This window comes from Musa acuminata, chromosome BXJ2-11 (assembly GCF_036884655.1).
Source record: "Musa acuminata AAA Group cultivar baxijiao chromosome BXJ2-11, Cavendish_Baxijiao_AAA, whole genome shotgun sequence".
NCBI lineage: Eukaryota > Viridiplantae > Streptophyta > Magnoliopsida > Zingiberales > Musaceae > Musa > Musa acuminata.
The window spans coordinates 10,554,863-10,626,951 of NC_088348.1; the positions used below are offsets into that span (position 1 = coordinate 10,554,863).

Sequence of the window (72,089 nt, forward strand, 5' to 3'; positions counted from 1 at the left end):
ATTGGTATTAAATGGGTCTTTAGAAACAAGCAAGATGAATCTGGTATCGTGGTTAGAAATAAGACTAGATTAGTGGCCAAAGGTTTCAACCAAGAAGAAGGTATCAATTACGAAGAAACCTTCGCTCCTGTGGCTCGATTAGAAGCCATAAGGATGCTCCTTGCCTATGCTAGTAGTAATAATTTTAAGTTATTTCAAATGGATGTTAAAAATACTTTTCTAAATGACTTTATTTCCGAAGAAGTTTATGTTGAATAATCTCTCGGATTTGAGAATAATAGTCTCTCTAATCATGTGTTTAGATTAACTAAAGCTCTCTATGATTTAAAACAAGCCCCAAGGGCTTGGTATGAGAGACTTAGTTCATTTCTTATTGGAAATAATTTCTCTAAAGGCAAGGTCGATACTATATTGTTTATCAAAAATTTTGAAAATAATTTTTTCATTGTTCAAATTTATGTTGATGATATTATCTTCGGTTCTACGAATGAATCTCTTTGTGAATCTTTTGCTAAAACTATGAGCCTTGAGTTTGAAATGAGTTTGATGGGAGAATTAACCTTCTTTTTAGGCTTACAAATTAAACAACTAAGCAATAACATCTTTATTATTCAAATTAAATACGCTTTATATTTGCTAAAAAGATTTAATATGGATAGCTCAAAAACTATCAACACTCCTATGAGCACCTCCACTAAGTTAGAAATTGATGAAAGTAGAAAAAGTTTTGATCAAAAAACTTATAGGGGTATGATAGGAAGTTTACTTTACCTCACTACAACTAGACTAGATATCATGTTCAGTGTAGGACTTTGTGCTAGGTTTCAATCGAATCCTAAGATATCTCATCTCAAAGCAGTTAAAATAATACTTAGATATCTTAAAGGTACTACAAATCTAGGATTATGGTATCCAAAATATGAGAATTTTGAGCTAATTGCTTATGCTGATGCGGATTTTGCTGGGTGTAGACTAGATAAAAAAAACACATCAAGAACATATCAATTTTTAGGATATGCCCTTGTTTCCTAATCATCTAAGAAACAAAACTCGGTTACACTATCAACAACCGAAGCTAAATATATTGCAGCTAGTGCATGCTGTGTATAAGTTGTGTGGATGAAAAACACCTTAGAAAATTATAAAGTTCATCTTAAAATTATTCCCATTAAATGTGATAACACAAGTGCAATATCCTTAACAAAGAATCCCAATTCAACACTGAAGAACAAAGCATATTGATATTAGATATCACTTTATATGAGATCATGTCACTAATCATGATGTAATTATAGAGTTCATTGATATTAAACATCAACTAGCTAATATTTTTACAAGACCTTTAAGTGAAGAACAATTTGATTTCATTATAAGAGAATTAGGAATGTTGATTTATTCGAATGTGTGAACTTATTAAATTGGTTTTTTGGACTTTCTTGATTATACGATCAATCACTTAATGCTGAAAATCTTATGATATGAATTTTACATGACTATATGCTTCAATAACATATTGGAAATTGTGTGTCTTTATTTCCATGATGATAAGCATGTTTTACCTTCATAATTGTGTTTGAAAAGCTGTGGTAAAACTTTGTCCGAATGCATGAATTTATTAAACTTTATTTTTGGACTTTCTTGATCCTAATAATGCATGATTTTGTATTTCTCTTCCAGATTAAATGTATTTCTTGAATGGAGCTTTCATGAGCCTATGTCATATCAAGTTTATTTCATATCAATGCTCCATGATTTTTGACATATGGAATTGATTAACAAATGCATCTCTCATGGATTTACCTTGTGAAAAATAATTTTTAATCGAGAAATGGATTTGATGAAATGAATTCCTTCTTGATGAAGGAAGACTTTTTTTTAATGAACACTTGCAAGAATTTAATTTCACATGTATATCTTAATTCTTGTAAAAATGAAGCATGATTTAATCTCTGTCATTTTTAACTTCATTCAAAGTTAGTTCACAATGGCTTTTCTCCTTCATGTAAAAAAATTAATGACAAATAAGGAAGAAGTAATGAAAGCTATCTCCTTAATGGACTTTTGAATGATACCATGTCATGATTGCTTGAAAAATAATTTATATGAATGGTATCTTATGGTTGAAAAATAACATGAATCTTTACCACACTTATTACTATGCTTGAAATATGCTTGAATCGTTCTCCTTTTTGTTGATGACAAAGGGGGAGAAAAATATGGTAAATTGATGATAGAATGAATTGCTATGATTGTCATATTTGTATTAATGATAAGATATCTAGAGCTTACATTATAATTTTACAATATTGATATCTTACCATATGATGAATTACTATGATTGCCATATTTGCATCATGTTAAGATATCTAGAGCTTACATCGCAATCTTACAAATTGATATCTTGCTATGTGATAAATTGCTACGATTGTTATCTTTCACATATGAAATATAAGACTTGAAAATGGATGTCAAGCCTTTGACATCATTTCCACAAAGATAAGAGGAATCATGATGGGGGTATTGATATATTTAAATGAACTTAACTTATCAATATGTCTCTTGAATTCAAAGGCTTTGAATTCAAGAATGACTTATCTCAAGTATGGCATATAGAGAGGGGGGGTTAAGGTTAACTCTGTCATCAATTGATTGTCATCATCAAAAAGGAGGAGATTGTTGAATCTCGGATTTTGATGATGAAGTCAATTGTCATTTGGTTATCTAATCCGTATGTTGAGATAAGTGTGCAGGATTAATTACGATGGTAGTAAGACATGCAGCAAGTGTTAAGCCGGAGTCAAGACCAAGATCACGTTGAGGGTTCGAGAGTTCGTCAAAAGTCCGAACGATCATCGGAGGTTTTGAGGGAACAATCCAAGAAGTCCAGGAGCTTGCCAAAAAGCTCGTCGGAATTCGCTAAGAGGATCGTCGCAAGTCCAGGAGTTTGCTGGGAGTCCGCCAGATAATCGTCAAGGGTTCGTCGGATGTTCGCCGAAAGAAGCGATTGATGCACCGGAACATGATATGCAGTATTGATGTTTTAATTGTCGTAGTTAATATGTAGATTAAGTTAGGATTGTGAGGTGATATCATTAACTTAATCTGGGGCCAATTGTGCCCTTGGTAGACCCAAATTGGGCCGAATGGATCAGCCCATTCGGACCTAGAATTCCTGGCCGGCGGTGGCACTACCTAGGAGACTCGGTCTCCCAAGAGTTCTGAGCGATAGTACCGCCCCTGTCAGACGGTGGCACTGCCGGCAGTTATTACTGCCAGCGATGGTACCGCCCTTGTCAGGCGGTGGTACTGCCTAAGCTCGGTCTCCGAGCAATGTCAGGCGGTAGTACCGCCCAGACTGAGCGGTAGTATCGCTTAGTGATAGATGACAGGCGGTATACCACCCAATTATGGCGGTGGTACCGCCAAGACTCTGGAAATCCGAGAATGAACACTTTTGAGCTCCAATTTCAAACTAATTGGGACCTATATAAACCCCACCCTTTCCTACATGAAAGGGCACTGAAAACTTGCTTTTATTCTGAGTATTTGAGAGCTTAAAAGTATTGTAAAAGGCTAGAGTTCCTCTCCCTCTTTTCTTTCTAAGTCTTCATTCAAGAGATGAATGAAAACTTATAAGGGTTGTCTCCTAAGCCCATCAAAAGGAGGAAAACTGTAAAAGAGTGGTTGGCCTTCGCCTATTGAATGAAGGCCTCTAGTGGACGTCGACGACCTCGTCGGAGGAGGAAGCCAAAAGTGGATGTAGGTCAAGATTGATCGAACCACTCTAAATCTCGGTTTGTATTTACATTTTGCTCTTTATCTTAACTACAAATTGCCTCCGTTGCTTTACATCAACTATACTTCCGTTTGCTCTCAAGTTAAAGATTTTTCCAAAATGGTTTTCGTACGAAGTCTTTTTGAACCGACGAAAATTTTTCGCTGCACTAATTAACCCCCCCCCCCCTCCTCTTAGTGCTCTTGATCCTAACAATGTCAAGCAAGTTAGTGATCAAATTAAGTTTTATAATAATGATACTAATGACATACTTTAGTGATAGAGTGTCGAACTAGTTTTTCTTTATTTAGTGATAGAGTATCCAACTAGTTTTTCTTTATTAGAGTTCCAATTAACATAGAGAAGATGAGAAAATGATGATTATTTTTGAATGAGAAGATCATGATTAAGTATCCTTTAAAGTGTTATATGATATTTTACTGCAGATCAATTAGTACAAGACCAATATATGAATTATAATATTTTGTTAGCTATAAATGAAATATCTAGATGAGCAAGAGATAAATAAGTTAGAGAACCAAGTATTTATCGATATTATGTGAAGTCTATAGTAAATTTATCATCATATAATTTGAGTGACTCATTTAAGTAAAGTTAATTAGATGACATCCTCTTTAGTGAACTATATATTTATCTTTATATTTGATAAAGAGTAATGTACTTCTTTTAAAAAAGAAAAAGATTAATAGATGTAAATAGATTTTATAGTGACTATAGATCTTTAATGTACAACTGATCCATCAATTGCTTACCAAATTATTATTTTTTTAGTTCGATTCGATTAAAGTAAGGTACTCCAAATATAAATTAATTGAAAGCTACCTAATCAAATCGATTTGAAACCAACTAATCCGGTTTAGTTAATCAATTTATAATTTAAGTAATTTAAAAATATATATATTTAATGAATCTATTTAATTCAATTGAATGGAATCAGATTCTTGATTCAACCGGGTAATATGATAAAATTTACAAAATTAAGTCCATATCATTAATAATTTGATTAATCTGAATCAGTTAAAGATTTAGAATAGTAAACTCAATCGAATTGATATCTCTTAAATTAAAATTGATTTGGTTAGGTTCAAAACGAATAATCAAACTAAATAAAAGTACCCTTGAATTAAAACTGTGTAAGACATTTGTCGAAGTCCCTCGTAAAAATATTGTTAATATTTTATTGTTGTTTGTGTTAATTTGAGTAGTAATCAAACCTAAGATAAATTAAATTATCATATATTTGACGATAGGACTGATGGTTTTTTTTTTGGTGTAAAATTCATGTTCAGTCTTTGGTGTAAAGTTAAAATAAATTTCTGTAAAGTCAGGTACAAAAAAGGTGTCATTAGAGTAGATAGGCAGGCTACAGTGAAGGACCAAAGTTGGTATGTGACGGTGTAAGGGCAGGAGCGGAGGAGGACAACCTGTCCTGTGTGGAAGACGCGGCTTCCAACGAGGATAAACGCGAGTTGGGCTGTGAGTCAGATAAGAAGAGTGGCTGTCTGCGGTGGGAGAAGAGGCAATCGGGAGGCCGCCTGCAGTGGAAGGAGAAGTGGCCGCCTACGTGGTCTGCGGTGGCCTGTGGTGGGAGAAGGAGGAGGCGTTGGTGTTGGAGAGAATAGTTTATACTTGCTTAAGCAAGAAGGCTATGATATTGTGAGTAGGATGTGTAATATTCTTTGATGAATGATACTAAAAATTTATACAGATTGAGAAGAATTTGATTGTCATCCAATCATACTCATAAATTAGGATGATTAATGTAATAAAGATACAATAGATAAGTACAATCTGTCTGTCAATCATTTGATTTATGATCGATTATCTAACGATATATATATATATATATATATATATATATATATATATATATATATATATATATTCCTAAGAATAAAACTCTTCTCCGGCATGGATAGGATGCAATTGGCACAGGAAACCTTTGTGTAGAGAACCATTCATGGATGGGTACAACCTGCATAGAAGGAAAGAAAGGGAGACATCATGCAAGTGATACATACACAACAAGCAAAAGAAGTGAACATTCAAAGAGAAAAGAGGAAGAAGAGGACAAAAGAGAGAGACCAGTTAGCTACAGTTTGAAATGAAAGAATCTGGTGTGGTCAATTCTTCTTTAGGTGAAAATGACAGAGCAAGTGGACAAAATGATCTGTTCACTTCCAACTTGCAAACCATGTTTTCAGGTCATCACCCATCTTTGGAAGCATCATCCAAATAGTTACATATCTTATTCTTCAACCATTTCCAACACCAGCAATGAGTCTTTTAGGTATTGAAAGCATCAACAGTGTCTCTTTCCCTAGCAGTAGTAAGTAAGAAAGAGTCATTCAAAGCTCAATCCAGATTGATGCTCTGCAAGAGGCCGACTTGAAAAGATGCCTATGCTTCCGATGTTGTGATGGCTGTTCTAATTTTATTTTATTTTACTTTATTCCCTAAAATACATTCTAATTTAAATTTCTAATACATTCAAGGTTATGCTCACTAGAGCATAAAATAGATTATATATCCGGTTAAATCTCCCGATCGGATTAGATTTATAATTCTTTGCACGAGAAGCTAAACAATAAGCATTCAGATTCTAAAATATATGAGATATTCTACACAAGTGGAACTTTTTTACGTGACAAACAAAAATATAAGTGATTGAGGATGAGATTTGATTCTTAAATCTGGCTATCAAACAGTAAGCTGGATGGAATTAATTTCATTTCATTCTTGTTTTTGTTGCCCTCGTTTCCTTTTGTTTTCTTTAAAATGACATCAAAGACCAAACTCAGATAAAATGGAATGGGGTGAATAATGGTCTCTCAGTTCTTAAATGTTCCCTTCCTATTAAAACATTTGTTCCACGGATACCCAAACCACAGATAATATAATTAGTAGATTCAAAGTAGGCAAAGCTTCACATGCTTTAGCTGTGAAAAGCATGACATCAATGCCTGCTTTAAAGTAAGTGGACTTGGATTAGGAAGGCATAGGATGAAAGAAAGTGAAGATAAATAATCCTCCCTTCCTGAGAGGCTAAGAAAGAGACAAATATGGAAATAGAGCATCCAAGAATGCTGCATCAGCAGTAGGATAGAGATGAATAAAAAAATATTCTAAATCTAAGTTTTTGATCCACATCTTTATAGATCAATTATTTTATCAACAAAGCTGATTACAGACCACGCAAGACTCAAGACACATAAAACACCAGTGGTTCAAGTCATCAGGAACTTTGGATGATGATGCTGATGCACAAAGAACAATTTAATTCTTTGGAACATTACCTTTGCAGAAATCATGATCGGAACGTAGACATCAATTCGGTAGTTCCATTACCTGCACCTACTACCTCTAGTCCTACAACTTGCTTAAAGCCTATCCAAATGGACAAGTTCATCTAACACACTGCATCTCCTCCATTTATTATTATGCACAGGCACATATGATGATATTCTTGTTAAGTATGGTGTTTTCTTTTCTCACATACAAAAAACGGGATCATCATAAAGATGATGCAACCTTTGACATGATTAAGATTTCTGTGGCAATTCAACCAACCAGAGTGATGGTGTGCTGTGGAAAGCAAGACTTTGTTGTTTGAATCTTAATTTAAATTCTTCATTAATATTTGAGTATTTCTAAAAATTTCATGTATATATATATATATAAACACACACACATGAAATATAGCATTGCTTCTAAAACTTGTGCTATAAATTGGAAGACATAAGGTAAGGCTTTCTATATTATTACTAAAGGAGGTGACTGATATATCTATTTATGTGAAGCTTTAATGTCATTGTTTATCCTTGCAGGATATGAAATGTCATCTATATCTGACAAAAAAGATAGATGTACAATTAGGATACATGAACTATCATGAATTTATATGTTGATCATCTGATACTCTTTTCATATCATTAGATAGCTGTCACAAGACACAGATGGAAGATGTCCCACCTTCCACTTGAAGTAATTTATTATACCCTAAGAGAACAAGTTAGCTTGTGTTCCATGCAAGAATAGCTTCTTTTAGGCCCCTTTCAATTGTTTTTATTGTATGTTGAATCTGGTGAAAGTGTAGCTTGTGTTGCATGCATGAACACCTTTTAAGTCCCTTTCAATGGTTATCATATGTTGCATCAGTTGAAAGTTAATTAATCTTTTCCACATTTACATGTTTTTGTGCAATCTTTCCAAAGTCAAGTCAAATATTTAATTGGGTGACTTAGCAAGATATATGCTGTTCTATCTGAAATCTAAAGGAATAGATGGTTTTGCTATACACGAAGACAGTAGTTGCAATTTGGGTACTTTTGTGTTGGGTGAATTTTAGAAAGAGTGAGAATCGATCTAATCAAAACCAAATGAATGGCTATAGTTTGTGTAAAATAAGCTCAATGTTATATATGAATTTAATTTGAAAATGAAGAAATTTGTAGGTTCTTTACATAAGATACATAATATCATATATTGAAACTAATGAAAATATCTTAAATTTTAGGGATCCCTATTAAGTGTGGTTGACAAATGATCTTATGACATGAAACTGAATGAGAAAGGGCAATCAGATTGGTTAGAGATTCCTAACATTAGATCTTTGAATTTACCTCATTTTGCTTGATATTTATTTGAGAATTCACTTATTTATGGGTTATGAAAAATGTATCAATCTTTGTAATCAGACTCAAGTCTAACTTCATTAGTTTTTCTTAGAAAGGAAATTCAAACCCCATAATATTATTTTGGTTGTGTGAACTCATTAGGATATATAACCCATTCTAGATCGTTTAAGTCCAAACATTATCCAAAATCCATTCGTCGTATCTCTATGAGAAAATGTTAAAAGACAATATATTTATATACAACTATTAAATATATAGGTCTTTTGCACCCAAATAAGTACTTCGTTTGTCACATTGTTATCAACGAAGTTTCCTCCCTCTCTATCTAATAATTATTGTTGTTGTGATTATGAGTTGGTTCTTGGTAGAATGGAAGGGTCAGCATGTCACATTTAGAGATGAAGAGCTATCCTTATTAATTAATCCAGATAGGTCACATGTAGATTCGTCCTCTTATTTTTCTTATATGGTGAAAATTTAAATTATTCTTTCCATATGAAAATTTTTATTTATTTATTTTGTGGCAAAGTCAAGAACATAGTCCATCTTGCATGACAGTGACGCTTCTCTCTTAACAAGCTATGGAATATACACTTTTGCTTCCCACCAAAAAAAGAAAAAAAAAAAAGAAACTTCAAAATTTGCAAATGTTTTCAATAACATGTTGTTTCAATTAGTTTTATGGTTTATATAATTTTTATTAAAATAACTTATTTTATAATTTCATGATTAAATAAATACTTTTTTTTATATCAAACTATCAATGTGTTATTGTCACAAATGGTAGACCTGTCCCACTTATTAATCCAATACTATGAAGTTGAATTGACTTGTCCCACTTATTAAAAGCTATCATGAATATTTAGAAATTAGATGTCTCTTGATAATGTATAAACTAGTTGTTTCTTCTCTTCTCATCTATTTGAGTACATATTTCTTCCAAGTTAAAAAGGATACATTGAGAAAAACAAGATCCTACAAAAAAAAAAAATGTTAAGATACTCGACGAGTTTTTTTGGATGATTATCGAGGTAGCAAGGAGCTCAGAGAGTTTAGTTTGGTATGAGTTCCAAAGGTGAGATCATATACCTCGAGATATCTTCCTTTTATAAGCCTCAAACTGGTGAGAAATAATTCTTTTCAGATAGTATATTGATTATTATGGATACTTAGGTGATGCCAAATTATTATCCTACTCATTAGACTAAATTTTATAGGCCCCAAACATTATTGTAATGAACTCTTATGACTCCAATTAGTCATTGGATTTCATATATCGAATCCCAATTTATCATTAAATTTGTTTATACCGCAAGGACCAATTTGATACCACCTACATAAAGCAAAATTATATAGGATCTTAATTTTAAAAAATAATAAATAAATATTTAGCATGGAATCTTGTTGTACATCACACTGCTCCCCCTTTACTTGTCTCTGCAATGAGATGATCACAAATAACTGTGGGATAAATTTTGATAAATAGAATAAATTTTATTTTGTCTGAAAATATTTCATGATGTTGAGGACATAAATGCTTCGTTGCATTGGCGTATGAAGCAACTACTACCCAAGTTGGTCAACCGGATCGGTCCTCACCTCTCTTATAAACGCTCACTCAAGGGTATTTTCGTCAAAGTGGATAAGAGAATCTGAGCCTGTAGCCCCGCAAATGGGTCGATCCTTATCTCCCGCTGTAATCTTTTGTTCCCAGATTACCCCTCAGTGGATTGGTATGTGGCCGCCATATCCAATGGTAGTTTCGTCAACTAAAGGATCCAAGAATCCGAGCCGCAGTCCTCGGATCGACTTAACCTCGCTCCGAACACTCAATTCCCAATTACCCCTTGTCAGATTACAATGAGATACTCCTCGATCCAACGGTCGATATCTCCTTCCGGAAGATGTCGGCAACCCTCGGAACAGATCCGACCGTGATTCCCCTTCATCGTGCGGCTTCGATTCGACGACTCGTCGACCGTGTCCCCATTGGCACTACTCTTAAAGCACTCACGTGCGCAATGTAAGGGCGTTTCAGTCATTTTAAGTAGATGCGGGCGTCCGGTGAAACTACGGCCACGTTTTCGCACGCGCGCCACACGCTCGCGTGCGGGCGACGGAGCTGGCGACCCACACGTGCCCGTGGCGGCTCCCGCCCAACCGGGTGCCGCCGGTGTCCCCTCGACTTCTCCTATTAATACTGCTTCGGAGCGAGGCTTCGCTCTTAGTTTTGCCCAGAGAAATTCCTGAAGCCACACCAAAAGTTCAATCTTGAGAGAGAGAGAGAGAGAGAGAGAGAGAGAGAGAGGGGAAAGCCTTGGCAAATCCCTAAATTGTTGCGCTGTTCTTGGGATCCCTGTAATTTCTTGCGTGATTTGTAGGATTAAGTATGTTCCTTTACTTTCTTGCGCGATTTTTTTCCCTTTGTTTTGTTACTGAGTTAGATCCCTTCAATTTCTTGCGTGATTTACGAATCAGTCGTGTTCTTTCAGTTTCTTGTGTGATTTGGATTCCCTTTTATAATTGACAGAGAAGCAATAATTGGGCCTTTGTTGTTTCTTTTGGCTCAAGATGAATTAGATATTATGGCTATCATGGCCATTTCTTGGAAATTATGCAGGTTCTTGTAGGATGCAGTTCTTGGTGATTTAAGAGGTTGATTGGTTGATTTTGGGCTGAAAATTCACCGTTTTGAACAATTGACGATGATGGTTGTATCATGGAAGTATATGTGGTTTTCCCTTTCTCAAGTTCTGCCATGAACTATTATTCATTTTGTTTTTAGGACTCCTAATTTACTTTAAAATTGACACGAAGCTGGTCTGGTGGTTTTGAACAAACAGATAATAGATGCAACTAGGAATTGTTTGGTTAAGTAAAAGTAAAATTTTGATATGATATAATCTGCTTTTCAGATGGATACTGCAATTACTGATACTGTGTGGGTTTGCTAAAATCTCACTTAGAAGTATTTATAGACAAAGTTGAAGTGTTGCGTAATTGATTTGATTGGTTGCCTAATAATGAATATTGTGTTATCTCTGGGCAGTTAGATTGGGATTTTGGCCCTTTTGTGATAAGATCCTTTGTAGATCTAGTCTTTGCTTGTATGTTGCTTGAATGGAATTTTCTGAAATTGGATGTTGATTTTTATTTTTTCTCAAATTTGATTCAGGACATGAGATCATCAGAAGCAATTCCAAGTGGGGCTGTGGAACAACTTCATTTTGTTCCTAGCATTCGTTCTGGTAGCTTTGCTGACATTGGCCCTAGGAGATATATGGAAGATGAACACATCCGCATCGATGATCTTTCAACGCACTTGGGCTCCATGCTTAGGTGCCCGACACCGAGCGCTTTCTACGGGGTAATTAACTAGTATATGACATGGTAAATTAATTCTGTCTGTTGTGCGAAGCTGATTTGATAACCAGGATTTCCGACATTGGTTCACAGGTTTTCGATGGCCATGGAGGTCCGGATGCAGCAGCTTTCTTCAAAAGGCATGCCATAAGGTTTTTATTTGAAGATGCAGAGTTCCCACAGGCATTTGAACCCAACAGAGATTTCTTGAACTCAGTTGAGGACTCTGTGAAGATGTCATACCTTGCTGCTGATCTTGCCTTGGGTGATGATTCCACTATTAGCAGCTCTTCCGGGACTACGGCACTCACAGCACTTGTGTTTGGGAGGTATGTAATCATCAAATGAAATTGCCTTGGATCATAGATTCATGACAACATTGCTTGTCGATTTTGGTTGGTTGTTATCTTGTTCTGTTGGATCTTCATTTAAGAGTTCTTACTGAATCATCGAGGTTTGTAATCATCAAATGAAATTGCCCTTGGTCGTAGATCTATGATAACACTGCTTGTCGATTTTGGTTGTTCTCTTGCTTTGTTGGACCTTCATGTAACAGTTCTTACCGAAACACGGAGAACTCACAGCACTTGGTGTCTGTCTGGGAAGCATGTAGTCATCAAATGAAATTGCCCCGGATCATAGATTTATGATAACATTGGTTGTTGTTTTACTTTGTTGGATCTTCATTCAAGAGTTCTTATGGAATCATGGAAGACCACCTTAGATCTCAGATTTATGGTCTCATTATTGTTTGCTTAGGAGATATTCTTTTTGTTTCTGTTAATTTCTAATCGGGTGCTCAGTTGAAGATAAAAGACACACTTGGGTCTCAGATCTTTGGTATTAGCGGTGCTTACCGAAGGAGTTGTATAATTTGTGCTTCCCAAGAGTTCTGGATCACCAATTAATTATGCAATTATAAATGGGTCTTTGATGGAATCCTCCTACAACTCCTAGTTAGTTGTCACTGTAGTTTTATTCCTTTTTACATGACTTGTGTTGATCCGTTTTGTCGAATTTGTACAGGCATCTTGTGGTTGCCAATGCTGGGGATTGCCGAGCTGTCCTATGTAGGAAAGGTGAAGCAGTGGAAATGTCACAGGATCACCGACCCATCTATGCTGCGGAACGCCTTAGGGTTGAGGCTTCCGGAGGCTACATTGATGATGGTTATCTCAACGGGGTGCTATCAGTCACCCGTGCCTTGGGAGATTGGGACATCAAAACATCTCGAGACTCGCTGTCGCCTCTGATTGCAGAACCTGAGTTCAAGCGAGTCATGCTTACTGAGGACGACGAATTCTTAATCATTGCTTGTGACGGGATATGGGATGTGATGTCGAGCCAGCATGCTGTTGGCATCGTGCGCAGGGGGCTCGGGCGGCACGACAACCCCGAGCAATGTGCTAGAGAGCTCGTGCTGGAGGCGCTGAGGCTCGAGACATTCGACAACCTCACAGTCATCGTGGTCTGCTTCTCTGATGAATCTCGTAATTCTTCACCCACCCTCAGATTCGGAAGTCGGAAAAGCTTATCGGTGGATGCTCTGTGCAACCTGAAGAGCTGGTTGGATAAAGATGGCTATAATTGAGTTTTGAGCAAGGATTGTTGAAGATAACTAAAAACTATGATAAAGAAACCTCCATTAATTCTTAACTTCGGCTGGGTAGAGAGAGGAGACAAGCAGTTTTTGTGGCATGGTGTTTCATGCATTGTTCTTATGGGAAGAAGGGGGGAAGAGCGGTTGTCTGTAAGTAATATTGAAGGTGGCATGGTGTATCAGGATGATGATGATGCTGTACATTAATTACTTCTTTTTGCTACGTAAAAGAACCGCTTTGTCATCCGTCATTGTCAAATAAAAGTTTTCCTGGTTGGCAAATCATTATTTCTTCAAATATATCTTCTACATTAGTCGCTTCCAAGTATCAAATTACTTTGTTTCCTTCTGCTCATGTCCCCGTACCTCGAACATTCACTCGCTATGTATATTGTTTCAGCTTTATTCCATCTCATTTTGGCACATTAACGCAACTGCGTTACGGTCAAATTGTTCCTTTAATCCCGTAAAATTGGTTAAGGTAGGATCCCACCGATCTCTAAATTAGCAAGTGAGTTTTCAATATATATATATATATATATATACTTTTATCATATGACACTCTCATATTTAATTTTCACTTGAACGTTTTTTTAAAAGATAATGTAAGATTTTTAAATTTATTATAAAATCAAAATAAATTAATATAAAAAATTAATATATTTTTTTAATATATTCTCATGGAACTTGAGTATAATAATTTTTCTAAGTAAATTGTGAGGAGTAGAAAGAGAAGAAAAAGAGGAAGGAGTAGAAGAAAAAAAAGAAGATGATGAGAGAGATAGATGAAAGGATCAGTGAACGAAGATGGAGGTACAGTTAAGAGTGAAAGAAAGACGAGGAGGTAGTAGGCGAGGCAGCAAGAGCAGAGATAATTTGAAGAATAATATATAACTTAATTCAATCAAATTAAATAATTAAAATTTAATTGAATTGATCCTGTTCATCTCAAAAAATCCAATTCAATCATTAAAAATTGAGTCAAACTTAATAATGAAAGGACAATCATTATTTTTTTACAAATCAAATAAAAATATTTTGATCAAAACCTAGAAAAAAATATCCATCTAATAAAAACCAAATATGGGACATCATATGATAAAAACCCATTATTAAGATCTTTTTTCAATATGTTACCCCAAATTTTCTAGGGTGTTTTTCTTTCCATAAGTGACCCCAAAAAAAATCTAATTTGGAGAGTTCAATACGAGGAGGAAGCATGCGCTTAGAGTTTATGGTTGGATTATGTTGTTATAGGGAGACATCATAGCCGGGAATTATGTAATTATAGCAGACGAGAGATGAGATCTCCAAATATTGATTGAAAATTACAAAAATTTTAAAGAAATTGGTGTCAATCCAGTTTAGAGAGATCACAGTACTCTGATAAAAATAGCTCGTATAACTGTGAAGATAGGGAGAATTAACATGCTATACCCAGAATTAGGGCTAGGATATTTTGGGGATTTTATTATTGAATTTTGATTTAGAACTAATTAATAGAGTTCTAAAGTAGGGAATTAGAGAGGATGATTTTTCTAATTGGGTGAGGCATGGAGTTCGATTAGAGATGGGAATCAAATGCATAATTGTCCTCATCGGATTAGAAGCAGAATATGATTTGATATAAGAGTTCCAATTCATATGAAATAGACTCCTAATTGATTTAGAACTAATAATTTAATCAAGAAATGGGATTTAGAAATTATCTTGGCCCATTAAGTATGTAGCATACCATGGCCTTGTAGAACAAAGTCAAAAAGGTTTATCAACCACAAAAATACCACAAAAGGGTTCTCTCAAGAAAACTGGAAAGCTACATAATCTTGAATAATTTGGTGGGTCAACCCGTTGATGAAGTGCAATCTATCATGCATAACTTGTGCAAGAAACGATACATGATCTTAAGGTCACTTCAGCCACAATCCACGAATTGAGCAAATGAGAACAAGGAAATGGCAGAGAGAGGACATGAAAGGGATAAATAGCTGAATTTTGATGTACCCAACCTACTTGTTTCCTTTCTATAAAATGCAATTAGAATTAAAAGATATATAACTGAAGCAGGTGCATCGTTCTGTCCCTGAAGCCTAAATCATGATTCAAGAAGACATGCTAATGATTTAGGATCAATGTGCACAATTAAGGGATCATGAGTTTGAGTCATGATGAAGAGTAAAATGACTGCAACTACTTGGTGTCATAGCATCCTAAATCATAAATATTTGAAACCATACATGTCAAGGACCCAATGATCATGTAATTTTTTTTTTGTCAATCACAGAAGGCTCTACATAGGTGAAAATTAGACATGGAATAGTACTCGTACAATGATTCAAAATGTTTCACATTGGCAATCATAGCCAAAAAGATCAAGCAATTGACCTTATTCAATAACAACAAGTGCATTTCAAGCATAAAATAGCATGTCCATGACAAGAGCAAAAACCCAACACAAAAAAAGAATAAAAAAAAAAACTAAAATTTGTTACATTAATTCCTCTTGAATCAACTAAATCAATAGCAAAATAAAGCACTAAATTATGGAACAAACCGCATTACCATCCAATCTGCTAAACAAGAAGAACAAGAATGTATTGCCATCTGAAGAACTTAAACCACCTATTATTACCAAGCAAAAAAGTAATGAACACAAAACTGAAACATCTCAAACGGTAACAGAAGATTACCGATTTGTCATCATACATCCATCCATTTCGCAGGAACAATCTAAAGATGACATCTTGGAATCAGGTCAGTCCTGATTATTTTGACGTCAGACATTTCGACAAAATCATTCAGAAAAAAGACTAAAAGTAGATAAAAAGATGTTTTTTGATGCGGAAGAGCAGCGGCTCACTCACCTTGCGCCTTCTGGTAGACGTATGTGAGGCCGCATTTACCGCAATAATGGCGGTCGAAGTGGTTGGCCATGAAGGTACCGGCGCCGCACTCCGCGTTGGGGCACTCCTTCCGGAGCCTGGTGACCTTGCCGGTGGCGTCGTCGACCTTGTAGAACTGGAGCACGGCGAGCTTCACCTTCTTCTTCTTGTGCTTGATCTTCTTGGGCTTGGTGTAGGTCTTCTTCTTGCGCTTCTTGGCGCCGCCGCGCAGGCGGAGGACGAGGTGGAGGGTGGACTCCTTCTGGATGTTGTAGTCGGCGAGGGTGCGGCCGTCCTCGAGCTGCTTCCCGGCGAAGATGAGCCGCTGCTGGTCCTGAGGAATCCCTTCCTTGTCCTGGATCTTGGCCTTGACGTTGTCGATGGTGTCCGATGACTCCACCTCGAGGGTAATCGTCTTCCCGGTGAGGGTCTTCACGAAGATCTGCATCTTTCCGCCACCGCAGCGGCTGCTAGCGTTGGAGTTCGGCCTCCGACGCAGACGCGCAGAGAAGGGTTAGGGCTTGGGCCTCCTCCGTGAAGGAGAGCCCTTATACATGTTGTTCTCGGTGTGCTGATTCGCGGGGCACCGTATTATAGTGATCAAGTCGATCCTGACCGTAGATGCAGGCAAGTAATTATTTTGAGTTGGAGGAAAGAAAAGAAACTGATGTTATTAATCAGACAAACTGATAGGCTTTCTCACTCCCACGGATCATCTCCAGTTATCATCCAGTCTTCGTCTCTGTCTTCATAGGTCAGTAGGTGAGTCTTCTCTGAAGGCATTTGGGAGAACATGAGAGCATGGATCACACCAATTTAATCGTAAGGATGTTTAGCAAACAAATAGTTAGATTGATACTGCATGTAAGAAGTGGATTCAATCAGCTCTTACATATGATTGGGGTCTTAAACTTGACCGTCTTAAACGAGTCAAAGTTTCGTGCCAATTGCAGCTCCCTCCATGTAAACCTTCACAAAGAATGTCTCTGAAAGACTTTGAAGAAGCTTCGCGTCCTCCTCAAGTGTGCTCCTAAAAAGTGGTCTGATCGGTGGCCAGTGGGATGGTTGGTCCCTAAGAAGGTGTTGAAGAGAACAGAGCAGAAGTTTGAGTGCCAACAGAATCTACACTGGACACAATTCATTAGAAGTGGATGAGGAAGGAAACTTTGTGTTCAGTATTATCACCAAAAAAAGGGGATAGAATGAAAGAAAATGGAAAAGGCATGGTATTTGACAAATGTAGGATGAAACCAGAGTGTCATGACAAATGCTAGCATCATCCGTATGAGACTCATCTAAGTGGTGGCTCTTTCTGACTAATAATCTTCCATTTCTCATGGTCCGAGTTAATGAGATAATGTTTGAATCATTGATCCAAAATTCTTATGCTATGTTTTGATAGTATAGACTTAAAAGGAGAAACAAACTTAGTGGTTTGTTTAGATGTCTATCTTTCTTTAGCAGAGCTCTCATGTAGAAGAGAGGATGTTTCTCCTTGGCTGAGAGATATAAAATGTAGAGCAGAGAGCAGGGTGGCTGCTGCTGTCCACGGAAGAAGAAGAAGAGGAATCACTCTATGTCCTCCAATGGCTTGTTTGTCACAGAAGATAGGAATGATGAAGCTAAGAGACTATAGCTTTATGTTGCACAAAAAAAATATGAATAGGAGGCAAAGGAATGTGAATGGGGGATTCCATGAAGCACATTGTTAGGTTCTTTAACTGGTATTGGCTAATGGGGGTGATAGCCCACAAGTATTCTCGAGTGACAAGACCATGAACGCCACTTCCCCTGCCAACGCTATGAATCAAGCCTCGAAAAGACCTTACTTCAATGTCAAGTCTCTCATTTCAATAAAGATGTTGGCTTTGTGTAGGGTATTGATGCAGTGATCTTGTAGAAAGAGATAATAAGTTCTATCTGATCCCATTTTATGGAGCTGATTAAAAGACTATGACTAGGAGAGTTGACATAAGAACAACCCAGATTGCAGCATGAGATTTGCTCAGATATGTAGACATAACTTGTCTGAGAATATTATTAGCAAACGATAGTTTGTTCTTCATGGCAGCCATGTCAGTTTCCATCCCTTTCTTAGCTCTTTGTGTTTCTTCTGTTTGCTTCATATCTCCCTCCTCTTTCCTTCTTTTAAGATATCCCTCTCAATTTATTTCTTCATATTTGTCGTGGACATAAGATGATGACATGAATTAGGCCATATCTGAACTGTATCGATGCCCTTTTTTCTTTGGCACACATTTAGTCTCCATCACCATGATCTAAAGCATCATTAGTCTCATCTGCCTTTTCCACCCAAAGCCTTTAAGATGGGCAATTAATCAGACTCCACTACATGTCTGTAACAATCATGTAGGGAAGAAGAATGATATCTTTGAGCCATGGCGTTTGATGGTTTTGCAAGCTCTAAGATGATGATGCAAGCTGTGACGAAAGATGCACATCATTTTTCCACTGAGGAAGAGAAGAGTGTGATTGGTGAGAAGAGATGTAACAACACTCGTAAGCTTTTCTTCTTTCTCACGTTGCAAGGGTGGATTGCCATCACTCGTGTCTCTCTCTGACATTCTTTTCATGGATCAAAAGCGAAACAACTTTACTTTTTTTTTCTCTGGGAGTTAAGCTTATAGGAAGGTTTATTAACAGTGGTTAAACGACCACATAATGCTTGATTGTGTTATGTAGCTTTGTTCACAAGTCATCTAAAAAACGAAAGATTCCTTTGGAAGAAAAAGGAAAGAATTTTCATATATATATATATATATATATATATATATATATATCTTTGGAGTAATTGGTTGAATATAATTTACAACATTATTATTCCCATCTTGTAAGTAACTAAGATGATTAGCCTTTGAAAAAATGAATGTCCTCAACATAATATTTATTTATGACACATTGGCTAGTGCAAGAGTGGGTTGTTTATTATATGTCCTAAAGACAAAGGCAATTTGCATGGGAAAAGCTTCCTTTTATCATGCTTTAGGTTACTCACAACCAACCCATTTCATCAAACCTTGACAAGATAAGTGTTGAGTAGGGACCTGAAGAGAGGCATACATAGGAGGAAGTGGTCCATTTGTGGGGCATGGAGTTACTGTCGAACCCTCCCCCCCCCCCCCCCCAACAGGTGCCCTACACATCTCCATCTTCTATTAATTTTGAGCCTATCAAATCTCATGCCCATAGGTATTCGAGGAAGAAAGACATGTGCATGATAATACATGGTTGGATCTTTGTCGGGAATTGCCTTCGGATACAAGGCAAAGAATTAAAGAACTTTGATGATGATTTTATCAAAAAAATAATTAATTAATTATTTAATCAAAAAATTAACAATCACATGATTTTTCTCTTCGCATTTCCGATAGAATTTCTACGTGTGTGTATATATAAATTCAAAACATACATGGATTTTGGATGAAATATATGTATGTACAATTTTAAGTGATCTCAAATTTTAGTATGAAAGGAGACTATTAGTTACATTTCATGTCTTTGTACTAATTTATATATGCAAGAAGATTTGGAGCTAATTTTCCCATGTCGGGTTATATATGCAAAAGAAAAAAAAACTTTTCCTGATTAATGGATGGAAGGGTCCATAATATTGGCTGGAAACAGCAAGGATACAAAATGCTAATAGACACTGCATTAATGGAAGAGATGTCTTCCATCAATCAAATGAATTTAATGTGGCACCAACCATAAAATTGTCATCAAATGTCATGCAATTAAGTTACCATTTCTTTCGCATGGACTTAGCTAAATCCTTGGAATAGTTCAATTGTAGCAATTGATGGGGGAACTCAAATTAAATAGCTAAGACACCATGCAAATCTTGGATTATCTATCATTCAGGTGATTTATTTTTTATATTATTGATATGCATTTTTGTAGATTTTAATATTTTTAAGATAATAATACAATCTATCATCAATAGTTACAGTATACTCGTTATTTAAGTTCTAATCGACTCTAACACAAAATATCGAGGCTACCTAAGCCCGAAGCAATCTAAGCCATTAATTTCATTTGAAATAAATTACTTGTCAAAATACTTAAATTAAAATTAATAATAATATACTTATTCGATCTTTATAAGTCAATATTAGTCTCGTTCAATATTAGACTAATCATAATGCTATAATTTTCATTACTTAATAGCTTCACATCCTCGTTAAGGTCTAGTATAGTCCAAATCAAACCCTAATATGATTCATATGAGGCATCGTCTAGGAATGACTTCATGTCGGAACGATTTTTCGAACTCCATAGTAATAATCTGTTTCTACTCAAACCCCCTAATTATGTCCAAATAACATTTGATACGAAATGTTATGAACCGAGCTTGATAGACTAATTAATTCATCAACTTCGTTTTACCTAAACTACCGGTTAAAATATTTAAGTTGAAATCAATACTAATACACTTATCAGATCCGTCAATCTTAATCTTGCTCATTTTTTAGGGGTGTTATAATATTTTCTTATTTATACAATATATGTTATTAAGAATAATTTTGTTTATAACAAACCTAAAGAGCTCCTTAGCTCTTTTAGAAAAAAAAAAATCGTTACTATTCATTGACCCTTTTGAAAGGGAACTAGTTTTCTAACGATTCAAAACTAAATAAAAAAATATTTTACTCCAATTTTCCTGAACAATTTATATTTACTGTATAGGTTAATATTTTTAAAAATATTACCATTTTCCTTAAATCAATTTTAGTTAGAATTAGCAACTTAGTATATTGATATAGTGATAATATATTAGATTCACTTAATAAATATTGATGGTTGAAAATCTTATTTAATAAATTTTGTGTCCTAAAAATTAGTATGAAGATGATGTACTACACACATTTATATTTATCAAAAACTGAACTTTCAATATTTGAAGGTGTTAGCTAATGAGATTGACAAAAACTTTCTCAGATAAACGCTTATCCTTTGAAAAAAAATAATTTTTAATCGTTTAAAACGTTAGAATTGGTTTAACATAGTAGACTTCCAATGGCCTTGGATATCTGTCATCGAGTTGCAACACTATGAGAACCATGAAACAGTACCCATTGAACTGTCTTAAAGTGAAATCCATGATCTTCTTTTCTGATTAATATGTATGTTAAAGGACAGTAATGTCACTGTTGAACTTTGGATCAGTATGACTGCTCTCAAAGGAAACATAAGCTAAGATTCATTAATTTCCGAGAAACATAATATGCATCTACATCTATATATCAGCTAATTACTTGCTGATCTTAAACAATCTCTATATTTCCACATGATAAATATATATATATATATATATATATATATATATAGGAAAGCAAAAATGTGCTTAGGATTATCTCTCAGCTCTGATGATGGATCTATGAAATAAGTTGTAGGTAATTCTGTGTCCAGAGGAGCAGAACAATATAATTCATCCTTAATTTTTTGGGGGGAAAAAAAGGAAAATATGTTCTTTATATCCAAGAACATCAGTTAGTCCAAGAAGTTCCCCATGGAACAATGAAATTGTCAAAATAAAGGAAGATGTAGTATTTGTTCTTTCTACCCAATTGTGAAGCCTTACAAAGTCTTTTTCCCTCTCTGGCACAATATCATATGGAATTGGAATACAAGTTCTTATCTTCTAACTTGTGTGTGATGGAAGAAAGGTACACTAATTTAGCAGACAGTCTTTGTGATTAATCAAGGGCAAATGTAGCCATCACACACCTTTCCAACTGCACCACTTGTCCTTGTTCTAACATGCTTAGCTACCTCAGAGTGCATGTCATTCCCCAAATGCATGTATATTAACTTGCTACTTCTACTGCCTTGACCTTGCAGTTAACCAGCAAGCATGAGACCATCTCAGGTTCGATACATATCAGCACTTGACTCTGACCTCTCTCTGTATCTCTACCCTTAGCAGCTTGGATCACTTTCCTCCACAGTCTTGAGCTGTCGATTCCTTAGACATGGGGAGGCACTCATGCTGCTACAAGCAGAAGGTGAGGAAGGGGCTGTGGTCTCCCGAGGAAGATGAGAAGCTGGTGAAGCACATAACAGAACATGGCCATGGGTGTTGGAGCTCCGTCCCTAAGCAAGCAGGTACTGCAACTTTGCCACCCACGAGCTCAACGCATCACGAACAGTGACCTCGCCATTGTTGTCTCTCTTGCTCATCAGGTCTGCAGAGGTGTGGGAAGAGCTGCAGGTTGAGGTGGATAAACTACCTACGGCCTGATCTCAAGCGAGGGACGTTCTCGGAGCAGGAGGAGAGCCTCATCATTGAGCTCCATGCAGTGCTGGGAAACAGGTAGAATAGAATTCCCTCCCGCCATCCCCCCACCCCCCTCTCGATCGTCTCGATAAGATCTCAAGTGTCACCCGCACTCGCTGACCTACTGAGCTAATCGACGACGACATCTCCAGGTGGTCGCAGATCGCAGCTCGGTTGCCGGGTAGGACCGACAACGAGATCAAGAACTCGTGGAACTCCTGCATCAAGAAGAAGCTCCGGCAGCGAGGCATCGACCCCAACAGTCACCAGCCTCTCGGCGACTTCAAGATGCCAACTGCGACCCCGGAGAGCTTCAACCGTGCAGTGGCCGAGAATTCAATGGCGTCGACCTGCCTATCCGATCCAATGGCTGTCTTCTCCCTCGCACAGTTGAGCTTTCGCCCTGACGACAGTCCCCATTGCAGCACAGTGATCGATAGTAGTCGGAGCAGCATGAGCAAAGCTAATGGAGTGGAGTTACAGAGCAGCTGCTCCTTCGACGGTGGCATCCTCCCTTGGTCAGAGTTGGCCCCGGACACGGATGCACAGCTCCACCTCGAAGGGGAGTCAGAAGACCTCAAATGGTCGGAATACCTTCAAGGCGTCTTCCCAACACCATCAGCATCCCAAACCCAAACCCAACAGTTTGGTGCTTGGTGCTTGGCACCAGAACCAGAACCAGCAACAGTTTCTGCTTTCAGACATCCATGACAAGGATTTCTAGATGATGCAGATGGGTTCTGGCCAACTTTAGATCGTCTAATCCCAACTCAGAAAGAAGAAATTTAGAGACAGTGACTCGTGTGTGTATGTCATCACATATCGAGTAAGATTTCTACTCCTAGTTTACTGTTTCGGTCTGCTTTTCCTATCTCAATGTCAGTCACTCTCAGAGATGCAAAAGGCTTGTATCTCTGCAGACATGATTTGTAGCTGGTGGTTTGAGAGGCCATTGGTGTGGGTGTCTCTTTAATGCATGGGCTCCTCCTGATGCTGATACCTTTTGTTGCAGTGTGCAAAAGTCATGACCTTTCTTTTGTTTCCCACTTTTGATAGCTCTTTTGATGTGTGTATTCCCTTGCACATGTTCAAGTTAGAGCAAAAGCAAAAGGAAGAAGAGAATTGAGAGGTAGAGGACAGAGGATTCTATTCTTCCACAAAGGTAAAGCCTCCTAAGGCTCCTTCCAACATTTCCAGCTTTCTTCCTTTCTTCCGAGTCATGTAATTAAACATGTTCAACATCTGGAGAGAGGCTGCATTGGGGACATCATGAAGAACAGAGAGAGAGAGAGGGAGAGAGGAGACAGATGAGTAACATAGCCCATGACAGGAATAAAACCTGCAGAAATTAAGGATCAAGTAGAGGATTGCTCCTGTGTCCTAATGCAAACACAACATAGCATGCAGCTTAGTAGAAGCTCAAAGGCATTGATAATGGCATGATGAGGTGATGATGACGAGTAAGAGTAGTAGTTAGCATGAGTTCTTGAAATTGTAATCCATACTGGGACACGAACCAGTTATCTTCATATTCTTCTTCTCCCGTAAAGATAAGCGATAGATAAATGTCTTAGTGAGAGTAATCTTAGAATGTAAAGCCCTGTTGAAAAGATGATAACTAACTATGATCCTCTTCCATAAACAGTCAAGAACTGCAACAACATTAGCAGAGTGCCTATCAACTACTTAAGATTGCAATGGCAAGTTAACGAGAGAAAAAGACAAATTTTGAACTTACCCTATGAAATAATTAATGTTAGCGATCCGAGAAGAGATAAAAGAAAGACCTCAAACTTTGATATTTTTGACTTTGTTGATTTTGTTTATGTTGCAGTTGGTTTTGCGGTCCAAAAATGGCCAACTTATAGATAGATCTAACAGGGATGCTAATTTGAACTTTTTTTAAAAATCTAATTTAATCATTGGTCCGATGTAATGATATATAGTTTTTTCTCCTTTTACAAAGCTAACGACAAGATCATCAAAAATCAAACAATTTAAGGAAAAACCACAACTCAGTGCAAGGTTTGTTCCATCTTCACAATATACTCATGGAGACATTTGCTGACTTGTGGCCAGTAAATTGGAATCTACATATGAAACGCTTCATGCAAGGGATTGACATTTACCAACATATGATTTGATTTGTACTCGAGATTCTATGAACGCTTAGACAAAAGGAAGTAAGATGCACAGAACTCAAACTCTACATTTTGGGATGACTTCTGCTTGGTATATTTCAATGAAAGAGATGTAAACCTGCTATCTTTCTCATCCCCTCATCTAGAAGAATAGACCCAAATTGCAAGTCCAGAAACATTTCTAATGACGTGCAGGATAGCAAAAACCATGTGCACCATGAATTATGGTAGCAGGAAGAGAACAAATCACCATTGCTGGAGTCTTTGGTAGGAGAGCATAAATAGATAGTCCCCAAGAGATGAAAATAACAGCGTAATGATCAGCAGATGCCAAGATTCATGATAATTATTATTCATATGGGTAATAACATATTCTAGTGACAGGTGCAAACATTAATATTCAGAATAATGATTGTCAGCAATAACACAATAGAAGTCCATCAGAAATCAACTTGAAACAGTAGAAAAGCAGCAGTTGTTTGCTGGGTTAAGGTATGTTTCTGAGAGTATTATATTTAGCTACTGCATATTGACGTTAGCTACTGCCCTACACTCATGTAGCTTGAAATGAAGCCTTAACTGGAGATTGCAAAGGGATAAGTTTGACCAATTCCAATATGACATTATTTTCAAGCTGGACCCAATCTTATTTGGGTTAGCATCGAATTGATGCCCACCCAAATTCAATTCCAAGCCTAATTCAAATAGAAAAAAGAAGGTAAATTCGATATAAGTTTAGATGTCTGTAAGATATATGTTATGCGTATTTTTCTAGTTCATACAGATCAGAGTATAATGTCATATTTTCTGAATCCATGACCTCGACCAAAATAATTGGAGAAGAAGGCAGCCAATGGGTTGACTTTGGAGCCCAAAGAATCACTGAAACAGAGAAGAGGAAGCACTAAGCTGCCTGTAAAGGTTGACTATTTTTTGCTGCGGGTGATAATTGACTTCAAAATCAAGTAACAACTACTTAAACCGGAGAAGACTAAGCACAGAACTGGCTCTAATGGTTGACTCATTTTGCTACAATCTAACAAATGGCCTTTTGGAGCGGATGCTGCCCCCAGGCACTTAGGCTCTCAAATGACCAAGTCATTGATAGTGGATGAGACTTGATACAGTGCATTTACAGTGGATGAGAATTAAATTAGATTTATTATCATTAAGTTACACTTAAGCATTTTGAATCATTGGTTTAGACTCAAAAATTAATGTCTCATTTATCTTATCAGAGCGGATCAAGACACAAAGCAGCTTAAACTCAAATATAAGAAGGCCTTTTTTTTTTTGCATTTGACTTCGACACACCAATGAACTAATAAAAAGTCAGAGGTGAGAGGGAGGTGAGCAAGTTGACTATTGTATTAGATGCGACATTTATTATCGTCTTGCTCGGCACTTACTTCGCATAGGCAGTAGTCTGGGCTGGACTTTGTCAAACTATGATGGAAGAAGTAGTTCCTTCTTCTTTTTTTTTTCACCTGTGTTCTCACAAACTTCAAGATAATGAACGAAAAAAAATAAAAGAGCAGAACTAAGATTGGAAGATGAATTATGAGATAGATCTCTTTTCCTTTTAATCTCTTACTATATGATTACTTCACAATCAAATTCTTTTAAATGACTTTTTGTTTATATGATTCCTATAAATGAGACATGATTATTCTCTCTAATTTGTAGAATATCCCTCCATAAATCATTGTACTTTCTCTTTTAGAAATATTTGTGTGTAAGAGAATTTTAAGTCTATAAATTGAGCAGCTAAAGGATCAGCTACAAATCAAAGAAATAGAATATATTGATATTTTCTCAGGCTAACAAGACCATGGGCACTAAGATTATACTCCCAAGTATATAGAAAATATATAGAAATTAGATCTTGATGGAAGAATCATGTTACGTATATAGATAATGTTATCACCTCTCATCACATGGGCGTTGACCATTAGAACATGTCAAGTAAAGTGCGAAAGTAAAAAAAAAAATATCTCCAATTTATTCCAAGAGACTCCTTTAGGTTCCTCAGGTACTCTCGTCTTCTTCTCTTGCTATTGTTGTTAGGTCAAGACAAGTTTAGTCCTTTGCTTTCCATTCTCATATTACAAACCTTGCTAATTAAATGCTTCTGTTTAGAGGTAGATGACTGCAGTGATCATGAAATCCATCCATGCACAGAGAAGCCGAAATCATATTACATGCATTAGTTTGCTGTAAATTCTGCTTCTCTAAGATGATAACATAGCATTGTATTTGCTCAAATCTGTAGTGGTATGCATCTACAACGAAGCACGAATTCAACACCTTAACATCGGACATTTAGGTGGAAATTGAAATACACAAGCAGAATCAGCAGGAAGGTCAACTTCTGCAGTTGCTCTTTAGAGAATCCTGCACACATTTGGCTCATCATACCACACAACCACAGAATTGCAAGTGCTGCAACATGCAGGCAAAGGTTTGCTTTCCTCCTGCTTATCCTCCTCCTCCTTCTTCTCCTCCTTGTCGGGTTCACGACCGCCACCGGCCTCTTCGCCTTCCTCAGGGCCTTCACGACGAGCACCACATCGACGTCCCCCACCACCGTCACCGTGCTCTTCTCCGCGTCCATGGCTACCGACACAACCCTTGGAAACACACCCCCCAGAGTAATTAGGCAATGGATCGACAAGGAAACAGAACCTTGGTGTTAAGTAGTTTGCTTCCATGGCGTACGTCTCGCTGCTTACCGTCGAACTTGGAGATGGTGGACATGATGCAGATCCTGCACTTGCTGCACATGATGCTCATCCTCAACACGAACTTCTGCATTGGATTCCAAATCATTATGAGACCAAAAGAAAACACAGATCGATCGATCCGCGTTCTTTGGCATGCATGGGGATGGTTTAGCCACCAACCAACCTTCATCATATTGTAGCCCAGCTTCATCCACTGCAGTCGAACCACCTCTCTCTCTCTCTCTCTCTCTCTCTCTCTCTCTCTCTCTCTCTCTCTCTATATATATATATATATATATATATATATATATATATATATATATATACTAGTAATCCTAAGGGCTGTGCCGCTTGATTCGATCAAAACCCAAGTCATCCCCTGTAGTAAACGATGAGACTGTGTGTGCAAATTAAAGAGCTTTTCCATGTGGTAGAAATTAGTGTCCAATTAAAGTAGTTCTCCTAATGCCAATGATCGTTTCGGACTCGTACTCATTGAGTATTTTTGGGATCAACCAAAAGTTAATCAGAAGAACAATTCAATAGGGGAAGCAACTTGCTCAAATCCAATCACAGAAATAAGAAGTCAAACGGGGTAAGTAGCTAAGCTTGTGCCTATTGTCTAAGATCATCTCACGGTCAACCTCAACAACTACTACTAAAATGTGCATTGAAGCCTTAGTCTTAAATGGGACTCGCTATAGCTTATACAGCGAGTCAATAATCTCATCAATAATCTCATGTTAAAAAGAAGCAAAAAAAAAAAAAAAAAGTCCTCTGATCATGTTAATAACCTCATGCCCTACCAATAAATTTTGATTTTCTGTAGAGGCTAATATGCCTTCTCGAAAAAACCTTTTTATTGTCCATATTAATCTTCAGATTCGATTGTATTTGGATCTTGAAAAGATGATTTTATATGATAGCATCAAGTTACTCATTCTTATTTCCTATTGTCTTCTTCAAAAGGTTAGCCTAGGAAGAGGGTAGGATCGTAATAGTGGTAAACAGATGACTAGGGTTTTCCAAGAAAGATGTGAGAAAGTGAGATGGGATTTGCCTCACTAAGGCCACTCCCAAGTACATTGATAAGGCATAAGAGAGTTGTGACATTAACTTGCCAGCCTGAACCTCAATAGTCTTCAAGCTCACCAATGACATAGTGGTAAGCATCGGTAAAGGAGTGGTAAATGAGGTAATAGAGGAGATGATTGGATTAAAAACCTACTTTAAGTAGACATCATCTTGGGAACAAGCAGTGAGACCAAGGTTGCCTCCTAACTAGGGCTTGGGTTGAATAAGCGATGGGTTGAACTCGACCAAGAGAAGAGATGTGACTTGGTAGGTTGAAAGAGAACTTTTAACCTTTGTTTTGAAGATATGGGTTAGTCTTAATGGGTTTGGGTTTAGCATGCCTTTCAACCTGGACCTAATGACTATAGAGGAGGCCATCCCTAACCTTTAGCATCTTGGTGAAAACCCTACATCCGACGAGGATGAGGATAACTCATAACTACTGATTCTAGGGTCCATTTTACTACATTGAAAGTAAATATTTGTGAGATTTTTAAATGTGGTTGTTTGAAAAAATTAAGAATATCCAAGTTGAATCCAAATCCTCTAAGGGGCCGATTAAGAAAGGTTTAGAAGTACATAGATGCATGCATACTTTCTTCTTATTTGAGAGAAGATAACCTAGTCAATTTTCATGAATGTACTTATTTAGGAGGCAATTTGTGTAAGGAGACTAAGTTAAAGGAGCTCCTAGGGAAGACAGAGAATTATAGCTATGTTGGAATGAATTCAAATTTTTTAATAACAACTAAAAATGAGGATTTCCAAGAATTGAGGGCTAGAGGACAACCTCTAAGGAACCATAGCCCTCCCAATAGTACATGATTCATCTCCTTTATAGAATTGAAATGAAAGCAATAAAACCCTTCAACCATGTCAATAATCTTATACCCTGCTAATAAAGCGCAGATTTTTAGAAGAAAGGACTTAAGCAAGTCCAAAGAAAGAATCCTACTTAGGAACTTACCATAGAGGCTAGTTTGCCCTTCCTCCTGAGGAAACCTTTTTGATATCTAAGTTAATATTCAGATTCGATTATCATTGGATCTTGATTAGTTGACCTTCTATGGCAGCATCAAGTTGTCCATCCTTATTTCCTATTGCCTTTTTGAAAAGGTTATTTTAGGAGATGGGTAGAGTCATAGTAGTAATCGAAGGATGATTATGGTTTTCTAAGGAAGGAGGAAGGGAAGTGGGGTGGGATTGGCCTCACCAAGGCAACTCTCATGCACACATGGGATGCTGGAAGGCATGAAAGAGTTATGACATTAACTTACCGGCCTAACCTCAACAACCTTCGATCTCACTAATGATAGAGTGGAAGCCATCGATCGAGAAATAGTAGCTAAGGCAACAAAGGAACTTGTTGGATTAAAAACTTTCCTTGAAGAGAACACTGCATTGGAAACAAGAGGTGGGACTTGAGTCGCCTCTTGACTAGGGCTTGGGTCGAATATAGGACAAATATGAATTGGATGAGCTAAACAAGTGGAGGGGTGTGATTTGATGGGTTGAAAAAAATATTTTTACCTTTATTTTAGAGTTGTGGGTTGGTCTTAATATGTTTGGGTTTAGTACGCCTTTGAACTCGAATGGAAGGCCCATAAAGGAGGTCATACCTAACCTTTAACATCTTAGTGGAAACCCTAAGTTCTAGTGAGAATAATGAGTAAGGCCAAGGGGATGAGAGAGAACTAACAATTACTAGTTTTGTAGCTCACTTGGTCATATCGGAAGCTAATATTGGGGAGATTTTAGAAAGTGATTGTTTGAAAAAATTGAGAATATCCAACTTGAATCCAAATGCCCTGAGGGACTAGTTGAGAAAGGTTTAGAAGCACATAGATGTAGAAATACTTTCCAATTGTGTGAGAGAGGGTAAAATAATTTATTTTCAAGAATATGCCTTGATGTCCAAATTAATCTACAGAGTCAATTATCGTTGGATCTTGAAAATGTGATCTTTTATAGTAGCATTGGTTGCTCATCCTTGTTTTTTGTCATCTTCTTGTAAAGGTTGGCTTAAGTGATAGGTAGTGTCGCAGTAGCAATCAATGGATAATTAAGATCTATTGAGGAAGAAATTAGGGAAGTAGAGCGAGATTTGCCTCGCCTAGGTGACCCCTAGGCACACATGACATGCTAGGAGGCCTAAGAGAGTGACAACAATAACTTGTCAGCTTGACCCTCAACGACATATGAAATCACCAACGACACATCGGCAAACATTGGTAGAGGAGTGGTAGGAAAGACAACATAAAAGCTGGTTGCATTAAAAATCTTTCTTGAAAAAGATAATTTTTGGAAATAACTAATGGGACCTAGGTCACCTGGGCTTGGGTTAGACATGAGATGGGTATGAACTGATTGAACCTGACTAGAGGGTGTGGCTTGGTAGGTTTAAAGAGACATTTTTACCTTTATCTTAGAGATGTCAATTAGTCTTAACTGGTTTGGGTTTAACACACCTTTGAATCCGAAGTTAAAGCCTACAAAGGAGATCATACCCAACCTTAAGCATCTCGATAGATACCCTAGGTTCTGTCTGGGATGACAAGGAAGTCAGAGGGGATGGAGAGAACTTATAACTACTAGTTATGTGGCCTACTTTGTCATATTGGAAACTCATATTGGGGTGATTTTCGAATGTGATTATTTAAAAAAAAATAAGAATATTCAACTTGAATCCAAATAAATATCCTACGAGACCGATTGAGAAATATTTAGAAGTATATAGATGCAAGAGATAATAAACTACTTTTCTCTTATGCAAGAGACAATAACCTGGTCTATTTCAGGAATATACTTATTTGAGAGGTAATTTGTGTCTAATGACTTAGTTGAAGGAACTCTAGAGAGAGATGGGGAATGGACTCATTTTTTTCTAATAGTGGCTAAAATTAGAGTTTCCTAGAGATGAGAGTTAGATGTTGATCTCTAAGGAACCATAGCCCTCCCAACATTATATGATTAATCTCTTATATGAAATTAAAACGTAAGTAAAAAAACCCTGTGTCCATATCAAAAACCTCTTATACCACTAGTAAACCCTAGATTTTTGGGAGAAGGGACTTAAACAAGTCTAGAAGAGGAATCTTACTTAGGAACTTACCATACAAGCTACTCTATTGTTCCTCATAGGCTAAGGAAACCTCTTCGATGTCCATATCAACCTTTAGATTCAGTTATTGTTAGATCTTGAAAATGTGACCTTTAGTAACATCAAGTTGCCTATCTTTATTTCCATCGTCTCCTTAAAAGGGTTGGCCCAAGAGGTGGTTAGGGTCACAAGATTAGTGAACAAGTGATTAAGGTTTCTCGAGAAAGGAAGCAGGGAAGTAGGATGGGATTTGCCTGACTGAGGCTATTCCCAAGTATGAGTTGCATGTTGGGAGGCTTGAGAGAGTGGCGACATTAATTTGTCGGCCTGACCCTCAATGGCCTAGCATCAATAGAGAAGTGGCAAGCAGGGCAACAAAGGAGCTGGCTGCATTAAAAAATTTTCTTGAAAAGGATATCGTATTGGAAATAAGTTGTGGGACCTAGGTCACTTCTTGACCAGAGCTTGGGTCATATAGGATGGGTATGAACTAGCTTAACCCATCTTGGAGGAGGGGTATGACTTAATGGGTTAAAAGAGACCTTTTTATCTTAGTCTTGGAGATGTTGGTTGGTGTTAACTGGTTTGGGTTTAGCATGCCTTTGAATCCAAATCTAAGGCCTATAAAGAAGGTCATTCTCAACCTTCATTATCTTGGTGGAAACCCTAGGTTCAATGAAGGCCGAGGGGATAGGGAGAACTCCCAACTATTGATTTTGTGGCTTATTTTATCACATCGGAACTAGGAAAGTTTTCAAATGCGATTACTTGAAAAAATTGAGAATTTCTAGCTTGAATCCAAATACCATAAGAGACCGGTTGAGAAAAGTTTAAAAGCACGTAGATGTAAGTATAATTTTTCCTTATGCGAGAAAGGATAATCTAGTCTATTTCTTATTTGAGAGACAATTTGTGTAAAATTTGTTAATAAAGACCGAAAGAGTTTACGATGGTTAGATGTTAATCTATAAGAAATCATAACCCTCCCAACAATATATGATTCATATAGAATTAAAACGAAAACAAAAAAACGTGAGTTTCTCACAATAAGTTTTTATATACTTAAATTCTTATTATACAAGAAATTTGATGCAAAACAATTCAACAATAATACTCTTTATAAAACGCTTAAGCCCAAATCAAGAGTAATACTCTTTACAAATTAATTCAAGTCGTTGCTTAATTCCCATATGGAACTAAAATTTGAATTTGCATATACACGCGAACCATTTACAGCAGAAAATAGCATATCACACCCATCAATAAGGGTCGCTACCAAATCAGAGTTGGATCAGTAAGACACCTTTGCTAATAACCCAGGTCATGAGAAGCCACGTTGCTATGAGACCAACCTTGACCTGAGACGCTAAATGTAAAGCTCTATGATTGCCTTGTGTAAATCGCTAAATGACATGGATCGATTTGCGAAATAATCCATGAATAACACCTTCTTTCTCTTTTGGCTAATCAAATTAATCCTAGTTTGCTGCTGAGTCACGTTTAGCTTGATCTATTTGACGACTTTCAATTGAAAATAAAATAAAAAAAAACTTTTAATTGGTGAGATAATAAGAGATAGGTGAGAGTACAACCCCATATAACTAAATCGGATTATACATATTTAAGTTTGGCTCGTAACCTAAAATTTTTTTTATTTTTTATTTTATTTTTTCGCTTACAATGTTAATTTTCTCGTCTCTTTTTGTTTTGACTCACTTTGTTTTTCAATATAATGTTCAGACCCTTGTTAGACTACACAAGGTTAAATTCTACATTGACCCTTTACATGCAGGTATCGTTTGGATGCCTTAAAGACAATCCTAACAAAGAACGTGACACAATAATACTATCATCTTTAAACAAATCTGATCCTAATCACTTATCCTTAAAGTAAAAAAAAAATAAAAAATCCCCAACCCTCTTAATCCAAGATGATCATTAAACCATTATTAGATGGTGGTCTAGCACAGTCCCATAGTGCCTCTTCCTATTAATATTTTTTGGATTTCTTCGTTGCTTATTTAATTGCCACCACCTCCCTTTTTCTTTTTTTCGTTCGAGGCTCATTTCATGCCTTCGGTATCATACCATCACAGCTTGCCAAGGACCGTTTCATTCCTTCAGTACCACTTCAACCCTCTTCCTATAAATACCATCTCCCTTGTCACCCTTCTCGTGCCTTCTACACCCATCTATTTACCCTCCACAGCCTAAAACGCAAGTCACCAGCTATGGCCACGTTTTCCCTCCTCGTCCTCTTCTCCCTCTTCCTCGTCCTCCCTCCCTGCCTTGTCGCAGATCCTGACCAGCTCCAAGACATCTGCGTAGCAGATCTTAACTCGGGTAACATCACACTTCGCCCCCCTTTCATGATCTCTTCTCGTGTATGATCATGGCGTGTTCCTGCTCTTATAAGCTGATCGCTACTGCAGACGTCAAGTTGAATGGCTTCGCATGCAAGCCTGCGGCAAAAGTCACAGAGGCGGACTTCTTCTTCAAGGGGCTGGCGACGGCCGGCGCCACCAACAACACCATGGGCACCCTGGTGACGGCCGCCAACGTCGAGAAGATCCCCGGGCTGAACACGCTCGGCGTCTCCCTATCGCGCGTTGACTACGCCCCCGGCGGGCTGAACCCGCCCCACACCCACCCTCGTGCCACCGAGGTCGTCTTCGTCCTCGACGGCACCCTCGACGTCGGCTTCATCACCACTGCCAACAAGCTGATAGCCAAGACCATTACCAAGGGCGAGGTGTTCGTCTTTCCCAGGGGGCTCGTTCACTTCCAGAAGAACAACGGTGCCGCTCCTGCCGCCGTCATCGCCGCCTTCAACAGCCAGCTTCCTGGCACCCAGTCCATCGCCGTTGCACTCTTCGCAGCTACCCCGCCGGTGCCCGACTACGTCCTCGCCCGGGCCTTCCAGATCGGATCCAAGGAGGTGGAAAAGATCAAAAGCCGCCTCGCACCTGGGAAGTAAAAGCAAGAGATGAAGTCAGCTGGGTTTACTGCCACTTCCTGCTTTAACTTATCATCGATCAAAACTTGTTTGACATTACTTTTCTGTCATTCGGATGGAACGCACTAATGTTTGTTTATTGTTCATTCAATCATCAGATAAATGACATTTCTCTTTCCCTTCTGAGATGATTATTCCAGAAACAAAATTCCTATAAATTCCGGCATACTGATAACATCAAGAACAGAGACATACCAGTTCACAGGAAGAACCTACAAGTATTTAATAAGCAATCAAAAGCTGGGATGGAACGGAAGGACAAAAACCTGGGATTCTTGTTGTGAATCCCCACCACAAACCTGGCGTTTACATTAAGTTACCCTCGGGCCATCCCAGAAGAAAGGGCTCAGACAACCATCATAAGAACACTTTACTTCAAATGGGGGCTTTATTCATAAAGAGCATCATCAAGCCATCAAAAGGGTGGTCTTTTATGCATTTCCCAATAGAGAGAGACTGACATCTGATTAAGCTCTTTTGTTCTTTCACCATACTTTCTGACCCAAGTTGGAAGTAGTTCATGCAGTCTGTAATGGAACCTTGATGCAGCACGTTATCCGCCACGATTTTTTTGTGCCAATTGATCACCAATTTGCATCAGCCATTTTTTGTCATTCTTTTGACCAGGATCTGGTCCTCCAGAGAAGTGTCTGATCTATGGACAGGAAATTTTCCTATGCTCATGAACCTTGAAGTCACCTATCAAAGTAACCATTCAAGTAACTCAAGCTTCAGTCTTCAATCATCTCAATCGAATACTAGGCATGATAATTGTATGACACGATTCTAGAGACTGAAAGTTTAGGCAAAATATGAATATTCGACAGCAGTTTTTCATTTTATTTTTATTAAGATGGTCCCTTTTTTTTTCTTGGCTCTCTAATATATAATTAAAGAGGCATGCTTATTCCATGTTCTGTTTAGTATTGCTATATAGGGCTCTGATTCATCCTTATATTGAGTTGAACTAGGTACTTTTAATCTTGGAAAAAGCCTCTATCTTTGAGAAATTCTCGTAAAGCGTCCCAACTTTCAAAAATTTTTATAGAGTATTTTTTTCATAAATAATCATTATGCCCCTAGCTCCCATTAGACTAGCCTCCCCTCCCCTCTATCTTTGCCCTTGGTCCTTGCCAAACTTGTCACCTGCACCCTTGTACAATAGGCGATGACAGTCACCCTACTGGATCCTCCCTTGCGTGTGAGGGCGATGAGGGTCATCGCCACTGCGCCCCCCTCCTTCATCTCACGAGGGTTTGCCTCCATCGGTCCCATTGCCTGCACTCCTATGCAACAAGCGATGATGGTGACCACACTGGACCCTCCCATGCACGCAAGGGCTGCCACCACGCCTCCTACTTCCTCGTGCAAGGGCAGTGAGGGTTGGCATCGTTGTGCCTCCTCCTTCATCATGGCGAGGGCCGCTACCCTGCCCCTTTCTTCCTTGTGCAAGGACGAGGCGAGCCCAGCGAGGGCCATGAAGGTGATAGTAGGTTTGATAGGACAGAGGGGAGGTGAGGCGATGGTAGAGGTGGTGCAAGGGTGATACTGAATAGAGATGACAATGGGTTTGACGGTGGTATGGATAAATTAATCTTTTCACATAACAAGAGACGCTCTGCGAGCACACAGTTGGTCTTTTTGTTATAGTGTTTTTATAAAATGTTTACTGTGTTTTTATTTGTATTTCTAAAACACTGTAAATATCACATAAAAACACTATATAGACAATCTTTCCTTAATTCTTCTAGTATTTACAATACCTAGCATATACACAACTGCACTTGGATATCATTTGCATCTGGGATTCTAACAATGCGATTCAAGTATATCGTTATAGTGTTCTTATAAAGCGTCAAACACAAAAACACTGTAAAATTTCATTTCAGTTCGTGACTCTACATAACATCTAAACAATTACAGTTCATGAGTCTACACATACTTTCATTCCGGTTTATATATTAATAAATGATGACAAGTATGTCCAACTGTTGTTGATTACATAAAATATACTTAGGAAATGAATTAATGATTTAGCCTTTACGGTTTCTATTTTAAACTTTACTGAGTTTCCCTTCTTATTCAGAAAACATCGTAAACTAAATACAAAAACACTGTAAAAGCTAAGTCATTCAACATACACGTCTTTTTAACGATCTTCAAACAAATAAAGATGAAATAGGTTAAATATATTTACATCTCTAACAATATAAGACTCTTGGATCGGAGGGGATAAAAACCCACAACACTATAAACACAAGTGAAAGACACTTTCAAAGAATGAAAAAAAAAAAGGGGCGGAGAAAACACAATATATGGAAGATCACTTACCTCAAACATTGTCTTAGCTAAAAGCACCATGATTTCTTTGTGGGAAGACACCCTATCACAGCTCCAAACCAGGGAGGAGAGCAAGAATTGATTTGATTGATTTTTTTGAAGCAAAAGATGGAAAAGAAGGAAGTTGAACTAAACAGTGTTCAAGGCTAAACCATGGACATTGGTCCATCCATATGGACGGGTACACCCAATGGACTGGTGCTGGCTCCCACAATCGATAGGAAACATTTGTCACAACTTTCTGAAAGGTATTTTTGGTATTTTCGAAAGATGGGTCATGGAACGAGAATAATAAAAAAGGGGTGGTTGTAAAGGTAGTAATACGGCGGAGGCGGCGGATACGATGACGATGTCGATGTTGCCATCAATCCCAACCTTTCCTCTTTCCCCCAAGCAGTTGATGCTTGAAATTGAGAGCTTAATCTTATATTAGGTCAATACTCGCATAAAAATGTCAACTTTCTTCATAATCTTGAACGTGTTATCAATAATCTGATCACAACTTAAGCTCAACTAACAAAAATTGATAATCTCACATCTAAAACCACAAGACACTTATAGCATAAGAGATCAAAAGAAAAAATTCGGACGCAATCGGAAACTCAATGTCGATAACGTAGGTTCAGCACAACATAAACAGCAAAGAGAAGACTTGAAATCAGCAGTTCCTGGCGTGGGGGGGGAAGAAAAGATGGTAAAAAGAAAACAGGGCTTACCCGGCTTGACGACGGCTGTGGTTCCGACGGAGGCTGCGATCGAGAGGGCAGCGTCGCAGTTGTCGGGCGATTGGAGGAAGAGACACGAATGGGTGAGAATAGGCGTCGGGATTTGGTGGACGGGTCTACAGTTTTATTTGGACGGTCCAAGATCACATGGCACCAAATCTAACGGATTCAAATCTCAGTACAGTAATTACCAAAGAAAGACTCCAATATGTAGATATCTATTACAATTATTCTTAATCATATATATATATATATATATATATATATATATATATATATATATATATATATATATATATATATATATATGTCTGATAATGATCGATCGATGTACCACCCCCCAATCCAATTATTGATCGTATACATATTAGTGATATATTTTATAAAAACAAAATAATTATCAGGTATTTGAGAAGAAAATTGATATTCCATATACACTTTTTTAAATGTAAAGATAAGTAAATTTCTTTTACTTTTTATTGAATCTCAGATTTTGATGATGAAATCAATTGATAAGTGTTTATGATTTAATCTGCGTTTTAAGTGACATAGGATGCTTCGATCTGGGAGAGATAATTAAAGCAGGAAGAATCATGTTGGGTCGGAGGAAAACGTGTCAGGGATTCGGGCATCGAGCCAAGAAGAGCGGATATTGTGCCAAGGATATCGGAGTTGTGGAGGTCAACTGGCCGATTGGGTAATATGCTGCAAGAGAGGACGATGCGACGAAGAATCGGACAAAGCGTCGATGAATCAATGACATACCGGACAACATGATTCATGCTTAGTAATAATTGTCTAGATCGAAGTGTGCTTTTGTGTGTAAAGGATTAACTACGATAACAAGGCATGAAGCAAAATGAAGTCCCGGAGTCAAGGATACGATTTCGTTGTGAGTTCGAGAGTTCGTCGAAAGTCCAGACGTTCGTCGGAAGTTCTGTAGGAACCAATAGAGAAATCCAAGAGCTTGCTTGAAGAAGCTCGTTGGAACTCTCAGAAGTTCACCGGAAGAAACCAAGACCTAGGGACTTGTTTAGCTTAAGTATGTCTTAGATTTCGTAGTTATCACGTAATTAGGATTGGATTTGGGCCATCCCAATTATGGGCCAATTTGGCCCATGTAAGGACTGTGTTAGGCTCAATGAAAGAACTAAACAATGACCTAAAAAGTGGCACCATCATGGCATAATCTTCGAGATTGTGTCAAGCGGTGGTACCGCCAGTCTAGGCGGTGGTACCGCCTAGTGCAGTGTTAGTGTCAGACTGATACTGGCAGTGGTACCGCCCAGCACAGGCGGTGGTACCGCCTGAACCCAAGAAACCTGAAATGAGATATTTTTAGGCTCCAAGTTTGAATCAACTTGAGGCCTATAAATACCCCTCTCATCCTTGGTTAAACTACATAAGATTTGAGAGTAAAAATAGAAAGAAACGCTGCTACAATCTTGTATGAACTCCTCTCAAAAGTTCTTTCTCAAAAGTTCTTAGTGTTAGAATAGTTTGAGAGAGGAGTAAATGGGGGTGTAAGGGTTATCTCCTAAACCCGGTAAAAGGAGAATCGAGTTGTAAAAGGTGGTTGGTCTTCGCCTATTGAAGGAAGACTGATAGTTGATGCCGGTGGCCTCGACGAAAGAGGAATCAGTGGAGTGGATGTAGGTCACAACGACCGAATCACTATAAAAATATGGTTTGCCTTTACTTTGAGCAATTTACTTTAAACCGCAAACTGCATTCTCATTACTTGCTACGCTCTTCCATACGCTTTCAATCTAAGCATATTTTTAGAATCAGTTTTCATTGTACGAAGAATTTTCAAAAATATAATTTTTACCACTGTACTAATTCACCCCCCCTCTTAGTGCTGACTCTTTTCCTAACAGTTGGTATCAGAGCCACCTTGTATTTCTCATTTGGTTTAACACCCAAGAGAAATGACTCTTTTCGGCTTTCAAGAGGGTCATTCTCTCATTCATTCTCCCTTTTTCAATGGGATGGACTATACATATTGAAATACTCGAATGAGAGTTTTCTTGCTTTCTTTGGATTTAAACTTATGGAACATTGTTGAAAATGGTTTTCGAAGGTCTTATACTCCAATAAAAGAATGAAATGATTTGGAGAAGAAAACGTTTTCCTTAAATGCTAGAGCTACGAATGCTTTATTTAGCACTTTGGATAAAACTGAGTTTAATCGTATTTTTATGTGCGAAATGGTTTTCGATATTTGGCACACTCTTGAAATCACACACGAAGGCACAACTAGAGTTAAAGATTCTAAAGTCAATCTTTTAATGCATGATTTTGAACTTTTTTGAATGAAGCCGAGCAAAACCATTGTTGACATGTACACCCGTTTTACGGATATCATCAATGGTTTAAAAGCTATTAGCAAATGCTTTTCTAATTTTGAACTCGTTAACAAGATTTTACGATCACTTTCTAAGAATTGAGATTTGAAAATAACGGCTATACAAGAATCAAAAAATTTGAATACTTTTCTGATCGAAGAACTTATCGGGTCTCTAATGACCTATGAAATAACGTGCAATGCACGTAAAGAACTTGAGAACCACCTTCCAAAGAACAGGAAGGATTTCAGACTAAGAATAATTGAAGACCACTCGAGCATAAGCTCAAGTGATGGTGAACTTGAACTCATCACTATGAAATTTAAAAAGTTAATGAAATAAAAATTAAAGAACAAAAAGAACGTAACTACTTGCTATGAATGCAAGAAGAGGGAAGAACTTTGGGATGAATCGAGCTCCTTTGAAGATGAGGAGAAAATCAACAAAGACGAGGTGGCAAACTATGCCTTAACGACTTTCGACGATGAGGTAATCAAAATGCCCTTAATTATTTTAAAATTACATAATACTTTTAATGAGTTACTTTTAATTTAGTTTAGACTAATTATTTTTCTTGAAAATTGCATGTTTAATAAAAATACAAAAATAAAATAGGATCATGCTTATCATGTTAGTAATTTTGAAAATGATAATGAAAATTACATATTTTATAATAAAGAAATAAAATGTTAGATTTAAATCTAATGATAATCCTATGTATATTTTTTAAGAAGAAATAATGTGTATCTTGATGATTTTTGATTTTGTTTGAAAATGCCTTATGCTCAATGAAACCATGATAGATGAATATGCTTTATGTTTTCTTTGGCTTGCCTTATTGTGATGAATGTTTTGAAAATAAATATTTGCATCATGCTTAATGATTTTTATATATGAGGACTTGAAATAATGATTTGAAATTATATGTTTTGAATTATGTGTTATACTTTTTTATCTTTCCATTTTAAACGTTGATATATAGTTTTCATACGAAAAACTTGAGTATACTTATATGAAATCAATCTTATGAATTGAATCACTAAAAAAAAGAAAGCTTTCTCCTTAAAATATTTTCTCTACTTTATCGATTTTTAAAAAAGGAGAGACTAATGAACACATCTTTATTCTTAGAATCTCTTGAAAATGATTTTGATTTGACGATTTGAATTTGAATGAGTTTTATCTTGATTTTTTCAAATTTATAACTTGAGATTTCTTATTCTTAAATCAAGATTTTATATGCATGAATTGAAAAAAAAATTTCCCCTAAGTTTCTTTTATGATTTACTAAAGAGAATATCTTTTTCAAAATTTGACTTAAAGTTTTTTTTAAATATCTTTTATTATTTGATCTCCTAAGATTTTCTTTCAATTATTTAAGAAGAGGTTTTTCAAAAGAAATAAGAAATCATGCCTTTTGGCATTCACTGTTAGGATCGAGAGCACTAAGAGGGGGGGGGGGGGTGAATTAGTGCAGCGGAAATCTTTCAGCGATTAAAAACGAAAGCTGCGTTCGTTCGATAAAAACTATTTTGATGCAAAAGCCGATTCTAAGATTACTTATGATTAAGTGCAGTTTACGTCCAAACACAGTTTGCGTCTAAGCGCAGTTTACGCAGTTTGCGTCTAAATGCAGTTTGCATCTAAATGCAGTTTGCGTCTAAATGCAGATTGCGTCTAAGCGCAGTTTGCATCTAAGCGCAGTTTGCGTCTAAGCTCAGATTGCGTCTAAGCGCAGTTTGCGTCAAAGCTCAGATTGCGTCTAAGCGTAGTTTGCGTCTAAGCGCAGTTTGCGTCTAAGCGCAGTTTGCGTCTAAGGGCAGATTGCGTCTAAGTGCAATTTGAAGTTATAAATGGAATCGAAACGTAAATGTAAACTGCAAAGAAACTCGTTCGTAAAAGCGCATAAGACAGTTTGCAGTTATAAATAGAATCAAAACGTAAATGTAAACTGCAATGTAAGGATCGTACGAAAACACCGATCTACGTCTGAATGCAGATTCGGAAAGATCAGAACTTAGAAACTTGTTCGTAAAAGCGCAGAGAGCAGTAGCTATGTAGGAGGTTTGCAGTAATGATAAAGTGCTCAAAATAAAAGCAAACCAGAGATTTAGAGTGGTTCGGTCAGTCTTGACCTACTCCACTTTTGGCTTCCTCCACCGACGAGGTCACCGACGTCAACTAGAGGCCTTCCTTCAATAGGCGAAGGCCAACTGCCCTTTTACAGTTTCACTCCTTTTGACGGGCTCAGGAGACAACCCTTACAGAACCTTTCTCTCCTCTCATTACAACTCAACACTTGAAGAACAGAAAGAGGAGAACTTTTGGACTTTACACAAATTTGAGCTCTTAGAATCACAGAAAAGATCAAGAATTCGGTGTAGGTCTATATCTTTTCAGTGCTGAATGGGTGGGGTATTTATAGGCCCCAACCCAGTTCAAATTTGGAGCTCAAAACGATTAAATCCCGGAATTCCGGGATCAGGCGGTTGCATCTCCTGACTGGAGAGGTTGCACCGCCTGGTAGAGCTCGAGGACTGAGCCCAGGCGGTTGCACCTCTCTGTTAGGGGCAGTTGCACCGCTCTGCCAGAGCTCGAAGACCGAGCTCAGGCGGTTGCACCTCCTGACTGGAGAGGTTGCACCGCCTGGTAGGAGAGGTTGCACCGCCTGGCAGAGCTCGAAACTTGAGCTCTAGCGGTGCTACCTCCTGACAGAGGAGGTTGCACCGCCCAGTCTCACTTGGAGACTGAGCCCTGGGCGGTTGCACCTCTTGGCTGGGGCGGTTGCACCGCCCAGTCTCGCTGGGAGACATAGCTTGGGCGGTGCTACCTCCCTGCCTGGGCGGTTGCACCTCCCACAGCAACCTGAGTCCGAATGGGTTGAACCATTCGACCCAATTTGAGTTCTTCAGGGGCCCAATTGCCCCAGGATTAAGCTAATGGGATCACCTCCCATTTCTAACTTAATCAAAGTGCTAACTACGATTATTTCCTAAGACATATTCTGCAGCTTGCTTCGGTGCGTCACTCGCTTCTTCCGGCGAGTTTCCGGCGAACTTCCGTCGATTATCCGATGAACCCTCGGTGATGCTCCTGCGGACTTCCGGTAAACTCCTGGACAGCGATGATCCACTTGGCAAGTTCCGACAAGCTCCTTTGGCAAGCTTCTGGACTTCTCGGATTTGTTCCCGCAAAACCTTCGATGACTGTCCGAACTTCCGTCGAGCTCTCGAACTCCCAACGTGATCATTGTCATGACTCCGGTGCAACTCCTGCTGCATGTCTTACTTTCATCGTAGTTAATCCTGCACACTTAAAACAAAAATTTCGATCGAGACAATTAATCCTAAGCAATTAACCAAGTTGTCCAACATGTCATTGGTCCCTCGACGCTTCGTCCGATTCTTCGGCGCATCGTCCTTTCCTGCAGCCTATTGCCCAATCGGTTTGTTGACTCCGTAACTCCGATATCCTTGGCACAATACCCGCTCTTCTTGGCCCGATGCCCGAGTCCATGACCCGAAGCCTTTTGTCGATACGTCGACCGATCCACCGGCCCGACGTCCAATCTTCTGACATGTTCCTCCGGCACAACATGATTTTCCTACTTTAATTGTCTCATCAAGATCGAAGCATCCTACGTCACTCAAAACACAGATTAAATCATAAACATATATCAAGTAGTTTCATCATCAAAATACGAGATTCAACAATCTCCCCCTTTTTGATGATGACAACCACTTGATGACGGAGTTAAACTTAACTCCTGGAGTTTAAACAAACTCCCCCTATCAATATGCCATATTGATAGAAACTCTTAGATTCAAAAATCTAAGCAACATGTCATCATAAACTTATGCATAACATGTGATGTCATCAACATACTTCTCCCCCTTTGTGATCAACAAAAAGGAGAAGTACCACAATCAAGTGTTTGTGATGTAAGTTATAACTCATTAAATGAAAAACATAATATCTATTGTTACCATCATGCAAGTTTGCTATCATCAAATGGTAAGATATCAACATGTAAAATTGTGATTCAATTTCTTGATATCTTAACATGATATGACATTCATAGCACCTATTCATATGAATGCTGCTTTTGATATCTCATCATAATATGACATTCATAACATCTATTCATATTCTTCAAATATGGCACTCATAGTATCAATTTATATATTTCTCCCCCTTTGTCATCAACAACAAGGAGACCGATATAAGTAAATTTTAAATATAAGTGCGATGCCATAAGTTGGTTCATGTCATTTTCCAACAGTGAGTGATAGTATACCAATTATGCAAACATCTCGAGGAAAACATGACATGGAGATAGCTTTTATTGCTTCTTCCTTTTTATTTGTTATCTTTTTACATGAAGGAGGAAAGCCATATATGAAGTTCAAATTGATAAGATATTAAAGCACACTTCATTTTTGCAAGGATTAAGATATGTAAGTGAGTCAAATCCTTGTATGTAAAAATATCTTCCTTTTATAAGAGGGAATCATCAAATATGTTTCTCGAAAAATATTTTTCACATGATAAGTGCATTTGCTAGATGATTCCATATGTCAAAAATCAATGATGTGAATTAAACTTGATATGACATATGCTTGTTAAATTCGGAAGAGGATAATGTATCAAGAAAATCCAATTGTTAGAAAAAATGAAATTTGACACTTTCATACATTCGGACAGGGTTTTACTAGAGATATTCAATTACAATCATGAAGGTAAAACATGCTTATTATCATGGAAATTTTTGTATTCAAGTACATAATTTCCAACATGTAATCATGGCAAGTAATTGTATAAAATCATTATGGCAATCAAGTAATTTGATCATTTAATCAAAAAAGTCCGAAAAATAATTTTAACAGGTTTAATCATTCGGACAGATTTTTGCCATAGTTTTTCAAATATAATCATGAAGATAGGGTATGCTCATCATCATGGTAGTATGATAGCAAGTTTACCATATTCAAGCTAGCAAAAAATTTCTACATTTTAAGGCCCGCAGGCTAGCAATGTTGTAACATTTTAGAACTTGCAAGCTAGCAATTTAGAGATGTTCAAGAAGGCAACTCTTGCTTCTTGAAATATGCAAGTTGCAAGCTAGCAAATTTTTACGATATGCAAGTTTTGCTTCTTGAGATAGGCAAGATAGCACTTTTGCAATTTTTGTTTGGCAAGCTTGTGATGTTCAAGATAACAAGCTCTTTCTTCTCTTTTGAGAAGTGTCATTTTTGCTTTCTTTGCAAAGTGCAAGTTAGCAAAATGCCAAACTAGCAAGAGATAATGTTTTACATGAGGCAAGCAAACAATTTGGCAAGTGTTACATTTGCATCTTCTCTTTAGATGTGCAAGAAAATAAACAAGTTTTTGCATTTTCTTGACATTTCAAGCTAGCAATTATCGGTGATGTTCAAGATAGCAATTTCTTCTCTTTTGTAATTTTTGTCTTTTTCTTGAATTGTGCTAGCAATCTATCTCCCCCTTTGTCATTATCAAAAAGAAGGGAAAAACCCTTTACATCAATTTCTAAATCATGACAAAGGTAAGTAATCATTCTTATTTGTGCATCATTATAGTTTCAATGCACAAATTCATTAACATTACATTTCATTTTTTTTATGCATGATCATCATCATGAGCATATCAAACATGATATTCAAGCATTCATGATATATCATTTTGGCAACATGATCATAGATATTCAAACGATGGTATCTAAATGTCAGAATTCATTACATCCTATTATGCATGATCATTAACTCCTCATTTGTATTTCATGCATTATTTCATTTCATCTCATAAGGAATATCAAGAAGAGTTATTGGATGATGAGATAAATATTTTATGAATACACGGAATATCATAAGTGTTTCATGTATTCATATTATCACATGAAGCATATTATCATTTTTAAGATTCATAACATGAATAACGTTATTACTATTTCATCAAAATCAATTTCGAGATTCACACAATATCATGAAATCATTAATCTCGATAAGATGGGAAAAACATTTTCTTTTTAAGTGATTCTTTTAACACATCATAAAAAACTCATTCATAATTCAAGTGATTTACAAGATATCATAAATGAATTTATCACTTGCATTTCATCAAAATCGAGAACTCTAGAGATAGAAAATGATTGAAGCATTTAACATGATTGAAGCATCATTCATATTTAAAGTGTATCTTATGTCGTAAATACGAATCAAGCATTTGTCAAATCTGAAATCATCCTCAAAATTACATTCAATAAATTCATGTATGACAAGCATAGATTTATTGAAAAATCAATAAGATAGAGGATTACATTTCAAGTGTTCATCAATTGTAGCATTTCATCATATGGTAAGATATCAATGCGTAAAACTATGAAGCAAGATTTTGTTTGATATCTTGATACAGGGCATGATGTACACATTTTGAATATTTTAGCAAGTGTAGCATTGCATCACATGGTAAGATATCAGCTCGTATGATGCAAATTTTTGTTTGATATCTTGATACAGGGCATATAGCAATGATAGCAATCATATATTTCTTGGTGATGCAAGCATGGGATAATCATAGCATAGTGTTTATAGCATCAATTCATATATTACTCCCCTTTTTTAAGTGTTTCATCTTAAGTGATCGATTTCATGTTAGCATGCCTTTTCATTTATGTCAAATGAAAACATGCATCAACGTTTAGGATCGTAAAATGAATTTCATCATAAAACCATCAATCACAAAAATCATCATGTATAACTTTAAAATCTCATGCATAAAATCGTCAAATCATAGTATCAAAACTTTAATATTTTCATTGCAACATTAAGCAAGGTTTCATTGAACATAGTTTTGAATGGTTCTTATAAATGCCAAAAACTTCTTTAGTTTTAATTTAAATGATTGACTTTATAATAGCATGCTCAAATCTTTATTCTTATGTCAAAATCATACATCATATTTAACAAACAAAGACAATGAAAAATATCAAGCCTTCCAGACAAAAGCCATGTATCGTCACTGAAAAGCAATATGAAAATCATCAAAATATACATTCTTGCTTCTCAAGCACATAAATAAGATTTAATCTCACTAGGTGTACAATCATTAGATTTCTATCTTACATTAACATAAGACATGCAATTTTCATTTTCATTTTCAAAATTACAAGCATGATCATATTTTTGCATTTTTATTATTAAATTATTAAAAATATAATTTTCAAGAAAATTTAAAGAAAAAAAAAATGCATCATGAAAAACATCATGTAATTTCGAAGTAAATTAAAGGCATTTTGATTACCTCAGCGTCGAAAGGCCTTAAAGGCGTAGTTTGCCACCTCGCCTTTGTTGATTTTCTCCTCGTCTTCGGAGGAGCTCGATTCATCCCAATTTTTGTTCTTCTTCTTGCGTTCAAAGCAAGTAGTTCTGTTCTTTTTACTTTTTAATTTTTGTTTCAATTGTAGTTTAAGTTCACCATCACTTGAGCTTATGCTCGAGTGGTCTTCAAATGTTCTATGTCCCAAATCCTTCCTGTTTTTTGGAAGGTGGTTCTCAAGTTCTTCACGTGCATTGCACGTCATTTCATATATGATCAAGGAACCAAATAGTTCTTCAAGTGGAAATTGGTTCAAGTTTTTCGATTCTTGAATAGCAATTACTTTTGAATCCCAAGTTTTAGAAAGTGAGCGCAAAACTTTGTTAACGAGTTCAAAATCCGAAAAGCTTTTACCAAGTGATTTTAAACCATTGACGACATCCGTAAAACAGGTGTACATGTCAACAACGGTTTCGCTTGGTTTCATATGAAAAAGCTCGAAATCATGCAGTAAAATATTAACTTTCGAGTCTTTGACTCTACTAGTTCCCTCGTGTGTGATTTCAAGAGTGCGTCAAATATCGAAAGCCGTTTCGCACAAAGAAACCCGATTGAACTCATTTTTGTCCAAAGCGCAAAATAAGGCACTCATAGCCTTTGCGTTTAAAGAAAAATACTTCTTCTCTAAATCCGACCATTCGTTCATCGGTTTAGAGGGAAGTTGAAAACCGTTTTCAACGATATTCCATAAATCCAGATTTAGAGAAATCAAGAAAACTCTCATTCGAGTTTTCCAATAAGTGTAGTCCAATCCGTTAAAGAACAGTGGACGAAAGACCGAAAAGCCCTCTTGAAGAGCCATTTCTCTCGGGTGTAAATCCGAAATGAGAAATACCCCGCTCTGATACTAATTGTTAGGATCGAGAGCACTAAGAGGGGGGGGGGGGGGGGGGGGGGTGAATTAGTGCAGCGAAAATCTTTCAGCGATTAAAAACGAAAGCTGCGTTCGTTCGATAAAAACTATTTTGATGCAAAATCCGATTCTAAGATTACTTATGATTAAGTGCAGTTTACGTCCAAACACAGTTTGCGTCTAAGCGCAGTTTACGCAGTTTGCGTCTAAATGCAGTTTGCGTCTAAATGCAGTTTGCGTCTAAATGCAGATTGCGTCTAAGCGCAGTTTGCATCTAAGCGCAGTTTGCGTCTAAGCTCAGATTGCGTCTAAGAGCAGTTTGCGTCTAAGCGCAGTTTGCGTCTAAGCTCAGATTGCGTCTAAGCGCAGTTTGCGTCTAAGCGCAGATTGCGTCTAAGCGCAGTTTGCAGTTATAAATGGAATCAAAACGTAAACATAAACTGCAAAGAAACTCGTTCGTAAAAGCGCAGAAGACAGTTTGCAATTATAAATAGAATCAAAACGTAAATGTAAACTGCAATGTAAGGATCGTACGAAAACATCGATTTACGTTTGAATGCAGATTCGGAAAGATCAGAACTTAAAAACTTGTTCGTAAAAGCGCAGAGAGCAGTAGCTATGTAGGAGGTTTGCAGTAATGATAAAGTGCTCAAAATAAAAGCAAACCAGAGATTTAGAGTGGTTCGGTCAGTCTTGACCTACTCCACTTTTGGCTTCCTCCACCGACGAGGTCACCGACGTCAACTAGAGGCCTTCCTTCAATAGGCGAAGGCCAACTGCCCTTTTACAGTTTCACTCCTTTTGATGGGCTCAGGAGACAACCCTTACAGAACCTTTCTCTCCTCTCTTTACAACTCAACACTTGAAGAACAGAAAGAGGAGAACTTTTGGACTTTACACAAATTTGAGCTCTTAGAATCACAGAAAAGATCAAGAATTCGGTGTAGGTCTGTATCTTTTCAGTGCTGAATGGGTGGGGTATTTATAGGCCCCAACCCAGTTCAAATTTGGAGCTCAAAATGATCAAATCCCGGAATTCCGGGATCAGGCGGTTGCACCTCCTGACTGGAGAGGTTGCACTGCCTGGCAGAGCTCGAGGATTGAGCCCAGGCGGTTGCACCTCTCTGTTAGGGGCAGTTGCACCGCTTTGCCAGAGCTCGAAGACCGAGCTCAGGCGGTTGCACCTCCTGATTGGAGAGGTTGCACCGCTTGGCAGGAGAGGTTGCACCGCCTAGCAGAGCTCGAAACTTAAGCTCTAGCGGTGCTACCTCCTGACAGAGGAGGTTGCACCGCCCAGTCTCGCTCGGAGAATGAGCCCTGGGCGGTTGCACCTCTTGGCTGGGGCGGTTGCACCGCCCAGTCTCGCTGGGAGACATAGCCTGGGCGATGCTACCTCCCTGCCTGGGCGGTTGCACCTCCCACAGCAACCTGGGTCTGAATGGGTTGAACCATTCGACCCAATTTGAGTTCTTCAGGGGCCCAATTGCCCCAGGATTAAGCTAATGGGATCACCTCCCATTTCTAACTTAATCAAAGTGCTAACTACGATTATTTCCTAAGACATATTCTGCAGCTTGCTTCGGTGCGTCACTCGCTTCTTCCGGCGAGTTTCCGACGAACTTCCGTCGATCATCCGATGAACCCTCGGTGATGCTCCTGCGGACTTCCGGCAAACTCCTGGACAGCGACGATCCACTTGGCAAGTTCCGACGAGCTCCTTTGGCAAGCTTCTGGACTTCTCGGATTTGTTCTCGCAGAACCTCCGACGACTGTCCGAACTTCCGTCGAGCTCTCGAACTCCCAACGTGATCATTGTCATGACTCCGGCGCAACTCCTGCTGCATGTCTTACTTTCTTCGTAGTTAATCCTGCACACTTAAAACAAAAACTTCGATCGAGACAATTAATCCTAAGCAATTAACCAAGTTGTCCGGCATGTCATTGGTCCCTCAACGCTTCGTCCGATTCTTCGGCGCATCATCCTTTCCTGTAGCCTATTGCCCAATCGGCCTGTTGACTCCGCAACTCCGATATCCTTGGCACAATACCCGCTCTTCTTGGCCTGATGCCCGAGTCCACGACCCGAAGCCTTCTGTCGATACGTCGACCGATCCACCGACCCGACGTCCAATCTTCTGACATGTTCCTCCGGCACAACATGATTTTCCTGCTTTAATTGTCTCATCCAGATCGAAGCATCCTGCGTCATTCGAAACGCAGATTAAATCATAAACATATATCAAGTAGTTTCATCATCAAAATACGAGATTCAACATTCACATGATCTTATCTTTCATGATATGATTTTTATACAATTCATTGTATTCATGAAATGTTTATTTCATCACCCAATTAATTTTTCTTGATATTCTTCATGTGATGATATGAAATTATGCATGAAATACTCATGATATTATGTTGATGCATACAAATGAGAATTTATGATTTGTATATCACATGATATGATTGAATCATTGGTGTAAAAGAAAAATAAAATTGTTAGCTTGCACATTGCAAAAGAGAACAAAAATATATGCTAGCTTGAATGATAAAACATGAGATTGTTTATAATACAAATTTATTGTTCTCATGATGTGTAAATTGAAATAAAAGGAAATGAATTGTACCATTATATTGTTATTCTCTTTTTTTTGCCAATGACAAAGGGGGATAAAGAATTGCTAGTGTGCACATCTCAAAAGAGAAAGATTTGCTAGCTTGCACAATTCAAAAAGTTACAAAAATATACTAGCTTGCTCATTTCAAAAGAGAAGCAAGGATTGCTAACTTTATATTTCAAGAAGCAAAAGTTGCTTTCTTAAACATCTCAAATGTTGCTAGCTTCATTTTTTAAATATTGTAAAATTTTGCTAGCTTGTACTTTGCAAAGGAAGCACAAATGACACTTCTCAAAAGAGAAGAAAGAGCTTACTATCTTGAACATCGCTATCTTGCATTTGCTTTTGAAATTTTTGTTAGCTTGTATATTATAAACTTGCTATCTTACTACCTTGCATATCTAAAACTTGATAGCTTGTATGATGTAACACTTGCTAAATCTTACAAATTGCATGATGATAAAACTTGATATTATGTTTTTCATGCAATAATTTGAACTTATATCTCAAACACTTGATAGTTGAAACTTCTCCTTTTTGTTGATGACAAAAGGGGAGAAGTATGATCATGTTATCCATGATGACGTGTTACAAATATTCATGATTAAATTTACAATGACTTGAATTCAGCTTGAATTCAAGGTTCTATCAATATGGCATATTGATAGGGGGAGTTCATTTAAACTCTAGGAGTTAAGGTTAACTCTATCATCAATTGGTTGTCATCATAAAAAAAAGGAGAGATTGTTGAATCTCAGATTTTGATGATGAAACCAATTGATAAGTATTTATGATTTAATCTACATTTTGAGTGACGTAGGATGCTTCGATCTGGGAGAGACAATTAAAGCAGGAAGAATCATGTTGGGCCAAAGGAAAACGGGTATCGAGCCAGGAAGAGCGGATATTGCGCTAAGGATATCGGAGTTGCAAAGGTCAACTAGCCGATTGGGCAATAGGCCGCAAGAGAGGACGATACGCCGAAGAATCAAACGAAGTGTCGATGGACTAATGACATGCCGAACAACATGATTCTGTTTTTTTTTTTTTTTACTCTCAAATAGGGATGAGAGGGGTATTTATAAGCCTCAAGTTGATTCAAACTTGGAGCCTAAAAACATCTCATCCTGGGTTTCCTGGATTCGGGTGGTACCACCGCTTTGTGCTGGGCGGTACCACTGTCAGTGTCAATTTGACACTGACACTGCACTAGGCGGTACCACCGCCTAGTCTAGCGATACCACTGCCTGGCACTGGGCCACTGGGCGGTACCACCACCCAGACTGACGATACCACCGCCTAACACAGTCTCGAAGACTGTGCCACGACAGTGTCACTTCTTGGGTCATTATTTGGGCCTTTCATTAGGCCCAACACAATCCTTACATAGGCCCAACTGGCCCATAATTGAGTTGGCCCAAATCTAATCCTAATTACGTACTGACTACGAAATCGAAGGCATACATAAGCTAAACTAGTCCCTAGGTCTTGGTTTCTTCCGACGAGCTTCTGGTGATCTTCTGGCGAACTTCCGACGATCTCTCGGCAATGTTCCAACGGACTTCCGGCAAGCTCCTGGACTTCACAACGATCTTCTTAGTGAGTTTTGACGAGCTTCTTTTGGCAAGCTCCTGGACTTCTCGGCTAGTTCCTGTAGAACTTTCGATGAACGTCTGGACTTCCGACGAACTCTTAAAGTCCCAACAAAATCGCGTCTTTGACTCTAGGACTTCATTTTGCTTCATGCTTTACTATCGTAGTTAATCCGATGATCTCATGGAATCAATTCATGCCCATCAAGATCGCTTTACATGGTATTACTGTGATGTGAAGATAATGGAGCTAACGCAACATGATCTCATGGAATCAATGCTTAGGTCGGCCAAATGACTTGGTGGAAAGAATTGACTGATATAAAGCTGAGGCATGGAATCTACGCTTAGGTTCTGCCAAATGACTCTTGGTGGATAGAATTGACTGATATAAAGCTGAGGCATGGAATCTTACAATAAAAGATGATGCTTGTTGTGTCGGATGCTTGAAATCTATCAATAAGCTCCATTGGTCCATGGAATTTAGGTATATGTCGCAGGACTCGACTTTCTCGATTCCTCTCACAAACCTGACAATCACAATCAGCACCAGAGATGATAACAATATCCAAACTATTACACAACAAGAACTGCCTAGTGAAATCCTCAAATGAATGACAACAACCACCAGTGCTTTGTAATCCATGCAAAGAATTTAATTGAGATGGCACAGGCATCCCACGCCGATACACCGATGATAGAAGGAGTTACTTCTGCTGTTTGGAACCTAACAAACACAAACACCAGGAAGCATCATTCGATTGCCCATCTTCAATATGAAACATGCCATTTCACAGTGAACAATGAGATCTAACGAGCCACTGGTTCACAAATCACCAAATACAGCATATTTGGTTGAGCACTATCATCATAGCCATTAAACGATAACAATGACATCACATGTTGAGTGTCACATTTTTTCCTGAAGAACAAGGAGATTTCATTCAAGAAACATCATTACCTGCAAAGATGGAAGGGATTTACCAGGAAAATATTTTGAGACGAATCATCATGCCATAAGCTACATTTAGTGCATTTACTAACTGCGATAAGTAGGAGCAGTCAGATGAAATTCTCCTTGGGTACTAAGTTCAGTGCAGAACCAGACGTGGCATCTTTCGGAGTGCTTGACAGTCTGAAGGGAGTCACTGCAGAACCAGATGCTGTGGTATCTTTCCTGGGAAACAGGAAGGAGCCCTGCTCAAACGGCTTTATGAATGCACACTTAAGAAATACTGTATATACAAGTTGCTATGTGAAACTTAATAAATAGTACCTTTTCATACAATTGGACAATTGCTGTATAGGTAGCACATCTTAAGTTGCTTGAGGCCACTTATCTCATGGATAATGCCTTCTGATGGTTTAGCTTTTTATGTATCTTCCAAGGTGCTATTTCCACACCTCTTCAGCCAGCATATTACCCTCGTCGAAAGTAGTACCTTTCCTGCTTCTGATTGCAGCCGCTCACCGCCTTTCCCTGACTAACTGTTAGCCCATCCAATATTTGGATTCAAGGAAAATAAAAGGCAGTTTTAATATTTTTATTACATATTCTAAAATGTACTTCACAAACCTCAAGAACTTCAAATGCAGAGTTTTCTCCAGAGCTGAAGAAAACTTCCTTTGCTGCTTCTTTACCTGACAAAACAAACTTATAAACTACCATGGAACATACTGAGGTACATAACAAAAGAGGAAGAAGACAAAAATTTCAAGAAAATAGAGCATAACAATGAGTGAAGAATCACAAAGAAGGGAGACAAGACAGAAAAAACTATTATGCAACCCAGACTCCTAAAGAGTACAGAGGGTTTTCATCAGCACAAAGAGATTATTAACCATGGCTACTCAACAGGGAGTGACTTTACAGAAGGTAATGTATTGTTCAACATCATAATCTAATCGTTAAGTGACTGAAATCCTTCAGTCTATGGTGAAAATCTGAGATATCATCATCATTGGCAAACCAAGCCCCATATTGTCATATATGGGTTAGCCACCAATCAAGTGTGTCAAAATATTGCTCCCACAAAACATTAGAAAAAATTTCTATGATACTTGACATGCACACATAATGCTACCACGGCAATGTTCATGGGTAAGAAGTCACATTGGTAAAGATTAACATATGATCAGAAGCAATGAGAGTTAAGATTGAAAATTTTGATGTTGTTTATATCAAGGAATAAAATCTCAATCAGATACTAGTTTCTATAATCTATTGAACCAGGACAATACTGGTATACTGCCCTTTACCATCTGAAAAAAAATAAAAAAAATAAATAATAGCAACTGGTATTGATTATTGGTCGTACCATTGAGTACTGATTGATGAAAACCATACTGACCGGTATTTAAAAAGCATGGTCTATATAAAAGTGTTCTATAGTCCATTGGCATCATTAACAAACACATGCAATGCAATTCACTGATTCTGGATCAAACAGGGAGCCTTGTATAGGAAAAGAATGAACTGTGAGGCTCTCACCAATGTAGAATCTGAGTCAATGTATATAGCCTCACCCCTGCAAATATAGTTGTGCCTTAGCACTTCAATTTGCCTTCCCTTTGTAAACTGAGAAGTTTACTATTAGAAAAAAATGTCTATTCATTAGTGACTAAATTGTAGATAATCTTTTTTTTTTGCCAAAAGACAACCTTGAGACACAATTAATTGTTTCTCTAGGTCACAGTTGGTGGTGGCTTTGGATTCTGCAATTTTTATGTTGGAAGAATTGATTAAGGAGGGGGCATGAAAACCAGGGTTTACTTTGGCCTGTTTTGTTTGGATCCAGACAAGTAATTCAAGTCAAAATGCAGCACAACTACAGAGAAAAGATAGTATGAACAGTAGTTTTCTTGCCAAAATTAATGAATAATGGCACTATCAGGATATAGATCAGAGGTCTAATGGCTTGGTTCCCTGAATTTAACATGCAGTTAACTTACTAGTAACAATGGGAGTAAACTTTTACTGAATATGGTTAACAAAATGCTGAATGTATGTCATAAACTTCTTAAAGCTTTTCTAGTACCAGTGTGAAACACAAATAGGTTTCATCCATTCAGATGTAAGAACCCTTATAGGCAAACTTTTGAAAATTTCATAATAGGAATACAAAAAATATGTAACTTACCAATTTTATAAAAAAAATGAGCAGTGATAACAAGTAGAATGACCTTAATATCATTTTAGAATAGAAAAACAAAAATATCTGGAATATTAGAAACTATACATATAAAATTTTTCAATACCTCCATTCCTTTGATAGCATGAGAATTATCTCAACAAGCACCAGACTATGAACCCTTAATTTTAGAATTATCAAGAAAGGAAATATAAAGACAGGGCCTAATTTGGGATGAGTGAATGATGGAAAACACTTCAAGGTTAAAAAGTTCACAGGCAGCAGAAGAACATGTAATCACAAAGAAACGAACACTACCATTATCATCATGACATATATATTCAAAAATAAAACAACCAGATAGTAATGCAACGAAAATCTTTTTGTTTTTGTAAACCACCAGAAATTAATGCAACGAAATTTATTCGCTTTTTACTTGTCCATTTGTGAAAGGAAAACCACCAGACATATATATTCAAAATTACAACAACCAGATACTAACGCAACGAAAATCCTTTGTTTTTCGCTTTTCCTTTTATGAAAGGAAAATCAGTAAGCCCATGATATTTATTCTGGAAACAGAAAGTCCAACTATGAGATATTATCATTATGGTCTTTGAATGATGGAGAAACTTCACAAGACAATGAGAAGTTGGCAGCAGCAGGATGACGCTAGAGCAAGAAAAATGGAAGGTCATTATTATTGTTGTGGCATATACCACCTGATATAAATGCAAAGTGAAGAACACTCATTTTTTTCTCCAATTCTTGCGGAAAAAAAAAAACAGCTAACTGATAAATTTTAGCTCTACTAAGACTTTGCCACTCCATGTGGAAGAGTGCGGACAGTGGTGCTTACCTGAAGGCCTAAGAAATAGTGGGAGTAGAAATACCAATCTTACTCTGTAATTGCATTTCATTACAACATTTAAAATAACTTACCCATATATGAAAGAGCTTTCAATGAACTCACATTTCATTTTAATACCAAGTTTGTCAGTGTAATTACTGGAACATGCATGACAATTGTCTTATTTTGCTTCTGCAGTTTTGCTTTTATGTGACTCATCTCAGCATTTACAACATCATGAAGATATTTATTATCATTGATTTTTCCTTGGAGTTGCACCAAAAGTAAGAAAGAGGATCCATATTTATTTTCTAGGTTCTAGTTATTGTAGCCATAATTTGATAAAGTACAGTTTGCCCACACTTTAAGTCAACACACTGTGAAGATCTTATCAAACTTGTGTCGGACCTTATCTAAAAAAACTTATCATAACTATTGACCTTTGAATATCTAGTCAAGGTGAAAAAACAGTGAGGGCTGCGTCCTCATGTTTTCTGAACATAGCACATATGAGGATTAGTTCTCACCTCTTTTAAGAAGAGTATGGTGGAATATTTGTTTTCTTCAGAAAGAGGGCAAGCTATAAAATGATTCTGAAAAGTATGATAGATAGATGCGGCTTAAATTTTAAATAAGAATTATAAGCAAAATCAAATGCAAAAGAGGAAAGAATAACAATGTGCATTGAATTCCATCCACTATAGCGGCAAAGGATGTCATAGGACATACAATTAAAAAAAGAAAGAATCAATCTCCCGGAGAAAGAAGAACCTGGCCTCATGTCTATAACATTCATAAGATTAATCTACACACAATAAAAGCATCCTAGACGATCAAGCAAATTTGCATGAACTAAATCATACAAGAAGCAAAACGTCGAACACCACCAGAGTGTGCTCAATCATCTGAGATGTCGATTCACAGTCTCCTGATCAGCAACAGTCTGAAGTAAACCAATATAATCATACAAAGAAATCGAGGTGTAATCTTCATTCGGCTAAATTCCTATTAGACCCAAGCTTGAGGAGAACAAAAATTCCCATTCAATATGTATCTTCTGGCCGCCACTTTGGTGGCCGGATGTCTCGATGGACGACGATGGACTCCTGGGAGTAAAAATCGTTCTTTTCCAACATAGACTTCATGAAACCGTGATAAGAAGCGCGGGAAGGCTTGGTTGTGGGATTGGGGTTCGGCCCGATGGGCAAATCGTCTGGGATTGGGGGAGGACGACGGAAGCAGCAGCCACTGGCGACCGCAGGGTCATCATAAGCATAAGGGAACGGGATGGCGGGGGGCATCAACAACTTCCTCCTATTTCTCCTCTCCTTGTTCTCGTTAAGGAGCTTCTCGAACCGTCGAATGGGTAGGAGTATCAACTGTTTTACCTTCTTCTTCTTCTTCTTCTTCTTCTTATTATTATTATTATTATCGATCTCTGCCATATCATCCACTTCATCATCACAAACTTTTTCTCCCCTGCCTCCATCTGCAATCCCCGCTTCCTCCCGGACTGCTGCTGCTGCTGCTGCTGATTCCACTTCTTCTTCGTCGTGATTGGATTCTCCCGTATAAGTCATGTACTGTGGATCGGAGATTGGGGAGAGCAGGAATCCGCGAATGGATCGAGTGACGGGGGAAAGAGAAGGGGAGGAGGAGCACTTGCCGGCGGTGTCGGTCGGCGAAAGAGCAAATGGGAGAGAGAGAGGAGATGTCTCGAACGAATCGCGTCGGGCCCATCACCACCTCAGCACGCATAAAAAGCATTGCCCGTGAAATGTATTTAAGGTTGCAAAGAACCGCCTAATATTCCATTCACCAGAAATGTATTAGGATTGACAATATATATATATATATATATATATATATATATATATATATATATATATATATATATATATATATCCACTAGAGAATTGGGACAAAAGAATATTATATATATAGGCAATACAATAAAACAGTATTGTATTTGAAGTATTAATATTCTTATTAGTTGGGATGTTGAAACTCTAATTAGTATTAATATTCTTATTAATTGAACGTTTTGGTGATAATAACACTAAAGATATTTTATATGGCTATAGTTTTTTTAATTCCAATCAGCTGCTAAGTTGATGATCATAGTGAATAGTAGTTCAGCATGAGTTTCTTTTTTGATGAGTGTCAATATAAACATGAATGAAAGTGCATTGTATTTGAAGTAATATTTATTTTAATTAATAATTTTAAGAAAATTGGTTACGTCCAGACTTTTTAAGGATATATAGGTGAAACCCAAAATATGAGTTTAAATATTGATCATCATTCTTTGCGTTATTCGATTATATAATCATTGTATGGTTGTGATCCTCTCCCTATTCTACATTGGTAAAAACCTCGTGCACTAAATTTTTAATTCTTATCATAGTAAATAATGAGCATTAAATTCATATGTTCTATAGAATATGTCCATTGCTTGATTTACTTAGGTTGTGTATACAATTAGCATGGGTAAGTCTTGGACAACCTTTGCATAATATAAACTAATTCTTTCAATTCTTGGTGGTCCTATGTAATCCTGTTTAAGAAGAAAGAAGAATATATAAAGGTTGCCCCTTTTCTAATGTTGTCATAGAAAATAGCAAACATTGAGGTATGGTCATCATATATTTGTATAAATGTGTTAATTGCTTGAATTGTTTGGTTGTGTATGCTAAAACTAAAACCATGGATAAATCTTGCATAACCATAGAGATAAAGAATTGGACAACATTTGCATTGGAGAAACTGATATTTTCTGGTTCAATTCTTGCTGGTCCTCTATAATCCTTTTTCTGTATGAAAAAAGCAAACACATTAGAGGAAAGGCTGTGCAGAGAACCTACATTAGAGAGAGAGAGAGAGAGAGAGAGAGAGAGAGAGAGAGAGAGAGAGAGAGAGAGAGAAAGAGAAATAATAAACATCGAATTTGCCCTTTTTCAATTATTGTCATGCCAAATAATAAACATTGTTATGATAATCATACATTTATATATAATACACCCATTTGTTGATTGCTTGTTTGGGTGTGTATACTAAAAGCATGAACAAGCCTTGCATACAATAAAATAATCATTTGTGGTTCACTACTTTCTGCTCCTGTATAATAGAAAAAAAAGAAGAAGAAAGATAATAACTTTATGCTATTTATTAGGTACAATCCAACATTATTATTTGTAGATTTATTACACACACAGTTCCTCCAGCCTCATGTAATTAACTAATGTAAATAATAACAAGATAGAAATCGATCAGAAAACATGGTAAAACAAAAGAGAAGTCGAGTATGGATTCAAACATTGATCTGCTTACCTGATGGATTGAGTTTTCTTTATATTTCCTTGGAGGTTCTTCTTTATGCCTTTTGTCTCGGATAAGCATCAGAAGCTCTGCTTCATGTTGATTTGCTCCTATATGAGCTCCAGTTCCCTTTCTCTGTGGAGTGCAGAATTATATTCCATTACCAAGACAATGGTACAACACATTCCCTTTCTCTGTGGAGTGCAGAATTATATTCCATTACCAAGACAATGGTACAACACACGATGTACTCCCAACACAAGCGAAAGCAATTTTAAAGAAATAGCACCGCAAAAGGAAGCCAAATGATGTTCACATTGTAGGGGTAATTATATATTACGAGATCCCTGTACTTACGAAATTTAAATATTTAATCTTAATTTTTCTCACATTATCAATTTTATCATGAATGAAATGGGTAAAAAATTAATTACTTGTAAACTTTTAGTATCAGCAAGAATACATGGATGTAATATGATCCCATTTCTTGTAATTTTTTGGATTTCTAATCACTAATCAACACCTAGGTGAAGCCGTTTATATGATATCATGGATGCTTTTTCTCTTTGTGTCTCTGCTCTTACCAACATTATTCTGGTTCTAGCAGATAAAGAACTTCTAGGTATGGCTGGTGACCTAGGTCGGTGTTCTCGTCTTCATCGACTATTGCGAGATATTTCTCCAATCCTCTTTCTCATATTTGGCTTAGGGGACGTTGCGCTTCCGCTCCTCTCCCCTGTCCCGGGTGGTTGATTGCTGGTGGTGTTGCACGTTGCCATTAGACTCGTCGTCACTCCCACCGTGGTCTGCCTCACCCTAATAGTTTAGCACCTTGATCATCCCTCGCTTGATTATGTTACTATTAGTCATAGGTACCCTGTAAGCCAATCACGTAAATGATGACACATGTGATATGATATGTATTTTTTTTGCTTATTATTGTAGGAAAATTTAGGGGCGATATCAGATGCGTAGTGGAAGAACAAAAAACAAAAACCCTAAATTTCTCAAAAAAGATGTTTGTCATCGTACGAAGATTGTTGCTAAAAAACCTACGAAACTTAAAACCACATATGAGATAGTTATGTTACCTAGGGAGATAGTATATCCCTGAATTCTTGTATATCCGTGGGAGAGGATGAAGGAGGTTAAACATCCTTCTCTTTAGCGGTGATCCACACAGTAGGGGCTGCGAAGACACTCCTCAAATCGCTGCCCAAGTCTCCACACTTATTGGCTGAGGAAGAGAAGGGGAGAGGAGAATAGGAGATGACAACTAAGAAGCCTAGCCCATATATGGCCATTTAGTTTTCTCCTATTTATAGAGGCCCCTTATCAACTTAGCCCTAATAGATCATACCCTATTGGGTATTGGATCTCCATCCAACTACCCAAACCTTTTATATTAGTAGATCTCTATCCAATAATATCTCATTGGCTCTTATTGGATCCTATCTATAGGATCCAATAATATCAATGGCTTAATAGATATTCAATAAGATAAAGGCTTCGACGGATATCTTATATCTAATCTTTTATTTGTCACAACACCTACATATGTGTGTGATCCTCTAGGCCAAATATCAAGCTAGCCATAAGTTATACATATTAGAACTCCTTCTAGCTTAGTGAATTATTATCTCCATAATAATTCACTCGAATCACCGACTGTGAACATACTAGACCACTACCCCGCAGTCCCTAGACGATACAGGGGAATCCAATCTAATGGACCTGTCTATCCTCAATTATCATGTACCTATAGTCCCTCATCTATCTAATATCCCAGAGACCGTATACCGGGCATGGTGCTGTCAGGCCTATATGGTTTCTCTTCGAGTCTCGCTCTAATCAGATTCTCCTAGAGAACTCTTTCTCTCTCAATTAAAAAGACCTTGGCTAGGGATTTGTTTGAGCAAGAACACATGAGATATTCCTCTCATGATACCGATAGTAAATTATCCTTTATCGATACTTAATAACCCTCGTAAGGTGATGTCCATGGATCTGTGCAATGAGAATCATATTGTGATGAGATCATGATAATGAGACCGATTCGCCTTTAAACACATACCCTGAATAATCACAGTCATAGGTTACTCGAGAGGGATATCGAGATAACTGGATAGGCTGATGTTGAATCTCGAATTTTGATGATGAAACCAATCGATAAGTGTTTATGTTTTAATCTGCATTTTGAGTGATGTAGGATACTCCGATCAGGATGAGACAATTAAAGCAGGAAAAATCATGGTGTGCCGGGGGAAAACATGTCAAAAGATTGGACGTCGGACTGGTGGATCGGTTGATATATCGATAGAAGGCTTTGAGTCATGGATTCGGGTATCGGGCCAAGAAGAGCGGATATTACGCTAAGGATATCGGAGTTGCATAGTCAACTGGCCGATTGGGCAATAGGCTGCAAGAGAGGACGATGCGCTGAAGAATCGGACGAAACGTCGAGGGACCAATGACATGCCAAACAACTTGATTAATGCGTAGTATTAATTGTCTAGATCGAAGTATATTTTTATACATGTGCAGGATTAACTATGATAGCAAGGCATGAAGCAAAATGAAGCCCTGGAGTCAAGGACGCAATTACATTGGGAATTCGAGAGTTCATCGGAAGTCCAGACGTTCGTCGGAAGTTCTGGAGGAACCAGCCGAGAAGTCTCGGAGCTTGCCAGAGAAGCTCATCGGAACTCGCTAAGAAGAACATTGTGAAATTCAGGAGCTTGCTGGGAGTCCGTCGGAATATTGCCGAGAGATCGTCGGAAGTTCGCTGGAAGATCGCCGGAAGCTCGCAGGAAGAATAAACATAGGGACTTGTTTAGCTTAGCAAATGTCTTAGGATTTTGTAGTTAGCACGTAATTGGGCTTGGATTTGAGCTAACCCAATTAGGGGCCAGCTTGGCCCATGTATGAACTGTGTTGGGCTCAATAAGAAGCCCAAACAGTGCCCTAAGAAATCTCACCGTCGTGGCATAGTCTTCGAGACTATGTTAGGTGGTGGTATCGTCAATCTGGCCAGTTATACCACCCCTGGCAAGGTGCCAGGCAGTGGTACCGCTAGTCTGGGCAGTGGTACCGCCCAGCACTACCCCCCAGGTGGTAGTACCACCAGACTTGGGCAGTGGTACCGCCCAGCGCTGGTGGTGGTACCGCTTGTGCCCAGGGAACCCGGGATAGAAAAGTTTTAGGCTCCAAGTTTGAATCAACTTGAAGCCTATGAATACCCCTCTCATCCCTGGTTAAACAACACAAGCACAGAAAGATTAAAAGAGAGAAAATGCTACTGCGATCATAAGTGTATTCCCTCCTCTAGCTTAAACTTAGATTCCTGTTAAGAGAGGAGAGTGAGTGCTTGTAAGGGTTATCTTCTAAATCTAGTAAAAGGAAAAGAGGGGTGTAAAAGGTGATTGGCCTTCGCCTATTGAAGGAAGGCCTCTAGTGGACGCCGGTGACCTCGTTAGAGGAGAAAGCTAAAAGTGGATGTAGGTCACGTTGACCGAACCATTCTAAAAATCTGGTTTGCTTTTCTATTATTGCTACTACCTTACTATAAACCTCTTTAAGTGCTTACTACCTTCAATTCATAAACAAATGCTTTTAAGTTATATTTCCGAGATCGATTTTCAACGTAAACGGTTTTATCACAACGAAGATTTTTGAAGACGTAATTTTTATCGCTACACTAATCCACCCCCCCACCTCTTAGTGCTGACCCCGACCTCTTGATCCTAATAAGTAGTATCAGAGCCATGATTTTCTAATTTGGTTTAACACCCAAATAGAAATGATTCTTTTTGGCTTTCAAGAGGGTCACTCTCTCAATCATCCTTCCTTTTTCAATGGGACGAACTACACTTATTGAAAAACTCGAATGAGAGTTTTCTTGATTTCGATTGATTTAAATTTATGGCATATAGTCGAAAACGGATTTGAAATGTCTTTTCTTCCAATGAAAGATTAGAATGATTTGGAGAAGAAGACGTTTTTTTTAAATGCTAAAGCTATGAATGCTCTATTTTGTGCCTTAAATAAAACGGAGTTTAATCGGGTTTCTTTGTGCGAAACGACTTTCGATATTTGGCACACTCTTGAAATCACACATAAAGGAACTAGCAAAGTTAAAAATTCAAAAATTAATTTTTTAATACATAATTTCGAGCTTTTTCACATGAAACCAAGCGAAACCATTAGAGACATGTACACCCATTTTACAGATGTCGTCAATGGTTTAAAAGCTCTTGGTAAAAGCTTTTTGAATTTTGAACTTGTTAACAAGATTTTGCACTTATTTTCTAAAACATGGGATTCAAAAGTAATCGTTATTCAAGAATAAAAAAATTTAAATACTTTTTTGATCGAAGAACTAATAGGGCCTTTGATGACCAATGAAATGATGTGCAATGTATGTGAAGAACTCGAAAACCACATTCCAAAGAACAGAAAGGATTTCGAACTTAGAGCATTTGAAGACCACTCGAGTATAAGCTCAAGTGATGGTGAACTTGAACATACTAAGAAATTTAAAAAGTTTATAAAACAAAAATTAAAGAACAAAAAGAACACAACTACTTGCTTTGAATGCAAGAAGAAGAACAAAAATTGGGATGAATTGAGCTCCTCCGAAGACAAAGAGAAAATCAAGAAAGGCAAGGTGGCAAACTACGCATTAACGACATTCGACGATGAGGTAATCGAAACCCCTTTAATTTACTTCAAAATTACATAATGCTTTTCATGATGTATTTTTTTTAATTTAGTTTAGAATTAATTTTTCTTAAAAATTACATGTTTAAAAATGAAAATGTAAAAATTATGATCATGCTAGTAATTTTGAAAATGATAATGAAAATTACATGTTTAATGAAAATGCAAAAATAAAATTGGATCATGCTTACCTTTCCAATGACTTTAAAAATAATCATGAAAAATATATATTTTATGTTAAACAAACAAAATAATTTTGTTTGAAAATATGAAATCATGCTTAATGAGTTGATCTTTCGAAATAATGCATGATGATTTTTGCGATTTATGGACTATCGATTTTTATGGTAATGAAAGTGGCTTTTTCGGTTTTAAAAATGATGTAATGGAAATATTAAATGTTTTGATACTATGATTGACGATTTTATGCATGAGATTTTAAAGTTATACATGATAATTTTTGTGATTTATTGGTCTTGATGGTTTTTATGATGAAATTCATTTTTCGATCATAAAAGTTGATGCATGTTTTTATTTGTAATAAAAAGATAAACACATACTTGTATGAAACCAATAATTAAAGATAAAACATCTCTATCTTATTGATTTTTCGATAAAAGATTAATTAATCCATGTATATTATGCTTTTGTAAATCTCTTGGACTATGAAAATGATTTGATGAATTTGAATGAGTTTTTATCAAAATTATAATTTCTCATGAAATCTTTTATATGAATCAAGATTTTTCATGATCTCCTAAGAATTCTTTACGTTATTTATTTAAGAGGAGATTTGTTAAAATGAATCACGGTTTCTCTTGATTTCTCAGAATTTTGACTTTAAAAATCTTTTATTAATCAAGATTGTCTACTATGATTCTTTCTTTTAACTATTTGAGTTATAAAAAAAGAATCATTATATGTCTCTTGATACCCATGATTTATCTTCATGATCTTTGATATTTTATCTCTTATGATATGATTTTATTATGTAAAATTCTTTGAATCTATGAAGTATATCTCACCACTAAGTTATTTTTGATATTCTTCATGTGATGATATGAATGCATAAAACACTTATGATAATGATGCATGCAATGATGAAATATTCATGATAAAATAATTATTTTGACATTCATGACTTGAATTTTCATCTATGCTATTTACCTTTGGTATAATTTAAAAATTGATATAATGGGTCTTCCCTTCTTTTTGACAATGACAAAAGGGGAGCAAGAGTTTCTGGCGTGCACATCATGAAAAGAGGCAAACTTGTTAGCTTGCACAAGTCAAAAAGATGCAAAAGTATTTTAGCGCGCTCATCTCAAAAAGAGAAGCAAAGATTGCTAACTTACATATTTTAGAAGCAAAAGTGCTATCTTGCCTATCGCAAAGAAAAGCAAATATGCCAACTTGCACATCTTTAAAATTGCTTGCCCAAACATTGCAAAGGAAGCAAAAATTTGCTAGCTTTCAACTTGCATATTTCAAGAAGCAAGAGTTGCTTTCTTTAACATCTCTAATTTGCTAGCTTGCATAATGTAGAACTTGCTATCTTGAATATTACAAAGAAGTGTTATCTTGCCTATCCCAAGAAGCAAAAATGCTAAACTTACACATCTAGCAAAATTTACAAACTTGCAAAAATCAAAATTTTTGCTAACTTACATAATGATAAAATTAGAAAGCAATGATTTGAATTTATATTCCAAACACTTGATAGTTTGAACTTCTCCTTTTTGTTGATGACAAAGGGGGAGAAGTATGTTGATATCATGCATGACTTGATCATGACATATTGCTTGGATTTTTGAATCCAAGAGTTTCTATCAATAAGGCATATTGATAGGGGGAGTTTGTTTAAACTCCAGGAGTTAAGATTAACTCCATCGTCGATTGGTTGTCGTCATAAAAAAAGGGGAGATTATTAAATCTCGGATTTTGATGATGAAACCAATTGATAAGTGTTTATGTTTTAATCTACGTTTTGAGTGATGCAGGATGCTTCGATTAAGATGAGACAATTAAAGCAGAAAAAATCATGGTGTGCCGAGGGAAAACATGTCATAAGATTGGACGTCGGACCGGTGGATCGGTCGACATATCAACAGAAGGCTTCGGGTCATGGATTCGGGCATCGGGCCAAGAAGAGTGAATATTACGCCAAGGATATCGGAGTTGCAGAGTCAACCGACTGATTAGGCAATAGGTTGCAAGAGAGGACGATGCGCCGAAGAATCGGATGAAACGTCGAGGGACCAATGACATGCCAAACAACTTGATTAATTCTTAGTATTAATTGTCTAGATCGAAGTATGTTTTTACATATGCAGGATTAACTATGATAGCAAGGCATGAAGCAAAATGAAGTCCTGGAGTCAAGGACGCAATTACATTGGAAGTTTGAGAGTTCGTCGAAAGTCCGAGCATTCGTCGGAAGTTCTAGAGGAACCAGCCAAGAAGTCTCGGAGCTTACCAGAGAAGCTCAATGGAACTCGCTAAGAAGATCGTCGTGAAGTCTAGGAGCTTGCCGGGAGTTCGCCGGAACATTACCAAGAGATCATCGGAAGTTCGCCGGAAGATCGTCGGAAGAATAGACATAGGGACTTGTTTAGCTTAGCAAATATCTTAGGATTTTGTAGTTAGCAAGTAATTGGCCTTAGATTTGGGCCAACCCAATTAGGGGCCAGCTAGGCCCATGTAAGATCTATGTTGGGCCCAATAAGAAGCCCAAACAGTGCTCCAAGAAGTCTCACCATCATGACACAATCTTCGAGACTATGTCAGGTAGTGGTACCGCTAGTCTGAGCAATTATACCGCCCCTGGCAAGGTGCCAGGCAGTGGTACCACCAATTTGGGCAATGGTATCGCCAATCTGGGCAGTGGTACCGCCCGGCACTACCCCCTAGGCGATGGTAACGCCTAGGGTAGTGTCAGTCAGACTAACACTGGGCGGTGGTACCGCCTGTGCCCGGGGAACCCGGGATGGGAATGTTTTAGGCTTCAAGTTTGAATCAACTTGAAGCCTATAAATACCCCTCTCATCCCTGGTTAAAGAACACAAGCACAGAAAGATTAAAAGAGAGAAAATGCTACTGCGATCATAAGTGTATTCCCTCCTCTAGCTTAAACTTAGATTCCTGTTAAGAGAGGAGAGTGAGTGCTTGTAAGGGTTATCTCGTAAATCCGGTAAAAGGAGAAGAGGGGTGTAAAAGGTGATTGGCCTTCGTATATTAAAAGAAGGCCTCTAGTGGACGCCAGTGACCTTGTTAGAGGAGAAAGCCAAAAGTGGATGTAGGTCATGTTGACCGAACCACTCTAAAAATCTGGTTTGCTTTTCTATTGTTGCTACTACCTTACTGCAAACCTCTTTAAGTGCTTACTGCCTTCAGTTCATAAATGAATACTTTCAATTTATATTTCCAAGAATCGGTTTTCAACGTAAATGGTTTTATCACAACGAAGATTTTTGAAGACGTAATTTTTACCACTACACTAATTAACCCCTCCCCTCTTAGTGCCGACCTCGACCTCTTGATCCTAACAACTGATGTACTATATACCCATCCATATGATAGAGCTAGCTAGTCTCATAGCTGCTCGTATAGGAACACTAGGGATACAATACAAATGCTCATTGGAGAATGAGTTCATTAATTGATCCACTCACGGAATATTGGATGGTTAATGATGCATTATGCCTCAGTGATAGGGTCTATCATATATGTCATGCTATATACAAAGTATGATATAACGAATGCTCTAAGTGTCATGAGCATGTATTAGGTGGATCCAGGCTTGGAGCACTAAAAAGTAGTAAATATTAGGATCAAGAGCACACTAAGAGGGGGGGGGGGGTGAATTAGTGCAGCGGAAAACTTTTACGATTTAAAAGACTTATTGCGATTAAGATCGATTTAACAAAAGCAGTTTCAACTCAATCCTTTTGAATGAACGTTGAACTTGAAACTTTTCGGGAAATACCAAGAGAAGAATAAGGTGATTTGCAGCAACACAAATCACACAACTAAAAAAATGTCAGTTTCGGAAAGCTTTCGTACAAGTAAAATAGATTTCGAAAAATGTTTATGTCAAAGCGTAAGTAGACGTAGTTAAGTATAGTAAGGAGGAGAGGCAGTTTGCTTATAAAGGAAAGATGCTCAAAGTAAATGTAAACTAAGATTTTAGAGTGGTTCGGTCAACGTGACCTACATCCACTATTGGCTTCCTCCTTCGACGAGGTCATTGGTGTCCACTAGAGGCATTCCTTTAATAGACAAAGGCCAACCACCCTTTTACAGCTTTTCTCCTTTTGACGGGCTTAGGAGACAACCCTTACAAGTTTTCACTCCTCTCTTGGATGATCTCAACACTTAGAAGAAAGAAGGAGTAGAACTCTAGTTTACAACACTTTAAGGCCTCAAAGACTCAAGATTAAAGTAAGTTTTCGGTTTACTTTCATGCAGGAAATGATGGGGTTTATATAGACCCCAATGAGTTTGAAAATGGAGCCTAAAAGTGTCCATTCCCGGATATTCGGGGTCCTGGCAGTACCACTGTCATAACTGAGCGGTACTACCGCTTGTCATCTATCACTGAGTGGTACCACCACTTAGTTTGGGCAGTACTATCGCCTGACAGCGCTCAAAGATCGAGCTCAGGCGGTACCATCGCTTGATAGGGGCAGTACCACCATTGGCTGTAATAACTGTCAGCAATACTACCGCTTGACAGGGGTGGTACTAGCACCTAGAATTCCTAGGAGACCGAGTCTCCTAGGCACTGCCACCACCGGCTAGGAATTCTGGGTCCGAATGGACTATTCCATTCGGCCCAATTTGGGTCTGTTAAGGGCCCAATTGGCCTCTAATTAAGTTAGTGGGATTACCTCCCAATCCTAACTTAATCTACACACTAACTACGACAATTAAGACATCATTACTGTAATTCATGTTCCGGTGCGTTAATCGCTTCTTCTGGCGAGCTTCCGGCGAACATCCGACGAACCCTCGGCGATGCTTCGATGGACTCCCGGTAAGCTCCTGGACTTTGCGATGATCTTCTTGGTGAGTTCTGACGAGCTTCTTTGGCAAGCTCCAAGACTTCTCGGATGGTTCCCGCAAAACTTCCGACGAACGTTCGGACTTCCGACGAACTCTTGAACTCCCAATTTGATCTTGGTCTTGACTTCGGCTCAACACCTATTGCATGTCTTATTGCCATCGTAGTTAATCCTGCATACTTATCTCAACATATAGATTAGATAAACAAATGACAATTGACTTCATCATCAAGATTCAAGATTCAACAATCTCCCCCTTTTTGATGATGATAATTAATTGATGATGGAGTTAACCTTAACTCCCCCTATCTATATGTCATACTTGAGATAAGTTATTCTTGAATTCAAAGCCTTTGAATTCAAGAGACATATTGATAAGTTAATTTCATTTAAACTTATCAATACCCTCATCATGATTCCTATCATGATATAACAATTCTAAAAATGATGTCAAGGCATGACATCCATTTTCAAGTCTTATATTTCAAATGTGAAGGATAGCAATCATAGCAATTCATCATATGATAAGATATTAATTTGTAAAATTGTAAGTTGAGCTCTAGATATCTTATCATTAATGCAAACATTTCAAGTGTATAGCAATTCATTCTATCATCAATTTACCACATATTTCTCCCCCTTTGTTATCAACAAAAAGGAGAGCGATTCAACAATAAGTATAGTAAATATTCATGTCATGTTTTAAATTGTAAATAAATTCATACAAATTATATTTCAAGCAATCATGATATGGTATCATTCAAAAGTTCATTAAAGAGATAGCTTTCATGACTTCTTCCCTTTTCTTTATCATCAAAACTTTGCATGAGAGAGGAAAGTAAGGAGGAAAAAGCCATTTAGAACCCACTTTAAATAAAGTTAAAAACCTTAAGCGAGTTTCATTTCATTTTTTACTAAAATTGATCATGCTTCAATTTTTCACAAGGATCAAGATATACATGTGAAATTAAATCCTTGCAAGTGTTCATCTCAAAAAAGAAATCTTCCTTCATCACGAAGGAATTCATGTGAAAGAATCATTACATCAAATCCATTTCTCAATTAAAAATTCAAAAGATAAATCCATAAAAGATGCATTTGTCAATTAATTCCATGTGTCAAAAACTCATTAAGTGATGGAGCATGGATATGAAATAGACTTGATATTGCATAGACTTATGAAGGCTCCATTCAAGGGATACATAAAGTCCGGAAAAGAAATACAACAAAATCATGCATTCGGACAATGTTTTGTCATAGCTTTTCAATCCCAATCACGAAGATAAATATGATATTGCATGATCATAGAAACTTTTAGCATCAAGGCACACAATTTTCAATACAGAATTGAAGTGAATGATCAAAGAATCAAGAAAGTCCGAAAATAAGATTTAATGAATTCATGCATTCGGACAAGTCAACATTCCTAATTCTCTTATAATAAAATCAAATTATTCTTCACTTAAAGGTTTTATAAAAATATCGATCAATTGATATTTATTATCAATAAACTCTAGGATTACATCATGGTTAGTGATATGATCTCGTATAAAGTGATGTCTAATGTCAATATGTTTTGTTCTAGAGTGTTAAATAAGATTCTTTGTTAAACATATTACACTTGTGTTATCACATTTAATGAAAATATTTTTAAAATAAATTTTATAATCCTCTAAAGTATTTTTCATCCACACAACTTGTGCATAGCATGCACTAGCTGCAATATACTCAGCTTCGGTTGTTGATAGTGCAACCGAGTTTTGTTTCTTGGATGACTAGGAAACAAGGGCATGCCTTGAAAATTGACATGTTCTTGATGTGTTTTTTCTATCTAGTTTACATCCAGCAAAATCCACATCAACAAAGGTAATTAACTCAAAATTCTCGGATTTTGGATACCATAATCCTAGATTCGTGGTTCCTTTAAGATATCTAAATATTCTTTTAACTACTTTGAGATGAGATATCTTAGGATTAGATTGAAACCTGTCACAAAGTCCTACACTAAACATGATATCTGGTCTAGTTGCAGTGAGATAAAGTAAACTTCCTATCATACCCCTATAAGTTTTTTGATCAAAGCTTTCTCCACTTTCATCAATTTCTAACTTAGTGGAGGTGCTCATAGGAGTATTGATAGCTTTTGAGCTATCAATATTAAACCTTTTTAGTAAATCTAAAGTGTATTTTGTTTGACTAAGAAAGATGTCATTACTTAGTTATTTGATTTGTAAACCCAAGAAGAAATTTAATTCCCCCATCAAACTAATTTTAAATTCAAGACTTATACTTTTAGCAAATGATTCACAAAGAGATTCATTTGTTGAACTAAAAACAATATCATCAACATAAATTTGAATAATAAAAAAATTATTTTTAAGATTTTTGATAAATAATGTAGTATCGACCTTGCCTTTAGAGAAATTATTTTCAATAAGAAATGAACTAAGTCTCTCTACCAAGCTCTTGGGGCTTGTTTTAAACCATAGAGAGCTTTAATTAATTTAAAC

General features: G+C 37.3%; 4 protein-coding genes and 1 long non-coding RNA gene across 5 annotated transcripts; 3 read left to right on the forward strand and 2 right to left on the reverse strand.

Annotated features, from left to right (window-relative positions):
• Nucleotides 1-10,655: 10,655 nt before the first annotated feature.
• Nucleotides 10,656-13,640, forward strand: LOC135628009 (probable protein phosphatase 2C 47). Its single transcript, XM_065134526.1, has 4 exons — nt 10,656-10,820; nt 11,609-11,800; nt 11,890-12,125; nt 12,823-13,640. Exons 2-4 carry the CDS (start codon nt 11,612-11,614, stop codon nt 13,385-13,387), a joined length of 990 nt encoding a protein of 329 aa, XP_064990598.1. The 5' UTR covers nt 10,656-10,820; nt 11,609-11,611; the 3' UTR covers nt 13,388-13,640.
• Nucleotides 13,641-16,001: 2,361 nt separating this feature from the next.
• On the reverse strand, nt 16,002-16,814 carry LOC135627130 (ubiquitin-ribosomal protein eS31 fusion protein-like). The gene has a single exon (XM_065133104.1). It carries the CDS (start codon nt 16,724-16,726, stop codon nt 16,253-16,255), a length of 474 nt encoding a protein of 157 aa, XP_064989176.1. The 5' UTR covers nt 16,727-16,814; the 3' UTR covers nt 16,002-16,252.
• Nucleotides 16,815-21,987: 5,173 nt separating this feature from the next.
• Nucleotides 21,988-23,587, forward strand: LOC135626486 (transcription factor MYB61-like). Its single transcript, XM_065131811.1, has 3 exons — nt 21,988-22,404; nt 22,483-22,612; nt 22,729-23,587. The coding sequence occupies exons 1-3, from the start codon at nt 22,272-22,274 to the stop codon at nt 23,285-23,287; spliced, it is 822 nt and encodes a 273-aa protein (XP_064987883.1). The 5' UTR covers nt 21,988-22,271; the 3' UTR covers nt 23,288-23,587.
• Nucleotides 23,588-33,819: 10,232 nt separating this feature from the next.
• On the forward strand, nt 33,820-34,758 carry LOC135627423 (germin-like protein 5-1). Its single transcript, XM_065133524.1, has 2 exons — nt 33,820-33,957; nt 34,047-34,758. Exons 1-2 carry the CDS (start codon nt 33,846-33,848, stop codon nt 34,589-34,591), a joined length of 657 nt encoding a protein of 218 aa, XP_064989596.1. The 5' UTR covers nt 33,820-33,845; the 3' UTR covers nt 34,592-34,758.
• On the reverse strand, nt 34,448-37,791 carry LOC135627424 (uncharacterized). The gene is made up of 3 exons (XR_010492600.1): nt 37,687-37,791; nt 34,930-35,329; nt 34,448-34,580 (listed from the first exon to the last, which is right to left on the reverse strand). It is a non-coding gene; the product is annotated as an uncharacterized LOC135627424 (long non-coding RNA).
• Between the last annotated feature and the right edge of the window lie 34,298 nt (nt 37,792-72,089).

Excerpts from the sequence above, each read along its gene's own strand:
- LOC135628009 (XM_065134526.1), top strand. The coding sequence starts at position 11,612 with ATGAGATCATCAGAAGCAATTCCAAGTGGGGCTGTGGAACAACTTCAT. Across the intron at positions 11,801-11,889 it reads CACCGAGCGCTTTCTACGGG|GTTTTCGATGGCCATGGAGG; the intron begins GTAATTAACTAG and ends ATTGGTTCACAG. Across the intron at positions 12,126-12,822 it reads ACAGCACTTGTGTTTGGGAG|GCATCTTGTGGTTGCCAATG; the intron begins GTATGTAATCAT and ends GAATTTGTACAG.
- LOC135627130 (XM_065133104.1), bottom strand. The coding sequence starts at position 16,726 with ATGCAGATCTTCGTGAAGACCCTCACCGGGAAGACGATTACCCTCGAG.
- LOC135626486 (XM_065131811.1), top strand. The coding sequence starts at position 22,272 with ATGGGGAGGCACTCATGCTGCTACAAGCAGAAGGTGAGGAAGGGGCTG. Across the intron at positions 22,405-22,482 it reads CTCCGTCCCTAAGCAAGCAG|GTCTGCAGAGGTGTGGGAAG; the intron begins GTACTGCAACTT and ends CTTGCTCATCAG. Across the intron at positions 22,613-22,728 it reads CATGCAGTGCTGGGAAACAG|GTGGTCGCAGATCGCAGCTC; the intron begins GTAGAATAGAAT and ends CGACATCTCCAG.
- LOC135627423 (XM_065133524.1), top strand. The coding sequence starts at position 33,846 with ATGGCCACGTTTTCCCTCCTCGTCCTCTTCTCCCTCTTCCTCGTCCTC. Across the intron at positions 33,958-34,046 it reads CGTAGCAGATCTTAACTCGG|ACGTCAAGTTGAATGGCTTC; the intron begins GTAACATCACAC and ends TCGCTACTGCAG.